Genomic DNA, 60,167 nt, shown 5'->3' on the forward strand with positions numbered 1-60,167 from the left:
AGCAGCTGCCCAAATTGTTTCTCTAACAAGGTCAGGCTACAAGCCATTTGTGTCACTACATCTGAATGAAACAGCTAAGATTTGCCTAAACAGATAATATGAACTTTCCAAAGAAAAGGTGACATAAGCTCTTCGGCATTTAAACAGCAAATACCAGAAAACATCTCCACAACAGTTTAAAGTTTTCTTAATTTCCCAGCTTGGAAAGTCACTTCCATATCCAGATTAAATACTCTGAGACTAACGCACATGCTGCCTACTACTACTACAATCAGAGTTCTGGAAGAGGGAAACATTAAAAATAAAGACATTTATTAAAAAAAAAAAAAAGCCAAAAAAATATTGGCAGTAATCAGTGATGGCTTTTAAGAGAACTTGACAAATCTGCAGAAACAAGGAAGTATTTTTAATACATGAGTCTCAGGAAACATTTTGCTAATGTTTTCATAGGTTTGCACATTAAAACAAACAAACAAACAAAACCCCCACCACCTCAAAGCAGTTTTCAGCCTGGTGAAATTTAACCCTTGAATAAAACAGAAGGTCACAAACATATGCATTTTGGATTTAATTTCAACTCATAACCCCCACTAATTAGGGAAATGTGACTATATTACAAATCACCTTTTATGTTGTTGTTGTTTAAATAACCTGGTCTCATACCAGGACAGCAAGAAACTGGAAGCTGTAATAATGTTACACTTGTCATATTATCCTGAAGTTGCTGCTCGTACTATCCTATCTGCTGATGTACAACAAAAGGCTTGGAAAAGAGGTGATGAAAGAAAAGTTGAAAGGCTGGATTGTGAAGTAATCTCACAACATATTTAAAAAGTTTCCACAGTCAGGATTAGGCTTTGCTATATTTTTCTTCATGTATCAACTCTGCTGTTTTGCTGCTCCTTGGCTTCCGTTTCCATCTTTTATCTCTTGGTGGTAGTTGTGCCATCTTCCCCTGCATGTCAAAACAGCCGAAGTTGGAGGCATCTAAGATCAAGGGAGCACTGCTGAGCAGTGATAACAACACCAGTGCTTTATCCTCTATTTCACAGAGAGTTGAGGACGAAGACAAGTTAAAATTTTACTAACCACAGCCATGGTAAACAATTAAACATGAGCAAAACAAGCTCTATCTTGTCAATTAAAATGTTAAAATCAACTGTAGGCACTTGTAGGTAATGACCACTTATCTAAAAATTCACATAACTGGTTAAGTGCATAATTTCAATTTCACATACTACTATTTTATACAAAAATATAAACAATCTATTACAAATCAATCTTTGTAACAAGCTTGGTAGAGTGAAAGTGGTACTCAAAGGCACCCTATTTGGACACCTCCTCAGTTACCACAATCAAGATTACTCCAGATGTCTGGATGTTGCTTAAAAAAATAGCTCTTTCACATAGACACTAGAGGTTTTCTTGGGACAAGTGCTCTTCTACAATAATTAACAAATTTGAAGGAGATTTCAGAGGTGACAGCATGAAATTACAAGAAGGTAAGTGACAATATATTAATCACTTTGCTCCCACCAGTGGGGACTGCCTTGATAAACTGGTAGTTGTAACTGGTTGGTTGACACCCACATTGAGAAAGCAAAATAGCAATTTTAAGCTTTATCAGTGTCACTTTTAAAATCCAGCCACAACATTTGCTCTTTATTCTGTTAGGATCTGGGAACAAAAATACAAACATGAAGAATAAGTGGGATGTTTTATGACCTAAGCAGTTTAATGACCACCAGAAGCATATTTTAGAGTATTTGGAATGGAAGTTTTTACTCCCCTTTTCCCAAAGGGAGCAAGCTCTATCTAGAAACTTCTCCTTATTTTAGCGCTGCTAATTTTAATCTTTTAAACTATGCCTGTGGTCAAAAGTCAAGTGTTTTTCAGCCTTAATGAAAAGTAACTTAAGGTGGATAACATAACTCATCACACAAAGCATATTTGCTGAGTTAGAGAAACAATTCACCTCCACTCTGTTTACTTGGTAAGCCAGCCTTTACTCTCTGCTCATTCTTACTTCTTTCGTGCTTGTGTTTTTAAGCATTCAGTGTTTAGTTTGCCAACATCTTTGCAGAGATCAGTCTCCTCACTTTTCTAGCAAGTCAGATGTCTAAGTCGCAATATACAGAAAGTTCTTAGTCAATTCAGCAAAGTCTCCCGTATTCGAGAAATACACTTTGTGGTTCACAGTCCTAAAAAGCTCAGCTTGCAAGCATTTGTTCAACCAGAAGCTGTTCACAAATCTTTCCTGTATAAAACTCCATGAAGATAAGGAAACACATTATTGAGTAAACAAAAAAACACCTGCAAACAAAACCTTCTTCTGGTAAAAACCAATGAAGCACATAACAGATGGCTGAAGCTGAAGTTCTATGTTTGACCCAACTGTTCTTAAACTGACTGAAGTAGTGATTTGCTTCTATTGTGACAAGTTAGCAATATGACAGAAAAGTGGGAAGCTTCACCAGTACACCATTGTTCTCTCTGTCAATTTCAGAGGTAAGCTGGTTGTTTTGAATTTTGGTTTTATATTTTTAGGGCTCAAGTTTTTGAGCATAGTTTTTCAGAAACATTCCCAGCAAATTTACTTGGTCAGTTATGGTTTCTTCATGCTTTTAGCCCCTGTTACAAGCTTTAAAAGAGCACTCAATAGAGAGCAAATGATGTCCACTGTCCCTCACATCTCGTTTGAAGTACACAGGCTTCTTAGCCCGCCTTTCACAAAATCTGCACCCAGAATTACCTAGAAAAATATTTTTCTTGAATTGAAGTGTAAATGCTGCAAAATATTAGCTGCAAAATCATTCAGTGCTGCTTAGATTGAGAAGACACATCTAGAACTAGGTAAGAGTGTACTCAGTCTGCTGCATTTCCATTTGACCATGAGTTAACTTCCAGGATTTATAAAAATGCCTCTGCTTCCCCTTTCCCCCCTTCTCCCCCCTTTTGAACAGTTTCATTCCCTCTACCCCCAAGTTAGGTTCAGGGTATTTTTTGGTTGTGGTTATTGTCTGTTTGGTTTGGTTTTTTTGGTAAGATTAATTAATACTACAGCAGTGCTGCAGGAAAAACGTAACAAAACAGTTAATACTTCAGAGCATTATTTCTGGTTCATTTAACAGTCAAGGAACCATTCAGAAATACATTTATAGAATAAATCCAGTTGGAAGGAACCTCTGGAGGTTATTTGGACCAAGTCTATAGTCAAAACAACTCACACGCATTTGGTGTCCAATTAAATACATAAGAAAAACAAAATCTGTTTTCTCTTTCCACTCCTCATATCTGCATTAAGATACTACAAAGAGAAACTTGTAACAAAATTCTTTGCTACGACACATTCAACTTAAAGGGCAAAAGAAAATTCACACCCAGTTTTAAGGTAAATATTTTTGTGGTCTCTTCTAGCCACAGCTACAATTTCAGGCAGACATGACTTGAAGCAGCTGGATGTCTTGCTTCTTAAAAGGATGACAAAATTCTTCTAAGCATGGAATGTGATGAATAAAAAGCTGCAAACCTGTCATGTGTCATCTACCCCTCACCCCCCTAAACTCTACCTTAGCTTGTAGTTTAAGTCACAAGTCTGTTTCTTCAGTTAGATAAAGTACAAACTCTTATTCTTCCCCTACCTCTCTCCCTCCAACTCAATCATGTAGATAAAAAAATGCACCTGTGACCCACTTTTCCTGAACTGGGAGATTTATTAGAGCTCATTTTCCCCCAGTAATTACAAAACAGCAAGTAATAAGACAAAACTTAGTTTTAGAACAATATTTTAAGACTACACTGGAAAGACTAATTTTGTAGTAAACCTGCTCCAGTTACAAATCATAAAAATCAGTCTCCTTATCAGGAAAGTTTAATCAAATGTCCTATTCAGTACAACTTTTGTTAACCTTTATTAACGTACTCAATTGGGAAAAGCAAACCTACATATGATAGCCATCTACAAGACACTCACACTTGTTATGTGAATATATCATCATTCCTATTTTCCTTCCCTCAAAACCAGCAAGAAAAGCAATAGCAACAGTTTTTTATTTGGAAGTGGCTGATTTTTGGAAGGTGATTGGATATCTCAGTATTCCTGGTACCCAGAGAATCTGCACCAGAAGCCTAGAAAACTACATAATTGATTGACTTTATGTACATAGATTTTAAGAAGGCAGTTTTTGCAGACTAAATGTGTGCCTTAGACTTCTTGTCTAGCCATTTATAGATAAGCTTGATTTCTGACTTAAAACTACAACGATCATTAAACTGTTCAAAATTGTATTAGACGTGACCAAGCCATTAAAAAAAAAAAAAAAAAAAATCACACTACACATCTGAATCTGAGGAACAGCTATGATCAGAAAGTTCATTCTTTAAACAACACCCTTTATTAGAAGAAAATCACATCTTTAATTGGTCTTTTTTAAAAATTGGTCTCAATTTTATGATATACTTGGTCTTGTGAGACAGCCTAATGATAAAACACAAACCTCCTACTCCTTGTAGAAATTCCAGTTCTCTAACTTCCAGCAACTTTTAAGAAGTGAGTTATCCAGGAAGAACTATCTCCATTTGCTTCCAGAAACCAAGAGCAGACTGTCATAGAAACAGTTAACTTAAGTATTGAACTACTTTATGACTTCCAGTAAAGCACAATTGCATTGTAAACAGCTTAGCTACCCATCTTTCCTGAAGAATACTCCAGAAAAACAACAACAAAAAACAAAACAGCACAAAACCCAAACAGTCAGTGTCCTTATTCATCTAAGTAAATTGCAACAAGAAGCAAAATAAATTTGCCATTAACACAGAAGGACAAATAGAAGCACCCAAACAATGAAAACAAGACAGCATCGATTTGTACGCTGAGCTTGGTCTGCTTTCAAAAAAAGTCTCCAAATACTGCCTTGCAGGTTACTAAGAATGGCATCATGTTAACACCTATGAAATGCAGGGCATCTTCTCCAGTCAGATTTCAATGGCAGCTCTTAAGCTGACATAATTTGTTTTACTGAAAAAGTAGAATATTTCAAGGATAGCATAAGGAATTGTGTGGTTTCATAAATTCATAAATTCCATGTGGTCTATGCGATGACATTGGCTAAAACATGCTTCCAAGTAACTCACCACTCTGGAAAAGTTTGCCAGTGTTATTCAAGAATAGTTACTCATTGTGAAACTCTAAGTTCACATGTGGCTTTATTTCAGAACAGCTTATCGACTCAGTTCCCCACAGCAGACAAACTCTTAAGTCCCATTTTCCCAAGTACTGGAATATTCCTAGTAACTAACTATGTTTATGCACAAGAGGTGGACTTTGATTATTACAGTGCATTATAGAACTGCAGCATGGAAGCAAGTTAAGCAACAAGTATGAGAACATCTTTATAAATTAACTGTGAGGTCAAAGAAATTAAAGAATGATTCAGTATGATGAATGATTCAATATGATGAATTTGAACACCTGTTGTAGCTCAAGCAAGGATGTGAGGACACAAGTAACTAACAGAAGAAATCTGGACCCTATTCTATTAAGTTCTATTAAGTATTAAAAAAAAAAAAAATCCAGATTCAGAACTCAGTTTACCACTCCTTTGGAAGTCTGCTGCAGAATGCTCATAACTGCAGAATTAACTCCTGGAAAGCTTTACAGTTTATATTGTCTACTTTTAAGCGTAGTTTCCTTTTGCTTGTTCTGAGTATGCACTGTTTACAAAGTAGTCTCTGGTCAATCACATTTTTAAGTCAGGAAGAAAAGAGCTACAAAGTTATTTACAGACATAACAGTAACAGCAGAAGTAGCAAGTACGATAACTTAGTAACTCCAAGAACATTGAAAACAGCAACAAAACCTCAAACGAAAAGCAAACGAGCACTTCGTATTAGTTTAGTCAAAGTTTTGTTAACAGTCTATTAGAAACTGCACAAGTACTGATATGAAATAGTTCCATGTTTAACATCAATAAAACCGTATCTCTGCATAGTAGGAAACGAGAAATACGTTTTTACAGGTAGCACAGATGTGACACTGCTGCAGTCTGCAGCTGGGAACAGGAGATGGTATGGGCACCGATTCATATACACACCCAGTCGGAAGCTCTGCTTCCAGTGTCATTAACTAGCCCAACCGGGAGCCTTCATACACTCCATCACAAGAACTGTTGAAACATATTTATGGAAAACACCTCTGTTTCGGGGGTGGGGGGAGCCACATTCGAAAACAAAAAGCCACCAGGGCTTTTCCTCTCCCAGATCATAGCTCTACAAGAGAAGACCTAGAAACCAGGGTCTGGCGGAGGACGCCTTGGAGTCTTCCCAGCCGAGGAAAGAGGGAAGCCTCACCGCCTCACCGCAGCGCTCCTCCAGGAAGACACAGCCGCGCTCTGCTACACTCCTCTCCCCAGCCACCCGAGGGTCGCGTTTCCCTCTCCGGCTGCCGAAGACGAGCAAGACACCCTGCAGCCTAGAAAAAGCGGCGCTCCCCTTCGCCACCGCCCGGCCAGAGTGCCGAGAAGTCCCCAGCCACCGCCGCGGGACGCCCCGGAGAGCGCTACTGTATTACGAAAGAGTCAAGCAACCCCAACACCGACCCCCGCCTCACTCACCTCACAGAAGCGGCCTCCCCGCCTCCGGGCCGGCCCGCAGCCACCGCCCCGACGGGCAGGGCTGGGCCGGGCAGCACCCCACAGCACTCACAATCCTTTGAACCGCCCCACAGTTATCACTGCACCCTCTTCAGGTAACCGTCCCCACACGGGCGCTGGCGGAAGCAACACCGGCTACCCCCGCGCCGCTCCCACGGAGCCACCTCCCGCACAAGCAATAACAGGAAGGGAGCGGGGCCCTGACCCCGGATAAGGATGGCACCGCCCGCCGGAAGTGGAACCGCGGCTCGAGGGGCCCGCGGTGGCAGAGAGCGTGTGCGTGCGCCGCGGCGGGAGGGTCGCGCGCTGCGCGCCGGTGGCGGGGTGCGGCGTGACGTCACCGCGCGGTGAGGCAGCCGCCCCGGCCCCGCCTCAGCGCGCTGCCCGCCTGCGTCTTCCTGTCGGCCCGAGCCGCTCCCTCGGAGGGTCCCGCTTCGGTGTCCTGCTGCCACCTAGCGCGGCGGCGGCGGGAGGCGCTGTGGCGTCCGCGGTCCCATGGGCGGAGCGGACGATGCCTCGTGATTGTAGCCCGGGAGGTGATCTGGCTGCAAGCAAGTTTACAGAAGAGTAACGGGCTCGTCCTGCCCCAGGGTGACGCTGCGGCACGACGGGGACCCAGCTGGCGGTGCCTCCGTCCCGTTTATTGTCGTAAAGTCATTAACGTCCTTTAGCACCTGCAGATGGGAGGAACGGATTTGACCAACCGAGTCCGGTGCGGTCTTGTCCCGTTTCCCTGTTGGATCAACAGCAACACACAGAGTTTTCTTCAGGGACCTGCAGGAAAGATGGGGAGGGATTGTAGGCATAGGACGAGGAGTAACGGTTTCAAACTGAAAGAGTGTTCAGTTTCAAACAGATTTAGATTAGATGTAAGGAAGACTTCACTGTGAGATACCAAACAGGTTGTCCACAGAAGTTGTTGATGGCCCATCCCTGGAAGGGCTCAATATTAGGTTGCATAGTCTAGTGGAAGGTGTCCCTGCCCATGGCAGGGGATTGGAGCTAGGGTTTACGGTCCCTTCCAACCCAAACCGTTCTAAGATTATGATTTGAGCTATTGCTGGGATGTAGTCACTATATGTGAATCTGAGATTTTTTTAGAGTGGCCTAACAAGTGAAAAGCCTTACAAAGAGCATAGAGAGACAACATATGAAATGTCTGCTCCCTGGAGTTCTGGGGCTTCAGGGCCCGAAGTGAGAGCACTGGGCTGGTTTACCTTGGTGAAAGCCAACAAGACCCAACAAGTGAGAATGAGACTGAGGTGATGACAAGAAGGAGGTGACAAAGCTTAATCATTCAGGCATCTTAGTTAATGACTCTGGATTTGATGGGATATTTATTCTCTCAATGGGAGTGATGGCATAAGCAACTTTTGGAGCCAGGTGGTGAGAGTGTTGATGAATTATCTTCTTTGAGATGCTGGCCCAGGGCCTAGCACAGGACCCAATTTGCAGCCTTGGCCAGGCTGAGTTGTCACAGGGAACTCCAGCCATTAGCAGGAGCACCAGTCTCACAGGTCATGGCAAATGTACCCCACTGCTGCTTCTAGAAATTACCACGTTTTTGTGACTCCAGCCTGTAGTCATGTCTCTGATAAATGAGAAGTTTTTTTGGATCTCACAGAAAACAGTAAATGAGGCTAGCTAATGGATTCCCAGATGGGTTAGCTAATTGCTACCATAAAGTCTTGAGAATGGTCTGGTCTTGTAGTGACTTCTCCTGTTGTAATGAAATGGGACAAAATCAACAGAAACTCTGTAGGCTTTGAAACAGGGTGGCCCAACAATGAGAGTGAGGCCTATGCTGCCATCTTTGATGACTTGAGGGGAGATTAACTCACTTTGGCTATGAATAGTATGAGTAAGCTGAAGATGTTTATATATAAAAATCCAGATTAATTGCACCTTCTGCTGTCAAAACCAGAAGGTGCCAGAGGAAAAAAAAATTAAATGACCCTGTCCAAAACCATCATTCAGGATTCGAATGAGCGGTTAAATATTTGGAACAAATTTTCAAGTGCATTTTGGCTTCTAATGGCAAAAAGCGTTTCAGTGACTGAAAGTTTCTGTGAGATTGTGTTGAAACCAATCAGATCTGCAGAGCCAGCAGCTAGCTGAGACAGGAGAAGAAATGAGTATGGCCAGCAATGTGACCAGGTCAGACAGAATCATAGCATGGTTTGGGTTGGAAGATCATCTTTAAAGGTCCAACTTCCATGCAGTGAACAGGGACATCTGCAACTAGATCAGGTTGCTCAGAGCCCTGTCAGTCTGACCTTGAACACTTCCAGGGATGGGGCTTCTACCCTTCTTTGTGCAACCTGCACCAGTGTTTTGCCACTCATTGTAAATATTTTCTTCCTTATGTCTAGTTTAAATCTCCTTTTAGTTTAAAACTATCACCCCACATCCTGTCGGAACAGGCCCTGCTAAAAAGTCTGTCCCCTTCTTTCTTCTAGGCCCCCTTTAAGTACTGGAAGGCTGCAGAAAGAGTGATCCCAGAGCCTTCTATCTCCAGGCTGCACAACCCCAACTCTTATTGCCCTCCTTCACAGGGGAGGTGCTCCAAGCCTTCTGATCATTTTGGCAGCCTCCCCTAGGCTCGCTCCAACAGGTCCGTGGCTCTTTTGTGCTGAGGACTCCTGGACAGTGCTCCAGGTGAGTTCTCTGTAAGCTAAAATATGCCGCAACCCCCTCATTCCGAGCACTGCAGGGCTGCAGCAAGAGTGGGGCAGCTGCTACTGTCATGGCAGCTCCCTTCCAGGCGGAACCAGCCCTTCCACCGTGGCACCGGCAGCGCCGGTGCGCGGCCAGCGGACTCGGAGCCCGCCCCGCCGCCGGCCCGGCCCCGCCCCGCCGCGCTGCGGTCACTTCCTGCAGCTGGTCCCAGTCGTGCCCGGCGGCCCTGGCCCTCCTGTGGCCTTGGGGACCGGCCGAAGTTGCGCGGGGAGAAGCGGCGTGCAGGGCCGGGGTCACTGCCCGCAGTTCCCGCCGGCGTGGTAGGTGCCCCGGAGGGGTGAGCGGGCGCAGGAGGGTTGAGGGAGTGTCCGGGGGGCACAGAGCCCCCGCCTCGGTGGGTGGGGGCACTGGGTTTAACGAGGGCTGAGGGCCGCCTTGGCCTGTCGATACGGTGTAACGGGGGGCTCGCTATCGTTCTGCCCTGTCTGGGGAGGCTTAGGCTACTTCGGTGCTGGGGGTGTCTGTAGCTGCCTCTCCTCCAGGCTGATTCTGTTTCTGCTTTTCCAGAATTGTGCGTTGGTGCCTTTAGTTCTTGCCCTGGTTGTGGTTATTCCGAGACAGTAGGTACCAGGGCTTTTTTTTTTCTTAGCTTACATCACCAAGACTGTAAGGCATGCAAACTTTATAGAAATGTCTGCTTGGATTTACACCATGACTACTGGTACCCCATTGATGTAAGAGATGGTATATGCCCTCTGTTTTTGCATTATTAAATATATATCTTTGTCAGCAGAGGGTTAATAGGCCTTGCACCTTGAGGTGGAGTTGTGAATGATATGTTTGTTTTGGGGCACTGTCTTTGATCCCTGGAGCATCATGAAATGACCTGGCCTTCCGGGTGAGTTCTTTAGGCCAAGGCTATGGCCAAAGGTAAACATTCTGGCAAAGTTAGGGTAAGTCGTGTCATCATGTCAGTGTTTTGAGATATGAGTGGACTTGAGAAATGTTTCTTATCTTGAAAAAAATCCACAAACACAGAACTTGTTCATCATTGTATAGATTTCTACCACTGTTATTAGTTGCCTCAACTGCATTTAAAAACTAATTCTGGTGGGAACACATGGCACGTGGATGTTTCACTGTGTTTTACACTTACGGCAGATGAAGTTTACATTGTGTATGTGCCTCCCCCATTGAGTAGTGCTCAGACTTGAGGCCAGACCAGTTCCTTTCCCAGAACTCTGCTGGTGACAGCTGTGGAGGTTACTTCCTGTTACCTGTGCCACCAGCAGTGCTTGAGTATTACCAGATTGTGGCGCTCAGGGCATGGAGACTGGGTCTCCTCCTTCTGATGCCCCAACCTGAAAGTAGTGAAGAGGGCTGCATGCCTGTCTCCCTTGCACCCACCTGAGGACAACTGGCTCTGGGTGGAAGTGTGTCCTAGCCCATATGGCATGTAGGAGGAGGCATGGCTGAAGCCTGAGATGCTGTCTTGGGGCAGAATGTCTCCGCATCTCACCCTGGAAGAGCTGCAGGTTCTTACCTTGCCTTGGGCTCTACCTTTGTCCCTGGTGATGTAGGTTCCTCATTCCTTTGCTGTTTTGTAATGTAAAGATTTTGCAGCTTCTCATGTGAAGGGAAAGGAGTTGTCAAAGATGTCCTATTACCTTCTGGACAGAGTATCTGTAGCAACCAGCAGTGGAAGTTAAAAGGACATGTAAAGAAGCTGAATATGGGTGATTTTTTAATATTTTTTTTAATGTGAGAAAGAAATCAACATAATTTGAGTACAATTCAATGATGAAAGATCACCATCAGAAGAAAATCTGAGTTGCATATGCCAGGGTCAGTAGGTTCTAATTTTAAAATAACCCACACAGATTTTATTTTATCTTCAGATGACTTTTTACTTTTAAGAAACAGTAAATGGCCTTGCAATTAAAGATTTTCTAAGAATATTGCATTATACCCTTTCCCCTGTGGATGCAGAACCTGTAAGCACTGTGTCCTATCTTATCTGTGACAAATCTCATCCGTGATGGTGGCGTATGGAAGACGATGCAACAAACACTCATGCAAAATTAAACAGATAGATCCCAATTGCCATTTACTTTAGATCTCTATATTGCTTTATGAAGTATTTGGCTATAATTTACTCCCATTTAAGGGAAGAGGCCCATTATGTTGGTGTAATAAAACTCTGAAATTGGATGGCATGCTTACCTGCTTGCATAGTTGATCTGAAGTGCCTTGATAGACCTGCATTACGATATATTTAACCATCATGAATATGAACTTGTTCTATCCATAGCCCCACTGAAATTGATTAGGCTGTCTACAGAGTACTGCTGGAGGAAACTAAAGATAGCAAAATCTCTTCCTGTAGTTTTGCTTAACCAGGAATATGCATGCTGGAAGCTGGGAAGAATTTACAGTGCTGATGGATAATTTGTACCATTCCTTTCCTGTGTTTCCTCTTCTTTCTTTGTCATGGATTCCATTTTATCTTGTTTCAATTAGTTTTTATGCTACTGGTTTTGATTTTGTTTTTATAGTGGCATGATGTTAGGCATAGTTCTTCTAGAATTTCACAACGCCTTGGTGGTAGAGGGCTGTTTAAAAACATGAAAACTTGTGGTGTATCTTTCACTTTCTTAAAAGCTTGTCCCCAGGGCAGTGCAACTGCTCCTTCCCCCTGCCCCTCCCCCCCCCCCCCTATTATTTACTAGTAATAACTGTATAGCCTCCAATCTTGTATTATTTGGAAGTCTGGCTTTAGAAGTAAATATTTCAGAGATGCTTGTGTCACTTCAGTGCTTAACTCCCAGTGATTTTTTTCCTACAATTTTTCTAGTAGAGTATAGACTTCTCTGGGGCTACACTGTGAAAGGTAATACAGTACCTCAAAATGCAGACATCAACTGGGATTTGCTGGAGCTTGAATATAGCAAGGTATTTATCTCCTGCTAATTTTAGCAGATTGAAAATCCCAGAAGTTATCCCAGATAAATGCTATCTGCTTCTCCAGGTTCCTAAATGCCTTTGAAGTCAGATTCTATTTTCAAAAGCGACTTAGGAACAAAGTGCCTATGCAGTATTTAATTTACCTTTCCATAATTTTCTGGAAGTGTTGTTCTAAAATGTAGATGTTGCTCACTATTTGCTTAAACAAATGAACAAATCCCATAGCGTAAACATGGTTGCTACCAGTGCAGTCTTAGTTGAAAGTGATCTGCAAAGACCAAGATAATGCTTCCCTCAATCCCAGTGTAGCAGTGAACAGGATTTGTTATGATAAGAAGCTAATAAGAAATTAACAAAAGTAGCTGTGCCTTGATTCGTAATATCACTGTGCTGCATTATTCTAGAGATGTTCATCCTGGGCTTTAGATGTGATTTATAAACTTTAATTAAATAAGCTTCTCAGAAACCTTTGTTGGAAATCTAGGGTTAGTTCTAAAAAACTTGCATTAACTGGGAAATAATTGAATAAAGGCTAACATGGGATAAGCTCTCTGTTTCGTAGAAGAAGATACAGTTTTAAATGTTGTATCAGTTGTACTTGGTAAAGGAAACATGAGAAACAGCTGAAGGTCATTGAGCAAGATCATGGAAGAGAACCCTTGGGAGCTGAATGTGCACAAGGTGTGCTCACCCTGACTCTCACTCTTTGCCTTTTGTTGGCTTACTTGAGAAAAGTTCATTGTAGAATATCTTTCCTCAGGAAAGTCTTTGTGAATATTTGAGTGGTGAGTGTATTTTATATCTACCTATGTACAAAATATCTGTCTTGGAAATACTTGGGTTCTTTTAAAGCCATCAGTAGCAGTTATGTATTGTAGTATTTCTTTAGCTGTCAGAAGCGGATGTGGCTCACAGTTGTATTCCTCCCATTCCCATTAACAGCACTTTGTGTGCTATGAGTGTTGCATGTCACATCCTAGTGGTCACGGAGCAGTGAGGCATGTGTGCTGTGGGTCACGTACTGTAGTGGTTAGGAATCTTCACCTGTCCAGGAAGGTGTCATGGAGTATAACTACATTTTGCACTGCCATCCACTTACATAGATATCTTTTAATTGGGCCCTGGCTGCCTGGGATGCTGCTCTTCATGTGGGGTAAACCATTGGAAACTGACTTCATCCTCCTTGGAAGCAGAGGTAATGAAGTTATGGAAGTTGTGCCCTGGATTGCTCATGTTCCTGTTAGTTATGCTTATCTCAGTGTTTGTGTCTCTGATCTAGATCTGAAGAAGACTCTTCATCCTTCAGAAGTAGCATGCTCACAGTCTTCACGGCCAATGATTCTTCTACAGCAAGCAGGACTTCTTCCTCATCCTGAAAAGCCTTCATCTCTTCCTATGTCAGTGGCTACAAGGCCAAGAGCCAGCTCACCACTGTCCCCACCAAAATCTCTCGGACTGGGGCCTTCATTTCACCACACGCAAGAAGAGGAGCTTGCAAAGGTGGAGGAGCAGGACCCTATGCTGGAAGAACTATGTAAGCCTCTGTGCTGTAAGCTGTGCAATGTCACTCTGAATTCGGCACAACAAGCCCAGGCTCATTACCAGGTAAGGAGAGTAGCAAGAGGCAGGGCACATGGGGCTGCTGCATCTGCAGCTTGTGCTGACACACCTGTGCCAGCACTTTCATTGCTAGTAGTGTTGCTGTGGTAGCACAGAGCTAAGTGTGGGCTTATACATGAGGACTAACAGCTTCTCACGGGGGTTTTGGGTGCTTTGTTGAGGTGGCTGCAGAAGCAGCATTTGAGTTAGCTCATCTGAAGCTACTTCTACCATCTACTGCACTGAAAGCTGTGGCTAGAACTGCTCTTTAGACATATCTTCACCCTGCTTGAATTTGCTGTTTGTCCAGATATGCTGCAGTGCTTTCATTTAAGGTGTCATCACTGGAGCATGTTGTAGAAACTTTGTCCAAAGGGACAGAGAAGTAGTACCATGGTGACATGGGTGAAAATGCAGACACTCATTATTTTCTGTTGTTGTATGCAATTTATTTTCCACCTGTACCCTCTGATAGAACTTCTGATTCCACAGATACGATTTCATAGGGCCTGGATAGATATTTTCTGCTGGATCCAGCAGTACAGTTAAGAAAGAGAACTGCTGCTATGTGCTCATCATTGCCTCCTTCCTGAGATTATGCTGGTGGGGCCATTAATGCAAACTTTTGCATCAGCTGAACCAGTTCAGACCAAATTAATTTTGTTCCAACTGGTCTGGTTAACTTGAAATAGGGCATGTGATTCTTTGCTGAGAGGTTGACTATGTCATAGTCTTATAGTTGTACTAGTACCTTCTCTTAAGTGTCATGTTTGCATGTGATGTGGAGCTAGTAACCTTCACTACCAGGAAATCCAGGAGGATGGTTGTCCAAATTCTCAGGATGTCAGACCCAGATCTCAGGTTTGCTGTTGCCCCTGGAAAAAAGCAGTATTGTGCCAGTGAAGGGGGAGGTTGAATTAGTGTTATGCTTCAACATCTGATTTCTGGAGTATTTCTGCCATGAAGAGAGAGAAGTGCATTTGTAGTATGTAACTTGCATTTATGCATATCCACAATTCATATACATACTCTCATGTAGCTCTATCAGGCTTTCAAAACATGAAAAAGAACTACAGTGTGTATTTTCCAAGAGAAAATAAAACAGGAAGCAGGGCTTTTTAGATTCAGTGTCATGGTTAACTCGTGCTTGCGACCACATCAAGTGTGTGTTGAAGCTTCTCAAAAAGCTGTGCAAAACAGTTAATATTTCATGTTTAAAATACAAAATACTAGTTTTTAAGTGAAATGGAACTAATTGTAAACTTACTGATTTGAGAAAATGCTAGGTGGTGAGTATTTTAGAGAAAGGGGAGGATGCCAGCATCTCTCAAGTCCAGAGCTGTTATTTTGTTATTTTCTGAGTGATATGTGGGGTGACGTCTTCATGACCACTTTCTCATTTCAGTCTCTGGGTCTTTTTTTCTTTCAGTGTAACATGCTGTTATTAGGACATTAATTTGGGTTCTCTTTGCAGGGTAAAAACCACAGTAAGAAACTCCGAAATTACTATGCTGCCAATAGCTGCCCGGCACCTGCCAGAATGAGCAATTCGGTTGAGCCTGCCCCACCTCAGGTTGTCTCCCATCCAGCTCAGGTAAGGCATGAGAAGGTGACTGTGATCACCTGCTACTTACTTGTCTTGTAACCTCCAGTAAGGATAGCTAGAACTTGCATCTTGAGGATTACTACACAGAGCTGGGAGTTTTCCTTGTGATGGCACAGGATGGTGGAATTAGTCTGTTGTGAGTGAGCTGTTTGCTTTCCTTTGAAGGTGCAGATACTGATCTGCACTTGGAGCAGAATACTGGACTTGAAAAGTTTTATTACTGCATGGCAAATACTTTGTCTCCTAGGTAAGTTCGATGTGCTGCTGATTAGGGTTGTTAAGGGCAGGTATAAAACAGCATTGTTGGAGCTGGATTTGGACATGAGGGCGTGGCATCATCTTTCCATTATGTGAGGGACGCCTACATGGAAAAAGTGCTTTGGTGCTCCCACACCCATTGCCCAGGGCTGTTAGCTAATATCCCTTTTGTTGCTCTTTTTGAAGTACTCATTCCTATATGTAGGGTGAATGGATAGTTCCCCCAATGATCCAGATTAATTCGGTGTTGGACACATTAGAGGCAAAAGAGGTGATTTTTGCGCTCTTCTTCTAGAATTCATCATTTCTGATTGCCATGGGACTTAACAGCTAACCTGGCTCTTATATGTGATGGTGCAGGGAACAACAGCTGGGCTGCAGGGATGGAAGCTGTGCCTGTCATTTCCCAAAGCATAAACCTTTGTTGTCTGTAGAAAAGCAAAGAGCATTTGCATGAGTGGCAGACTGTCGTACCTGCTGTTGGAGCCTCCAGAGGGAGACAGTCCCATGTAAAGCAACTGTGGTTCACAAAACTCAATTGAGAGATTACTGGGTTCAATGCTAGATAGTGGGACTTAGGTGCTGTACCTGCTGGGATATATGTTACATTTTTTTTTTTATGGAGAAAATGATCCATGGCAATAAAAAGACCACACTGGGGCTGTGTGAGGATTCATGTTTTAATATAGAAGTCAAAATTGTGTGTGTCTATAAGCTTGAGCAATATCAGAGGACATCAGAGGACTTGGGAAGCGCTGCAGTGACATGGCAGTGTGTATGAATCGCTGCTGCTGCACTGTCCACAAGACATTTTTCTGTGGATGGTGCACACTGAGGAGGCATGGTTGCTGCCCTTATCAGTATTTGGTCTGACTCACTGGACAGGCTAGGTGTCCTTTCATATGGCAGGAGCTACTCACCTGAGTCTGGGTCCTTCCTTTGAAGGCTTGATTGAGGTGTTCTCAGTCAGGATCAGAGGTTTGGCAGCTCTGTGTGGGCAGGAAGTTGTGTAGAGACAGAGCACTGTGGAGAGATCAGATACACTGTAATCAGGAGAGAGAAGCACTTTTGCCTTTCACTGGGTCTTCCTCAGTGTGAAAGTCAGAGCAGTTAGAAGCATCGCAGCTGTGATGGAAACAAGCCTCTGTATCTATTTCAGAGGCACAGGTATTTGTTCAGATTGCTTTTCTCTCCATCTGAGGCTGGGGGTTTGCCTAGATCTCAAGGAATTTGCAGATTCTCCTGGAGGCTGAGGCAGGGAAAGTGAAATTCTTTTAAGAACAGTTTGGGGAGTACGTAAGTGTCCTAATCCATATGCTCTAATTCCAGCTCTCTTGCTGCCTGATCAAGGCGATACTGATCTCAGTCTTTTGTGATTCCAATCTTTCAACAATTTACCTTGTGTTTCATGTGCTGTCTTTCCCTTTGCTGCTAGATGGGATCCAGTAAACCAGGTGGCAGAGTGATCTTGGCCACAGAGAATGATTATTGCAAGCTTTGTGATGCCTCGTTTAGTTCTCCGGCTGTGGCGCAGGCTCACTACCAAGGGAAAAATCATGCCAAACGGCTGCGCCTTGCAGAAGCACAGAATAACTCATTCTCGTAGGTATTGTTAACTTCAGGATCAGGCTAAAAGCATGTGACAGTGTCTCTGGCAGTCTTTTTCTAAGAAAACTCTGAATTGCAGCTGTTTGTATTTGTTTAATCCTCAGGGATGCATCAGAACTAGGCAAACGGAGGGCAAGGAAAGAAGGGAATGAGTATAAGATGATGCAGAACAGAAGAAATATATATACAGTTCAAAACAACACAGGTAACTGGGAGCTTCTATCTGTTCTGTAGTTGGAATAATGATGAATAATAAACAGACTTGTTTTTCTTCTGTTTCTGCATTCTGTTTTAGCTGAGGCAGGTAGCAAAAAGAGCTAGTCCTAGCTCTGCTGAGTGTTCATGTCTGCGTGGTTTTTTTTCCCAGCTGCTAAAGTTGCTTTGTTTTGTCAGCCTGCTTGTTAGTTCAGTTTCTCAGTTTGTAACTTAATTTACCATCTGCCTGTCTCTAAGGCTGCTCTAAATGGTGACAGTTTTCTTGCTTTATTTTCTTGGCAAGTGGCCTGGTGCTTTGACTCCTACTGTAGCACATCAACCTCTACTTGCACTCCCATGACCAGAATGAGAAAGCGTGTTAGCCTCCCTCTAAGACCATCTGTTCCTAGAGTAGAGTCCTTCCTCAGGTGTTAGATGCTAACTTTGCCTCTTTGCTGTGATGGAAAGTGTGTTTTATAGTGTCCATCCCAGAATCTCTTTTTTAAAGTTGTGTTATGAGCATATATTAGCTGAAACCCTGATTTCTGATGAAGCTTGGTTTAATTGTATCATTCTAACCACTGCCACGTGGAAAAGATAAATCTTTTAAAGTAGTATTACCACAAAATAATTTTAATAGAAAATTGAGGCAGCATATTCTAATCAAAATACTGTTCTAATCCTGGAATTGAAAGATTAAGAAAAAAATAATAATTGATTTATCACTTAAATTATTAGACTCCTGTTGATTCTTTGTAAGATTGGGGCAGTAAGCCTGCTCTGCTGCTTTAGAAAGCACCAGCAAGTACTGCTCCCCTGTGTGCTGCCGCCCTGTAAATCTGGGTCTCAGCGGAGAAGTCATGTGAGAAAATAAAGTTCAGTAAAAGAAGCTAATCTTTGGCTACTTTTTAATCATTTGTTGGGCTTAAAAATTGTCACTGAGCTGCTTCAAGCTTTTCTTCCTTAGGGATAAACCAGGCTTTTCTGTTGACTCCGCAGGTCCCTACTTCAATCCCCGCTCACGCCAGAGGATTCCTCGGGATCTGGCCATGTGTGTCACCCCCAGCGGCCAGTTCTACTGCTCCATGTGCAACGCTGGGGCCAGCGAGGAGATGGAGTTCAGACAGCACTTAGAAAGCAAACAGCATAAAAGCAAGGTGTCGGAACAGCGGTACCGGAGCGAGATGGAGAACCTAGGCTATGTACAATGACGCGCCACCCTTGGTAGTAGTTTGCAACTAGAGCAGCTTGTCTCTTGCCTGCTGTTTGCCACATGCCCTGCTTTGTGCTCCATTTGATAGGAGTATGCTCTCGAGCTATACATGTAACACCTGCAAACTTAATGGTATGGTTAGATTTTTTTTCTGTCATAGTTGGCAGGATGATGCTGTGCGGGACATGAAGTGTTTTTGATGTTTGTTTGCTAATTATCTAAGGCTCCTCATTGTATTGAGTGGTGGGGAGGACTTTGTTGTCTTCTCAGCCTTCTGCACGAATATGCAAAGCTCAAGAAGTGCTGGGAACTTCTGTGATTCTACCACACAGGTGGACCATGTGCAAATCCCGCTCCCCTCTTTGTGCACCACAGAGCAGTGCTCCAGAATGCCTCCCTACAGCAGACTGAATCTCTGGGCAGCTTGTAAAAGAGCGGCAGGAACTGGGCCTGTGAATGTGTGAATTAGATGGTGTACTTGTCTACAAATTGCTGCTTATGGCATCCATTACAGCCCAGAGTAGGTTCTTTCCACATCCTTGTAGAAAGGCTGTGCATACCTCTCCCTCTTGGAGAGTCTTGCCTCTTACTGCTTCCTCTGAGATGCAGATTTCATTTGGAACATCTGGCATTGGATGTTAGCTGATTAGCCCCATTTGGAAATAACTCTCTTCCCCCAGTTAACAATGGAAAGAGATTCTCAGTGTTGTTGGCTGAGCATCTTAATGCACCATGGGTGTATCTCATCTCCCTGAAGAGTGTCTGTGGGGATTTCAGTGGCTTAATGAAGAGATTCAGAAAGCAAAGCTGCTCAGATGAGATGTGCTCTGCTCTGATTCTGCCTTAGACTGAGCAAGGTTGAGAATAGGTTGGAAGGAGCTGTCAGCTGTAATTTCTTTACATACTGATGCAGAAGAGTGTAAGTGTTGATCTCTGGCCTGCAGCTCTATTGATTTGAGAGAGCAGGGCTGTTTGGACCTTGGGGAACAGACACTGGTATGTCTCACTTCCATGCCGTTCCCTGGACAAAACCAGGAGAGCTGAGATGCTGCTTTAGACTAGAGCTACCAATAGTGGATAAATTTTTCCCCTCTTTCTTTTTCCGTCTCAGGATGGTTTTTAATTCCATTCCTTGATGTGAACGTCAGTGTTTTAGGGACCATCAAAATCCAAAGTTAGGTAGGATGTCAATGTGAGGGGTAATGATTGTTTGAGTAACAGCTTTTTGGCCTTGCAGAAGAATTCATGAAACTTGTTAAGCAACTTTTTAAGTGCAGACAAACCCAAAGGGTGTGTGTCTGTTTTGATTTTCCTTAGCAAAAGTAGAAAGGGGATAAAGAGAAGTAGGGCTGACTTTTCTTTTTCTGCTCATTTGGCTAGGCGTGAGGAGCTGATTGAAATCTAATTAACGGTGTTTCTAAAACATTGGCTCCAGTGGCAAGTGAAGCTTGTATGTAACCTCTGTTGGACCTGATTCACCACTGTGCTGCTACAGCTGTACACTGGTACAGCTCCATTGACTTCAGTGGCAGGTGCAGGGAGGGGATAAAGGAAGCATCATGGCTTGTCTCTCACTCCTCATTAGGCAGAATGCTGAATTAGGTGCAGCTCCTTTGGTTTCAGTAGCATTTTACCAAGGATAAATTTTACTTAGTGCATAGTGTTGAAGGTAGCTCCCCCACTCCCTTTTTTTTGCCATTTTGATCCTGCCTTTTGCATTCCAGGACTTTCTGCTTGCCTTAAAAAATGGAAAATGAGTAAACTAACAAAAAATGTAGATAGTTTTAACCCCCCTTTCTAGTCCACCTTGAGAAAGTTAGTTGTAGTTGGCTACTCCTCAAAAATTGAGTATTGTTATCTTTAGCTACCTGAGCATCAGGTAGCCATACCACTTTGATGCAGCCTTCCTAAATTCAGGCACAGAAGTCAAAACCAACCCCCTACATCATTCCATATTAGTCGTTGCCCTGCAGATACAGGTAGGTCAGTGGACATCCTCTTGAATGGGATTTCCTCCCCTCCTTTTTGCAAAGCGCAATTAGTTTGTACACTGGAGAATGTTAGAAGGTAGGAGGACAGGTGCCTAGGTTGCAAAGCACTAACTGAGCAGTCATGACAGCTTGTAAGTCTGTTTCTTCTGTGCTTTCCTGCCCCTGGCTCCCCTTCTGTGCAGTGTTGAAGAACACTCCCCTCGCAAAAATTTCTCAGCTTTTTCCCCTCAACTTTTGCTGTCAAAGAAGGGCTCTGGATTTCTCTTTGTGTTCTGTCATTTGTTCTGCTAGTCTGACTCCACTGTGCAGGGACAGAGGGAGTTGGATGAGCCTTACCACAATGTGCTTCACCAGAGTGATCCCTGCATTATGGTTAAACATCTCTCTTGCTGTAAATTAAAGCATAGCATTTCCCACAGGCTGCAATTAGTAGCAGAAAAACAGTACTTTATGGAATACAAACTGCAGGAGCTGGAGGTACTGGTGCCTAGCTTATTGCTAGAGCCAAGATGTCATTTTGTTTGCTTTATGTCTCGAAAATCAACTGTTCACCACTTTGTTCGCTGCTCCTGCTCCCAGCCCAGCAATCTGCTCCTTATTTGGCATTTCCAGTGACTGCTGGACTTGTCAAAACTCAGTTTGCTCCATGTGCTGTTACCTCTTGGTGACAGCTGGTGCAGATGTGCCACAGGACACCAGCGTGCTAGCCAGCTTGGGAGGGTGTGTGTGGGAGATGTAGGGGGCTGTTCCTGCAGGCTCCTCTCTGCGTGCGGTTTGAATCTGCCCCAAACAGAGAGGCCTGTACCTGCTTTGTTTTGTTCAAGGGAGCACAACAAGTGAATGTCATCAGCCTGAGAATTTCAAAGTGGTGAGCAGGTATAGCGAAGACAGTGGAACTCAAGTGACAAGAGCAGGAGAGCTTTCCTACATGGTATGAAATATGTTTCTTGCTGAGTGAAGCAGCTGAGACTTGCTTTGCCCCAGTGCTTTGTTGCGACCCTTTCCTACAAATGACCACATCTTTCCTCTCCCTTTTCAGCATTGCTTAATGGTTTGTGAACTTCCCACTCTCCCTCCAGCATAGAAGATCATTGACTCTTAAGAGCAAACACCCCACCTCACTAATATCATGAGGGTTCAGGCCAATCCAAACTCATACATGTCAGCATGACAAAGTGAGTGGATCCTGATTTCGTCTTTTTGGTGAAAGCTGTTCTTCAAATCAGTGTTCAAAATACATATTAAAAACATGTCCTTGCCAAACTCTATTTGACAGAGATGGGCTGGGGAGACTACTGTATGGCTGTAGTACCATTTCCAGACCTGGTCAATCTTTCCAGTTCAAGTACCAAACCTAAGAATCAGGACTTCTATGAAGCTGTCTCATTGGCCAGTAGGTTGATGACATTTGCTGCTAGAAACAAAATGTAAATCCATGTGTTCATATTTATTTTACTGTGCTGACCACTAGTTGATTTGTTAATATTTAAGGCATTGTTCTGTAGGTTGTTTTTGTTTAAATAGGAATCTGTACATCGCACTTTGCTTTTGGATTGGAACAGGTATTTATTATATTTGTGAAAATGTTTTCCCTCCAACATATGTATTGTTTTCTTTCCTTTGATGCAAAAAAAATCCCAAACAACAAAACCTACTCCCCAAGAAAACCCCAAACACAACAACACCCAAGTCCAACCAATGGATCATCTTTGTTTCCTTTCATGCCAAACAAAGTAGGGATTTCCTTGCAACTCACTCTTTAAATGTCCAGGTTTTTCCATTTTTTTTTTTTCCTCTAATGGTTCTTTTGGTAACTGGGGATGACATTTTTAAAGATACATGACATTCATGATACATTTAAGCATTTCTTTTAAGGCAAGGAAGTAAACTATGTGGAATCCCTGAGGAGTATGAAAGTGATACTATTTTCTTTGTATTAAGCATTAGTTGTTATTTTGTGTTCTGCACTAATAAGTAAATGTGTTATAATCTTGCCTAACATTGGTCTCTTTTTGACTTTTTTGCTTTCTTCATGTACAAGAAAAAGAACCCTGAAAAATTCCCTGGAGTTGCCTAGGATTGTCATCAATGTAACAAAATGCAGATATTTTTTTTTTCTGAAAAGCTGCTTGTCTTTTTTTCCTTGTCTAGATGCCCATTATAGGGCATTAGAAGGGAAAGCTACTGCCATAAGCACGGGTTTATATTTTAGCTTATTATTAATGCATGATGTCCTTTTGCTATTTTACTTAAGTAATACTCTTACCTGCAACCAATGATAATTCTGCCCAAGCAAGGAGTAACAAATACCTTAGCTAAATATATTATGTTGGCTAAGGCCAGGCAAGGTACCATGCTAAAATTTGTCTTTTACTCCCATGTTTGGGTTACAATCCTCTTAAGATTTTTGCTTTTTTGAAGAACGTATTTCTGGTTCTGTAAGGATTTGGTCCTGCTCCAGCTAAAATGGTTTGAAGTACGGTGACTTTAGTTGACTAGGAGCAACCCTTGCAAACCCTTCAGGAATTTCATACTGCTGACATTTTCTCATGTATGTGTGTTTTGTTTTGTCCTTTCCCCCCATCCCCCCCACCCCCTCCAGAGATAATACAGCCTTGTATACAAGGATGCTCTGGATGAGATGGACATCAGTTGCCCATTATGGAAAAAACAAATGCTGTGATTGCCAAAGGATTGACAGAAAATGGAAAGATGTGGTCCTGGTTTATTTGAAGCTAGTGCTAAGCTCCCATTGTTTTGAGCTGTGCTGGCTTCTTTGCCATCTGCATAACGTTGAAAGTGAAAATAAAATCCACTTCCAAATAAATGTGGTCAAGGAGTAGTTCTGGGAATCTCTCCTTTAAAACATGTATCACAACTGAAAATATATCTTTTTATCCAAAGGGCCTGCAAGGAAAGGGAGGACTGTGGATTTTTAAAAATAAGATCAGTTTTTCAGTCAGTGTTTTGCAGGGGAAATATTACTTGATGTGATTTCCTTCTGCATCTGTCCAGCAACATCATTTGCAAGTGCTTTGAATGTATTTCATCTAGAGCCTTCTTGTCAGGTTGGTTTTGTACATTTGTCCTTATTTTCTTTATATTGTACTGACCCCTGTGAGGGAATAGTTGATGAAAAAGACTTTTACTTTTATTTTCTTTTTTTTTTTTTTCTTCTTCAGTACATAATAAATCATCTTGCTCTTATCATTGTGCAGCCTTAGTGTTTGGTATTGCTGTTGCTTGTGGTGTGGCTGGTCTATGCATGACTGAATTGATTTTAGCCTAGCAGTGAGTGTGACTACATGAGTAATATGTTTTAATACACTGATAAAGGTGTATAGTTCAGTGTAAAATTCATTACTGTGGAGGGGGGGGGGTCACTGTACTTTCAACTATTATCTAAAGCCAGCTGAATTCTCCCTCTGAGCTGTCTTGCCTTCAGGAGGGGTTGGGAGTGCTCAGCATCTGACAGGACAGGAACCAGAAGGTACAGAAAGGGCTCTGTTTCTGGCTGTCCTTTCCCCTTGAGTAGACATCACAAGCTCTTCAACAGCCCCAGGCTGAACCACAGACTGACTTTCATCTCTAACTGTAAAACAGAGGGGACAAGCTGAGCCTGGTACTTACAATTGCACATTTTTTTTTTTGCCAAGGTGCCTTTTCCTTTCTTTCATTACTCGAGGGCTCCAAAAGACCATATGCTTATGCGGCATAAATTACTTTCCAAACAGGACATTCTGAACTGGAATCTTGTAGCAGAGAAGGTCTGGAGTTTGCTGGGCTCAACTCAGATAAGAGAAAAATGTTGTCCTTCCTTGGTACTGCAGGCAAGCATTCCAGGTGTATTACTGCTGTTGAGGCACAGCTCTAAGTGTATAAGCAGCTGTGGGTAGGGATAAGTCCCTGCTCTCCCCTGTCTTCTCTTATTGAAGGCACTGGACCACTACAGAGAATAGTGACATCATGGTGGAATTATCCTGATTAACCATTTTGTTGGGCTGAGAGGTGCCTCAGTGCTTAGGTGACTTCTTTTGTGCTAATAATGGAATGCAGGAGGCATTATGTGTTCCCATTTGTAGTAAATAGAGTCATAAAAACTTGTAAGTGCAGCTTTCTATTAAATCTCAACCCAGCTCCTCATTGTCTCATGCCCATGCAGACTCTATTACTTCCAGTCATCACAGGAACCAGAGAGGAGCAAACCTCTGCAGAGCAGCCTGTCCCCATTATTGCATGTTAAAGCACTGCCTTTTTAATTCTTGTATGTGGTAATTGTATTCTATATTAATTCTATAGTAATTTGGTGCAGTCAAACCATAGAGACACATGGAAAGAGCTAGGCAACCTAGTTTGATCACAGGCATTTGTTAAATTAGGCAGCAAATAAAATAGTTTAACTAATAGTTGAAAAAAAGACTAATTGTCTGAGTTGAAAGCATAAATAGCCCTCCTTCTCCATTGCCCTGGTGTCTAAGGATCTCACTTAACTGTCTTGCAGCATTTTACAGCTGAGGAGGTTAAGTCTGGGGGAAAAATAAGGGATTTGGCCAGAAAGTTGATGGCTAAGAAGGATGATCGAATGCAAGGCCTTTAAATACTAGGCTGCTGACCCTGCCACATCTCCATTCAGCCTCCCTGTTCACAGGCTGCTGAAAATGGATCTTTTCAACATTTTTTTTTAAAGCATTAATAATTGTTAGATTTTAATTATTTATGCAATGGCCTTACAGTGCATTGGGAAATGGACTTTAGCACGTGGTTTAAAAATGATGAAGCTTTGCAGAGAGAGTTCTCATTATCACTTCTGCCATTAAATCTTAGTGAAGAGGTGGAAAATACAACAGCTTGTAGGAGAATTGTAGGGGACATGGGTTCTGGAAGCTTCTGTATTCATTGATGTCCACTTGACATAAATTCTCTTTATTCTTATTTCTAGTTCTCCTAAAGCATTTGGCTAGAGTGCTGCTTGTCTGATTTGGAATAGCAAAGAGCTGCTGTAACAGACAATACCTAGAGTTCCTTGGCCTAATCCTTCAGTGAATGACACACTTTCAATTGGCTTTATTCCACTGGGTTTGTTTCACCTCTCTACCTGCATGAAACAAGAGCAGATCTATTTAAAGTCGGTGGAATTACACAACTGTAAAGAGAGATAGGAAGATTATCCCCAGTGCATTATCTAAGGCTAGAGAATGTCTTTGGCAGGCGTTTGCTGTACATATAAATATGTTAAGAAAGTCTTAATCTAAGGCTTGTTTCTTAATATCAAGGTACAAAGAGGTACCGTGAATGAAAGAACAAGGTGTAGGGTTATAAGAAGAAATGAACACAGTTGCATGATGAACTAAATATGCTGCATTTTCTGTGCCTGGAATTTAATACAGGAATGCAGCATTCACCTGAAGAAGCCAAGCTATGTACTGAACTACATGCAATGAGACCAGTGGTGTGAAAAACACTGCAAATGCCTGTGTGTTACCCTGGCTTTTAAAAAGAGGAAATGCTGATATGAAAAAAAAAAACGTAAAAAGTCAAATGGCAAAATCTCCGAGCACCAGAAGAGATGATGATGTATGGGTTAACACCTGGTATTTTGGGGTGTTTCACTCACAACAGCATGGTACTAAAAATCTTTGATTGTGGTTAACTGGAGAGTTTGGAAACTGAGATGCCATTGAATCCAGTGGCTCGTTTCTGCTCTGTGTGAACTTCTATAGGTAGAGATTGTCTCAGCAAAGACTGGAAACTCCTGTGTGAAGCAGGGATAGCTGCAGTCTCAGTAGCCTTGATGGATTCATCCTTCCCTTTGATCCTGCTGTCTATATGTGTGCATGCATGTGAAGCAGTCCCTTTAAGAAGTCTTCTTTCTTGGTATTATCCACTATTTATAAGAGATCATTTTCCAGTAGCTCATTATTGCAGCTGCCTCTAATACTGTTTGCAGTAGTGTGTTTGGCTTGATTAAGAAATGGCCAAACTACTGAATATGTGGGAGTCTTAGACAAGTAGCTTCTGTTTGTAAAAGCTGCTGAGCACCTGCTATTCATGTAACAGTCCTAGTCAGAGTATATTTGGATTAGCAATTCCAAATTCAGACAGAGGAACAATGCAATTTGTCTCTAGGGTATTGCATTTATTTGTCAGGTGGGATTATGGGCTGCTCTACCTTCTGCTGATGTGTCTGGTAGATGGCACCAAGGTACCCAGGCACGAGAGCCGGATGCTTCTCATGACTCCTCTTATGACTTGTCTCAGTGGCTATGTCTTTGAAGGTCTGCTTTTGACTAATCTATCTTTGGTTTACCTTGTCACACAGTCAGATGAATGTAATTAGTGGGACAGCTTTTTTAATGTTTGCTTAACGACTTTGATTTGAAGTTTGTTTACTTATGTGAAGAGCAGATTTTTATTATGCAAACCCCAAGTAATTTCTAATGAATGTTATGGAAAAGTACAAAGAAAAGTGGTAACAGAAAAATAAAAGTAAAAATAAGACATGTTTCAAGGTTGCAGCCACTCCAGGCACAGAGAACTGAGGAGGCAGAAACAGGGGGCAGCAGTGAATAGTACCCAGTCTGTCTTTTGTTGATCCCACAGTCTCATGACACATGCTGGATGCTCTGCTGCCGTATTTGCAATTATACCCCTGAAATAACGTCTGATAAAATCTGAGCTGTACTGTGACCATTTGTACTAGCCTTCCTTTGAAGCTGCTCTACTGCAGTCCCAGGCAAAGGCAGGGTGCAGAGGGCCTGGGGATTGTATACGCAGCTGAACAGACTGTGCCTTCGCCTGCTCTCTCTTCCCGTAAAGGCAGAGTGCAGCAGGGCTGGGCTAAGCTCTTGTCCTTAGGGTGGGCTCTGTGCTAGCCCCACATCAGCACAAGATATGACAACAATTGTAAAAATGCAAGATGTAGCACATAGCTGAAGCTTTGAAGGAAGTGTCAGAGGTTGTGGATGAACGGAGTGTGAAGAGAAGCACTAACAGGTTAGGGTGGATGTGGACATGTCGAGTGGTATCTCTCCTCTTAATAGGTTTCTCAATAAGAGTGACAGTTACAGCAGCCTGGGGTCCTTTTATGCTGGGGACAGATTTCTGAAAACACATTTGTGATCTAGATTACCATTGATTTTTCACGTGGCTTCTCACGGCTGCTAAGAAACACAAGGATGGGTCAGAACACAGCTGTATCTATGTACGTGCTGGGTATATATTAGGACATAATAAGCTTCCAAGGGAGTTCTGCTTAATTTGGGTACAGACTATATATGCTAATTATATGGCAACAGTCTTGACAATTTGCATGCATACTTTTAACTTGCATTTCTGATTGTGGTAACAAAGCCAGTGTTGCCTTCTCTCACTAACTTCAAAGGCATTGTCTTGGTTTAAGAGTCGGTGTCCTAAAGCCATTAGGAGAAAGTGAAGCTGTGTAACAGCAACTGTCAGGCTGCCCACTTAACAAACTGCATGGCAAATGGACGAGCAGCCAAGCTTTCTAAAATGGTCCACGAGAGTGTTGAGGTTACAAAATGCCAGCCAGCATTTATTGTCATTGGCATACAACATAATACTCCCACGGTGAATACAGCACAGGTCTTCTAAATCAGAGCATGCTTCCCTAAAATATCAAGACCTAAAGATATGCCTTGGGTCCAGATCATAGGCTGTCAGAAGAGTCAACAGTGTACAGGTCCTGGAGGGAAATGTAAGAGTTGGTGGAAGAAATGACAAGAAGAAACAAAGAGACAGAAAACTTGAAGTTCCCTTTGATTGTCCTGCCAAAAGAGTGTCATAAGTTATGGCTAACATCTAACATTTGTGCCTTACTCTGCTTGGGTGTTTCCATAAATCTCAGCAAACATTTCAGATTGCTGCAGCATTTTTGTAAACCTGATTGCAAGCCTTCTTTGAAAGCAGATTTTTAAAACCCAGGTGAGTTAGTCTTGTGCAGAATTTAACCCTGCCAGGAGAGTCATTAGGATGCAATTAGGCAGCTGCAATGGGTGCAGGTGTAGCCTTTGAGCCTAGCTCCAGCTATCCAGAATAATTCCCTCCACAGAGCTCAGGTTGCTTGGATTGCCTACATCAGAATTAAGGATTGTAGTCCTCTGTTTCTGTTAAAGTGCAGCAAAGGTTACCAGTTTCGAGCTCTATATTCCATGCAGAAACTCATCATCTCATTGCTGCAGTGCCACAGTCAAATTACAAATATTTGAATGTCTTGCTGCAGACTGGACGAGGTCACTCTGTGCTCAGCAGGTGCTGCTGAAGACCATCTAGATTTCCTCCAGAAGGAAATGAAGCTGTGTCACATCACACAGGAGCATCACTTACACTTTTTGGGCTAAAACTTAATGTTCTACAATTATAGTCTCAGATGGCTGGCAGCAATTTTGCCAAACAAATATCACGTGTCTTTCCCAGAAGAATTCAATCGTTAATATTGTTTTGATGCTGGAGGCTTTTCCAATTTCTCTTTATTAGAAATGACTTATCTGTGTCGGAAGTGCTGCCTTTAACTCAATAGAGCTGGTGCCACCTGCAGCACTGTGGAAAAGTCATGGCTGCAGCATTTTGCTTCCATGGAGTTGTATGACTGAAGCAAACTGTCACCTTGCAGAAATTAAGGCTTTGAAGGGCCAAATGTATGTTAGATCTTCGTCTGCTTTGCATGCTTTGAGGCTGGTTCCAAACAGTTTCACTTTTACCCTTGAATCACAGAAATCTGTTGCTGAGACCACAAGGAAATGTTGAAAGTCAAGGGGTGTGCATAAAAAGCCCATGGCAGGGAAAGCAGAACAGGAGCTGTGTGCTGCTAGGGCCGTACATCCACCTGGCTTCACTCCTTTCTGCTTTCATGGTATTACTGTTTTAAAATCTGAATCACCAACTACAGCAGAAGTTCTTGTTTACGAAGTTAAAGTGATGTTAAAATATGATCACAGAACTGTTTCAGTTGGAAAAGGTCGTTGAGTCCAACCCTCAACCTCAGACCACCATGTCCCAGAGTGCTATGTCCACTCATTTCTTGAACACTTCCAGGGATGGCAACTCCACCACCTCCCTGGGCAGCCTGTTCCAATGCCTCACCACTCTTTCAGTAAATAATTTTTTCCTAATATCCAATCTCAGCCTCCCCTGGCATGATTTCAGGCTGTCTCCTCTTGTGCCATCACCTGATACCAGGGAGAAGAGATCAACCCCCACCTTACACGTACAAAGCCAGGTGCCCTAAGTCCAAGCAGGCTTTATCACTTGGAAAAGATTTCTGCATACACAGCAAGTGTCCAGTTTTAATCAGCATCCTCGTGCCCAGCCTTCCTTTGGAGCAGAGAATGGGGAGTGTCTCTTTGCTCCATCTTCACTTATTCAAGCCACTGTGTTTTCTTCAATGGGGCCTTGGTGAATCCATGATATTGATCTGTCTCAGAGGAATCTTATCCTGTCCTTCGGGGGAAAGAGCAAGTGTGGGGTGACTGGATTCATTTCTATTTCATAAGGACATAAATAATAGACAAGATGTAATGCATGAGTGGCAAACCTGACTGTGTAGAATAGTCATGTAAGACACTTGATCTTTCTTCTAAGGACTTCTACTGGGCAGCTTGGGCATTTTTGGGATGCATTTTATGGGATAGAGGAGACAAGTAAGCAATCGTGTAGTGAGGTCACAAGTCACCCTTCTGAAACACTCTAACAAGCATTTAATTATTGCTCCCTGGATGAGTGGCTATAGTAACTTGAGAACAATACAGAACTGAAAAATGGGTCACATTTTTGGGTAAATTCATAATTCCAAAATAACTTGTATTAGTTGGTGTCCACCTCCCTGGGCTCTTTTCTCCCCCACTTACCTGCTGGTTCAGCAGCTTTGCTGTGAGTTGTGGTGTGAAGCACCAACCAGCTTCACACTCTTTACAGACATAGACCATAGTTTTCTAATTGTCTACCAAAAAATCAAGAGTGGACTTATCAAGCTTTTAGCCCCTTGGAAGATTACATATTTTCACATGCTCGAGCCTTCTGGCTGCAGAAGTCCCATCAAGTCTTCAGCAGAGCTGAGGCTCTGAAGTCCTGGCTGCAGCCTGAGGGGTGGTTGTTGCAGAGGTACCTGTTCCTTACAATGGCTCTCTCGAGTGCGTGGAGCTGTCAAGATGCATTTGCCCCACGGAGGATGGGTCCCTACATCCCTGAACCAGCATCAGTTTGTCCTGATGCCCGTGCTGCCAAGCCCAGCCGGCTCAGCCTTGGCTCAGGCAAGCTTTCCTATGCCGTACTCACACCTCCTGATGGCGCTGCAGACATACTTTTAGAAATCCCAAACGATTCCCCCCTTAGACCGATATTTCAAGCTCTTATTTAATATTGCCTCGTTTTCAGAGGTTTGAGGAAAGGTGTCAGTGCTTTATTGATGCTGGTTTGTTGTTCTAAGGCAGGCAAAGTAATGGCATTTTATTTTGATTTCAACAGCGCTCCCGTTAGGATTTCGAGAGGTGGCAATATCCCCTGGAAACAGAAGAGGGCAGCTGGTTTTTAAGAAATGAAGAGTGCATTGACTGATTTTGAGAATGAAATAGCAGTCACTCAGATCTAGATGAAAGAGCTCTTTTTTTTTTCTTTTTTTTTTTTTCTTTCATGAATGAATAAAAATAGCACAGTATTCCAAGGCCTGTGCTAGTGTAATTAGTGTATAAAATAGCTGGAGCCCCTTCACCTTCCACAGAGCCCCTGGGCTTCGTCTGGCAAAATTAGATTCCTTGCAATTTTATTGCAATGTAATTAAAAAGTAACCAAGGGAATACAGAACTCAGTCTTCAGAGATGTTCAGCTTCAGACAGAATGAAAAGTGTTTGGCAGCTCGCTGGCTTAAGAGCCAGTTTCTTTGTTTACTGCACAAACAAGAAAAAAAAACAGTCTGCTGTGGAACTGTTATGCTGTATGTATGGAAAAAAAAAAAGAAAATAAATCAGATTTAGTAATATGTTATTCAACCCTCTGGGTATATTTTTTAATTGAAAGATGTTTTCAATTGGTATTTAACAACCAATGCATACATTGTGAAGCAAAACATCCTTCTGGAGTGAAAACTTTTCTTTGTGATCCAAATTAAGGCATTTTGTGACTTCTTAATTTTTCAAGCTTCAATTTCCAATTAAGACAATCATACAGGTTTGACAGGAGTTTACCATGAAATTAAGTCACAGAATCATAGAATGTTAGGGGTTGGAAAGAACCTTAAAACATCATCCAGTACAACCTTCCTGCCAGAGCAGGATCACCTAGAGTAGATCACATAAGAATGCATCCTGGTGGGTTTTGAATGTCTCCAGAGAAGGAGACTCCACAACCTCTCTGGGCAGCCTGTTCCAGTGCTCTGTCACCCTCACAGTGAAAAAGCTTTTCCTTATGTTTATATGGAAGCTCCTGTGTTCCAGTGTGTACCCATTGCTCCTTGTCCTATCACTGGACATCACTAAGATGAGCCTGGCTCCATCCTCCTGACACTCTGCCCTTCATGTATTTCTGAACATTAATGAAGTGACCCCCTCAGTCTCCTCTTCTCCAAGCTAAAGAGACCCAGCCTTTCCTCATAAGGGAGATGTTGCAGTCCCTTAGTCATCTCTGTGGCTCTGCGCTGGACTCTTTCAAGCAGTTCCTTGAGGTCCTTCTTGAACTGAGTGGCCCAAGACTGTATTTGAGATGCGGTCTCAGCAGTCCATCTGAATCCTCCTGTCTTGGTAGATATTTAGCTGAAAATGCAGCCCTAAGCCATGATTTTAGGCACAGAGCACCCATACTCAGACAGCAGCACCAGCCTCCCTCCTTCCCTGGGCCTCTACACCTGTTTTTCAGGGTGTGCAGAGTGCACATAAACAGTGTAGCTGGTAGCACAAAGGGGCCAGCTTTTGCATAAACATGTCCCACATCTGGTTTGCCACATGATGTCTGTTCCTTGTTCAAAACTATAGGTCCCCCCTCCCCAGGTGCCCATGGCTGGGCTGTGCTGGGGACATGGCTTGATTCAGAATCAGGAACCTGGGGATAATTTTGAAGCTAAGATAATGGTACTGGTTGACATGGAAACATGAATCCTTGTTTGTGGTTCTAATGAGAGGGACAGGTAATCCTCATTCCCTGTGGGATTACACTGTACTTGGAGGGAGGATGGGAAGGGGGTGGCTGGGCAGTGCTACCTCTACTAGCAGAGCAAAACAAGAGAGAGAGTGCAGTTAGCTGCTGAAGTCGAGGAAGGCTAAATAATTGTGTAGGACTTAACCTCCCAGTGCCTTGGTTGGTCTGGTCAGCAGGTAATTTGGAAAACCCAACAGTGACACCTTGCAGCACCTTCCCAGTGTCACTGTGTCTTTCTAGCTCTGAAAATGGAAGGGAATTTTTATATTTGGCTTCAGTGAGGAGCACGTGAAAAGCAATTTCTTTGTTTGTTTGATTATTATTTATTTTTAAATAGCTCTGAGGCAGAAACAGTTAGAGGCCTTCTGTAATGAAACAGTACCAACTGAACAGGTAACCTAAAATGACTACTCTTCTGATGCAGATACTAATGAGGCTTGCCCTAAACTTTTAATCAGGAGCTCAACTTTTATTTGCAGCTCCTGACAAGGATAGCATCCCTTAATAATGCTTCTGACAGTTCCAAACTCCTGAAATTAATATGAGAGCAACGAGAATTTAATGGAAGTGCTAATTACAAATGCTGGAATTATTCAGCTGCAATTCAAAACCTCTGATGTGGAGAAACTCTTAGCACGGATGGGCTGTCATCTAATTTCTGTGAAGTTTTGCTGTGAAAGGTGACCCTGGCTTTACACACCTTCATTCTGTGAGACATAGGCATCCTTCCCTCACATTGACTTCCACACCTTGCAGAGAATTAGGATGCAAGCAATTAATTCCTCTTGCTCTGGAGACTGTACTACTCACACCCCTTATGTGTGCCGTTCCCTCTATTTCCCCTCATGCTTAGTCATAAAGTCCTGGGCTAGCAGGCTTGCATCCAGGCTTTTTCCAATAGGCTGCCTGACTATGCAGGTGGATTAAAACCAGATGGTGGTAGCAGTCTGTACCCAAGTTGCCACCTCTGTGACAGAAACAGCTGAACCAGGTCCTGCTCTGCTGTGCTTTATAGTCTAAATTATTAGGACGAACTGGCACCAACCACTTGGTGCCACTTCATATGGCTATGCAGGTTTTGGCAGTGTGAGGAATGGAGGTGAAGTCCAGGCAGCCTCTAGATGTGAGAGAAGAACAGTTCACGGAGAGAAACCACCTCAGTCTTTAATCCACCTGTACTCCTAAGTGAGCATCCCAAAAATCATGGATCTTTGGAAAAGCTGTTTAACATTATCAGGGGACCTAATCCTGCCTTTCTACAGAGCCACCTTTTACCATGGACTTCCTTCAAAGAAGGAAACCTGGCCAAGTCCCTAGGTCCCAGTGGGGTCTTGCAGCACAGAGCAGGCAGCCAGCCCCCATTCTGTGCGGTGCTGGTGGGCTGCACCCTTGGCACACAACTTAGCTCTTTGCAGCCTTCATAGTGATGCTGTGAGCTTGCTGCTGGCCCAGTGAGATGTTCTAGACACCCAGAAGAAGACTGTCATCATCCTTCCAAAGGTTGTATTGGGTTTCGGGAGGCTGGCTACATGGCAGCAAGCCCACATGGCCCTTCTCACATTACCTGAATATGCTCTATCTGGATGTTTAGATCTCAGAAGATCAGTAATTAATTTTGAAGGCTTTAAAGGGAGGGCTTTGATTTCAAATTACTGGTTAGAGATCAGCAGAAGTCACAGACTGAGGGGTGAACTTGGATCTTCCCCAAACCATGAACAACTTCTGAGCTGTGCAACTTTTTTTCCTGTCTCTTTTACAGCCAGCTGTGAAACCTGAACCCTATTAATAGTTTCAACTGTTGAATGGCATTAAATGATTCATCTCCTCTATTAATACAAAAAGTAATACCATTTTCTGCTTTGCACATAATGCCTTTTGAGAAATAGATGAAGACATAAGGGACATCGAAGAATTATTTAATCTAAGCTTTTTCTCTTCACTTCTGTATTTTGTTGCTTTATTGAATGATTACACTCCAGTTCCTACCCTTCCCCAGTTTCCTGCACAAAGGCAGGAGCCATCTCCTCCTGCTTCAGTGCTTCTCTGGTGAGGGAGGGGTGTGCATCTTTTATCAAAAAGTATAAATGTCCCTTGGTATAATGGAGGGAAGAAAACGAAGGGAAAACCAGCAAGTTGGTTTCACTGTGCAAAAGCCACTATCATAAAAGTGCCAGCAGGAGCATTGAATATCGAAGTATAGTCTCAGTGATTCAGCTGAAAAAAAATCGTATTTGGCCAAAGAGCTTGCTTGGATATTTTCCACCCTAGCTGGTCAATGTTCAGAGAGTCGTGTGCATAAATAAAAATGTTCCTGGGAAACACTGAGCTCTGTGGCAATAAAGCTGGAGAAGTGTTTATTGTTGTGGTAATGCTTGGCATGTGACATGGATTTTGCAGCTGAAAGCTGATGGCCAATTTTATGGATTTTTGAGCTCTTATTACATTGTGAGAACCTTGGCAGGGTGGAATTTGAACCCTCCTTTCCTCCTCCCCTTCCCTTCTGCTATTAAGAGACGGAGCAATAGATCAAAGAAGAATTGATAGGAGGAAAAATGACAGTCAAGAGGAATCTTGCAGCATTAAATTCTGGGGATGGATATTTGTAAACCCAATACTTAGTTCCAAATATCACCGTAAAATAATGTTCTCTCCACAATTCCCTGAAATCACAGACCACATACTGACTGTGAATGCTCTCAACCACACTTGGAGAGAACAAACCTCCCATGCTGTTAGAAACAGGTGCTTCGGACCCCTGTGTTGAGCTTACCCACAGCAGGGAGGGGTGGAGATGCCGTTCCCAGGACCCACAAGCTGCTCTGCACATTACATTCTCATCAACATGCTGGCTGCCTCCTGCCCCAAATTGCAAAACTAGTTTCCAAGGGAGAGAAGCAGCTCTGCCACCTCTCATCACCCTGCTCCTCTTGTCAGGAGAGGAGCTCTGCCAAGCCAACGGGGCTGGGGAGTGCTTGGGCTGAATTGTCCCCAGATCATGTTTCAGTGGCTGTGTGGGGGTTCTGTGAATAAATATACATTCATACTGTTGTCTCTTGGCTTGCTCCTCTCTTTTTTTCTTCCTTGCTACATCTGAGAGTAGCTTCATGTCCTGTGAGGAGTCCAGCAATAGGTTGTGACCTTCTTTTACATCTGTACAGCACCTGCCATGGTCATCCCCATCCCCACAATAGATGGGAGGAAAAGGGGATCTTGTGCTTTCACTTCATGGCAGCTTGGTCTTTTCCTTTTTATTTTCTGGGTGTTGAAGCATTAGGTAGTAGTATCAGAGGACAGCTCTCCCCAGCTCACCCTAAAGTTACTAAAAGTAAAGAATTTTCCCCTAATTTTTCTTACTAAAAAAAATAAATTGGATGCTGTGAGTGGGAGGAGAATGACATTTTATATAAGCATCTTAAAAGTGCCAGTTACCCATATAACTAAGTGGTAGGTGGCCTCCTAACAGATCCATATTTGTTGTTTACTGGGGTCTGTAGGTGCTGTTATAACAACAGTAAATGACACAGAAAGAGCTGAGCTAACTTCCTGGGACTGTGCACAGAAAGTCCTTTCTCCTTTGGTACCATTCACACTGATGTTAAAAGTTTACCAAGAGAAAGACTGAGAGAACTGGGGCTGTTTAGTCTTGAGAAGTGAAGGCTGAGAGCAGATCTTATCAATGTCTGTACATATCTGAGGGGTGGATGTCAAGATGAAGGTGCCGGTCTCCTTTTGATGGTGCCGTGATAGGACAAGGAACAATGGGTACAAGCTAGAACACAGGAGCTTCCATCTCCACACAAGGAGACACTTCTTTATGGTGAGGGTGACAGAGCACTGGAACAGGCTGCCCAGAGAGGTTGTGGAGTCTCCTTCTTTAGGGACTTTCTGTGTGCATGCCTGTGTGACCTGCCCTAGGTGATCCTGCTTTGGCAGGGAGGCTGGACTCGATCTCTAGAGGTCCCTTCCAATCCCTATCATTCTGTGATCCTGAGCACTTTATTGTTGTGATTCTTTCCTCAGAACTGACAGCACCCTCAGTACTTTCTTATTATTTAGTAGATGTTCAAGAGCCTGATCTGTCTCCTGTTAAAGTCAATAACTATCCTCCTTAATTAGTGTTCAAATTACGATCAGTCTCTTAACATTACTATCGATTAGGTGTACTGTGGCCACACTCCATCATTTATTTAAATCCGTTGAAGTGAGCCCAGTCTGCAGAGCTGGGCAGGATCCAGAGCAGGAACCGGACCCCAGGGATATGGGTTGCACCCACTGAGGGTCACAGACTCTGGAATGCTGCTGGAGGAGAATGAGGAGGGTTTCCCTCAGCAGTGGATCCAGCACAGCTGGTTTAATTGCCCTGTTCCAATCAAGTGAAGAACTTCAAAGTGTCAGAAATGTAACTGTATGACAGAAAAGGCAGCCTTTCCTCTTTTTTCCTGCATGCTGGATTACAGAGGGCTGTAGTGACCTTGGCATGCAGAGAACTTTCACCAGGAGCTGGGCTGGGGCCCACAGTTAAGCCATGAAGGTTTTAAAGGAAAGTTACAGCACATGAGAGTGAGTGGGAACTGGCTGGGATGCTGCAGCCTGGAAAGCTGGTGTGCAACAGCATCAGATTTACTCAGCTCTGAGCACAGTGCATCAAGGAATTGATGTAGATGTTGAGGAGATACAGAGAGTTGGCAACGACTGATGTGTCATCGTGACTCCTCCAAAGAACCCACAAGTGGAAGGCAGGACGGTGCAATGCAGGTACCAGGGAGTGTAGCTTCTGTTTGCTGTGCAGATTGGGATCAGAAGTATTTGCACTGCTTCAGTAAAAAAAAATAAATAAAAAGAAAAAAGGGGTTTTGGTGAAGTTAAAGCAGCAAACAGACCTGGATCCCTGATGACTGTACCAAGGTTTGCTGAAATTGAGCTTATCAGCGCATGGTGATATTTGCTAGCAAAACAGAATAAATGATGTAAACGAAAGCACATGGGGCTGTTATAGCCCTCCTATGCCTTGGAACAGAAAATTGCCTAGCACTGGCAATTTTCTCATAACATCCCTCTCCAGTCTAATACAGATTATACTCTGCAAATGCCTGTTTTCATCTGTGAAAACTCAGGTTGCTGCCTATTTTTCACTGACCACAAAGCCAATGTTATATTTACAGTATTTAAGCCCTTGCCATTTCTAAAAAGACTATTGCATTTCATTGCCACGTGGTACATTTGAAGTAATTCTGTACATGGGAAACCAAGGCAGACAAAAACCTGTGCTTTGTCCTGGGTCTTGTAATTCATGTGGGAACAAGCACTATTTCCACTTGGATTCCAGACCCTTATGTTTCACTCCATTTCCTTTTCCCTTAAATGAATTAATGGAAGACCTTCCTGGCAAGAACAGCACTTCTGCATGTGGAAAAGTGACCTTTTAATCCATATCTTTTATTTGTTTGGATGCAATGAGTATTTGGAAGGAGTGCAGCTAGCACCAGGCTGCCAGGGGATGTTTGAGGACTGACAGTAGCTGGTCCAGGGAGGTAAGATACACAACTCTGGCCCAGAATCAAACTATTGGCATTGCTGTAGAGGGCAGAAATATCTAAAGGAGATGGAGGGTGCTTGTGTTGCTTCTCAATAGTCCTATTTTATTAGTCACTCTTTCTTATTAACTTTGCTGCATTGAAGGACAAGCCTCGGCTACCCCAGCAGTGTCCAATGTGAAAAAATCAGTAAATATTAATGGAACCAGGACTCTTCTGCAGGGTGGAGAATATCAGCTGCCACAAACTATGGTGCCCAGGCACCACTTTAGCTGGATATTTAGCCAGGACTATCTGACAAAGCAGGAGATGGGGACTATGGGGCAGAAGTGGGAGCAGCACCTCTCTATCCCCACCCTACTGCTGTCTTCTTTATTCATTTACATCTCAGAACCAGGTTGAATTTATCTAGGTGGTCCAGCTGAATGAAACTTCAGTTTCTCCTCTTAACTGCTGCGATAATCTCACCTCTGCTGCCTTTTGAAAATAGAAAAAGCCACGCAGCTAAAATGGACCATTTTGATGAGTATCTTTGTGCTTTTTCAGCTCTTTCTTTGCTTCACATCACAGAAAACTTCAGAACTTCACCTCAGCACCTGAAGAACTGATTTCAATTTACATTCATTTCAGACACCGCAAAGTGGTGCTGAGAGCATTGTCAACGCTCCTCTTTTTTTGAGGTAAATAATGAGAAAAAGGTCTAAAAGAAATCCATATATTGTACACAATAAGAATTTGCAGTAAAGCAAATACCCCTAATGCCCCAATGAAAGTTCCTTCAATAAAATATATACAGTACCCACTTGGTTGTTCTTATTTCTCATTCTCTATCCACTGAGCTTTTCAATTTTCTGAGCAAGATGGGAAAAATAAAATCTTGGTGCATGGTGCTCAGGCACATTGAAGAGAAGAGAGTTTCCTCTCTAACCTTGGGTAATTCACTCACCCTTCAGAGGTAACGTGGGGGGAGGGGGAAATCCCCACTCTGAAAAAGGTTTTGCAGTTGCAAAACTGCAAGTAGTGAGTCTCCAGAGAAGAACTTCAAAGAGTGGTCACTTAAAAACCAAAATTGTGATACATATTCTGACAAAAAGGTCAACCTTTTTTTTCTTCTTTCTTCAGGCTTGGAAAACTGAGAAATATCTTTGTTTAACAGCAATGTACTTATCCCCCTTGGAATGCAAATGAAGATTAATCCTCAGTCACACTAGGAAAGACTTCACTTTGAAATGACTGTTACAGTGATTTTAAATTAACATCCACAGCACGCAGAGTGAATTCTTTTCCTCTGAGTGTGTCCACTCTGGGCACTTTTTACCACAATTTAATTGACTGCCAATTAATGTAAAGTAGTCACACATTTTTAAGGCTAGTGTAGACACTTTCCCCCATTAAATCTGTAAGTTGGCTGATAATTAATCTGAGATACCTGTCTATCCTCAGCAACCCCAGAGATAGTTTTACCTATCAGATATGAGGCATATGTTACTAAAAAACCAATTATATCTTCATTTAAAACAGCTTGAGGAGCAATGTTTAATTAGTTACATGTTATATACTGTGGACAGATGACTTTCATATAGACAGGGATTTGAGTGGTCTGAGTTCTATGTTTTGCTTTGTTTCAGGCTTGCAAATCATCTCAGGAAATCATTTGCTCCTTTGTGCGTATAGACAGGAATTTAAGTGGTCTGAGTTCTATGTTTTGCTTTGTTTCAGGCTTGAAAATAATCTCAGGAAATCATTTGCTCCTTTGTGCATATAGACAGGAATTTGAGTGGTCTGAATTCTATGTTTAGCTTTGTCTCAGGTTGGCAGATCATCTCAGGAAATCATCTGCTGCTTTGTGCTCCTCTTCTGACCTCCTCCGTAACACCAGCTAAAGAGAATGAAAAATGCTATGTAAAAGTTAAGCAGTACCATTTTTAAAAGTTTGTGAGTGAGTTTTCTAGTCAAGGGAATATCAAAACCGAAGTAAAATATTTTTCTCCAAATATTTATTAAACCTGATATTATTTGGGACTCTCTTTGGGAAAAATAAAAAAATATTTTGAGAAGAGCCACTCTTCTGCAAAACACAGTGGTTGTCTTCTCTGCATCTGGTTCACATGTCATAGTTTGGAACAGGATGGAGTGAACATAGAGGTGCTTTTGTATTTACATGACATTTTCCTTTCAGTCTGTACACAGACAGATGGTAATGTCAGGCTCACTACAAGCAAAGACTCTGTTCTGGACTTCCACTATTTCCTTCCCATGTCTTGGATAGAGAGCCCACCACCCACAGGAAAATCATGATCTCTCTGTAGAGTTGTTTTTTCTATCTTCACATAGCTCAGCCCTTTATGAGGAGCCAGGCTGTGTGTGGTGGTACCTACAGGGGAATGAGCAGCATCCTATCAACGCCACAGACAGGCGTTTCATGTCTTACCGCATTGCGAGTGAGCACAGCCACCTGCTTACAGCTGCCTAGTGATGGAAACCATCCCCTCTGCTAGCTAATAACTGAGGTTGAGCCAAGCTAGTCCTTACAAGAGATGAAAAGGAGCTGGCAGAGCCTTCTGCTTTCTGCTGGTAACCACCCCATCTCCCAAAGTGCCGGTGACTCATGCTTAGATCTTGAACAACAACAATCATGCTGCCTGGTGCTGTTGTGACAGATGCTGTAGGAACCATTGGGGCCTCTTTTCTTTGCCAAATCAAAGCTAAATATTTAAGCAAGCTGCTCCCAAGACCCTTGTCGCATTTGTTGCCTTAGGACTTGCACCAGCACTTCAATGACTAGGTCTGCTGGGCCCACAAAGCCCTCAAACCCTAGCAAATGTCTCAAAATCAGGGTGTTGCAGGCATGCTTAGCAGAATCTGGAGACCACAGGCTGGCCTGGCCTGGCTAATCTTCCCAGGTTGTCCATACCGAACATATATATTGGTCATGCTACATGGTGTGTACAGGTCTGGAGCTGATGCTGCACTACAAGCAACAAGGACATTCACAGACATCCCCACTTCCGAGTTAACAGCCAAAAAAGCTCTCACCCTTCACTTGCAAAGATGAGCTGCAGCTCCTTGTCAAAGTCCCTCCAGGACTTAAGCTTGCATGGGATTTAAGGAATGGCAACTTCTGCCAGGCTAATGGAAGATAAGCTCCTCTGCAAACATTGAAAGTGCCTTAATCAAGGTCAGTAAGTGCCTGAGCAAAATGAATTGAGGGAAATGGCTTTTCTCTTTCAGGAAGGAGGATACTTTTTTTTTTTAAGGAAGGTGGACACTTTCTGTTGATGTTTGTTTCTTTACTCAGGATTGTACAGTGAATCCATAAAGCAACCTCCACTGTGTTGTTCTTGGAAATAAATGGGCCACGTATTATGCACATTCATTTAAACCCAGTAGATCTATTTTAGAAGAATAGAGGCTGATTGAGTTAGCTTTCTGTAACTGGAAAGGGACGTGGTTGTATCAGCCTTTTTGCAGAGTAATTTATCTGCTTGCAAGTTGGATCATCAGCTGTAGTGAAACCCCTTTCTGCTTTTAAGATGTTTGCTTTATGTCTCCAGTCTAGGCTTTTCCTAAAAACCATCAGCTCAAGTTGAATTCACAAACTTCACTGAATTAACTCAGAACAAGGGATGAACCACCTGCTGCTAGTCCTGTCTAACCACTACCTCAACCCCTGACCTGCGACAGAGGATGGTGGTGTAACCAGGGCAGCTCCTGGGAAATGGCCCTTGGTAAACAAGTAGCACCAAAGAGGAGCATAAGCTGTGAGGAATTCTGTTGTGGGTTGTTGGGGTTTTTTGTTTGTTTTTATTTTTTTTTCAGTGGGGATATTTATTTAATAATCAGTTATGATTCTTCAACCTACAGGCTTCCACATCCTGTTGTCCTTCTTGTCTCCTGTCTGGACATCTTAACAAACTATGCAAAGAGGCAGGGTAGCTTTTTGATGTGTAAATCCACTCTTTTCTTTTCCACTGTATTCATATAGAACGTGCAGCATCCCCAAATCTTGCACTACCACTAGTCATCTGTGTCTCCTCACTGAATGTTTTTTTTCTCCCCCACCACATGTCTTGGATGTCACCTATCCTACTGCCCACTTGCTTCCTTTGGTATCCTCCCTCTCAGACAGAGGTTAAAGCTGAGAAAAAACATCCCCTTTCTTTTCCACTTCCTCATGTGAATCAGCAGTGGGTGGCTGTGGTGAGCAGGGCTGGGCAGAGAGGTCAGTGCTCAGGGCACAACCCCAAGCTCCACTGCAATGGAGATGAGGGGAGCTGAGACCTCAGCACCTCAAAGATGCTTTAATGTCAGGAGAGCATCAGCTCTTCATTTTCACTCACATTAGCTTGGGCTGGCTGTGAGGGACGTGGCACACTGTGTGACCCTTGCATTGGTGAGATCTGCCCCTCAGTGAGAGCAAAGCTCAGTGAGTGCCCTGGGCTGCAACACCGCAGGAAGACTGGGGCATCCCAAGAGTGCAACAGTTTGCAGGCACTGCTCAAACCATGACCACACCAGCAGAGGGTGCCTAGGAGGGTTAATGTCACCCACCTGAGCAAGGAGCTGAGATGTGCATGCTCTCAAAAGCTTGAGCAGCAACATCATTTTGTGAGTGAGGGAGCAGGAAGAAGAAGCTGATAGAACATCCTCAGCTCCAACAACTGGCACCAGTCCTTTAACTTTGAGTGAAGTTGATGCAATCTGTGATACCTATGGATCAGGATAAACAGCCAAACCATCAGCTGCTTCTTTGGTTGTCTTCTAACCTGCAGAGAGGACTGCAAAACCTGGATGAAAGGTGCAGGAGAGACAAACCAGCCTACAGCAGCCACACTGGGTGCCTGGACTCTTCCTGGTACTGCCAGATCCTGGCTGAGGTCTGAAAGAGATGCTGCCCACATGGATGTGCTGCCAGACCCTGACAGCATTTCTCCTGATTTGTAGCCTGGGGGGAGGAAAGTATTCAGAAATCAATAGTAGTGGATTTTAAAAGAAGTACTAAATCATCTCACCTTCAGTCATAGTGGATTTGCTCCAGAACGATTCCTACAAAAGATTCACTGCTTTTCAATACCAAAAAATGTGGTGAGTGCAGTATTGTGTATCCCACTTTTTTAGCAGAAAAAAAATAAAGGAGGCAGTAACAATTCTCTTTCCCTTCCAAAATCTATCTAAAGACCTCCAGATTTACCTCACAGATTGTCACTGGTGAAAAATACCATGATGTGACACTACTCATGCATAAAGGCCTCTGCACTGATGCTGCTTGTGGCAAGGATACAATGATGATGCTATACATCACCTATGGGGAGTTTATAAACACAGGAACAGAGAATGAATTTCAAGTTGTTTTTCCTCCTGGCTGTGGGCCCAGGTGCCAGAAGACTTAATCAATGTGCACTTACATATTAGTGTAATGTCAGTGCATCTTTTTTTATACTAGGAGAGAAACACCTGTGATAGAAACCCAGCAATATAAATACTCCATCATTTGAGCCCCATCTGCTCTGTGGCTCTTCTGCTGCCTTCTAGGAGATAGTAAAACCTGTAATCATCCCCCTCTTCTTCAGCTTCTAGCCAAAACATAATTATAGTAAAATATCAAGCTCTGCAAAAAGCAAGAGGTGAAGTCATGACCTCTAGCATCATCCCCAGGCTGGGATGGGGGCAGGGATGACAATGAGCATGGCAGTACTCCTCTTGGAATTGAGCACCCCAGGAGATGCAAGAACTGGACCATGGCAGAATAAAAGTACTGTCTAGCAAAGGTCTATAGTGAAATCACATCCACTATGCAGGAGCAGAAGTAAACATGCACAGACCCAAGGACAGGGGAAAGGGGGGGAAAGGGGGGGAGGCAACTAGTGATATGTTTAAGGATGTTGTTAGATCATATAGGAGAAAAATTAGAGAGGCAAAAGCACAGTTAGAAATTAAACTGGCCGCTTCCATGAAGGACAACAAAAAGCATTTTTATAAATATATTAATGCTAAAAAGAGGGGCAAGAGGAGCCTCCACTCTTTATTGGACGTGGAGGGTAACATTGTGACTAAGGATGAGGAGAAGGCTGAGATTCTAAATACCTTCTTTGCCTCCATTTTCAACAGTAAGGCAGGAGGACTTCAGGATAACTGGCCTCCTGAGCTGGTCGATGGGGTCAAGGAGCAGTGTTGTACTCCTGAAATCCATGTGGAATTAATTTGAGACTTGTTGAGTCACTTGGATATTCACAAGTCCATGGGACCTGATGGGATTCATCCTAGGGTGCTGAAATTGCTGGCAGATGAGCTGGCCAAGCCTCTGTCCATCATTTTCCACCAGTCCTGGCTCACTGGAGAGGTCCCAGAAGACTGGAAACTGGCCAATGTGACACCCATCCACAAGAAGGGATGAACAGAAGAACCTGGGAACTACAGGCCTGTCAGCCTGACCTCAGTGCCAGGGAAAATCATGGAGCAGATTGTCTTGGGGGCAATCACTGCACACCTGCAGGATGGACAAGGGATCAGGTCCAGCCAGCATAGATTTAGGGAGGGCAGGTCCTGCCTCACCAACCTGATCTCCTTCTATGACCAGGTGACCGCCTGGTGGACGTGGGAAAGGCTGTGGATGTAGTCTACCTGGACTTCAGCAAGGCCTTTGACACTGTCCCCCACAGCAAACTCCTGGCCAAGCTGGCAGCCTGTGGCTTGGACAGCAGCACTGTGCTGGGTTAGGAACTGGCTGGAGGGCAGAGCCCAGAGAGTGGTGGTGAATGGTGCCACATCCAGCTGGCAGCCTGTCACTAGTGGTGTCCCCCAGGGATCAGTGCTGGGCCCCATCCTGTTCAATATCTTTATTGATGATCTGGATGAGGGGATTGAGTCCATCATCAGTAAATTTGCAGATGACACCAAGCTGGGAGCAGGTGTTCATCTGTTAGAAGGTAGAAGGGCTCTGCAGAGGGACCTTGACAGGCTGGACAGATGGGCAGAGTCCAACATGATGGCATTCAACAAGTCCAAGTGCCGGGTGCTGCACTTTGGCCACAACAACCCCATGCAGAGCTACAGGCTGGGGTCGGAGTGGCTGGAGGGCAGCCAGGCAGAAAGGGACCTGGGGGTACTGGTTGACAGCAGCTGAACATGAGCCAGCAGTGTGCCCAGGTGGCCAAGAGAGCCAATGGCATCCTGGCCTGCATCAGGAATAGTGTGGCCAGCAGGAGCAGGGAGGTCATTGTACCCCTGTACACAGCACTGGTTAGGCCACACCTTGAGTACTGTGTCCAGTTCTGGGCCCCTCAGTTTAGGAAAGATGTTGAATTGCTGGAGTATGTCCAGAGAAGGGCAACGAGGCTGGGGAGAGGCCTTGAGCACAAGCCCTGTGAGGAGAGGCTGAGGGAGCTGGGACTGTTTAGCCTGGAGAAGAGGAGGCTCAGGGGTGACCTCATTGCTGTCTACAACTACCTGAAGGGAGGTTGTAGCCAGGAGGGGTTTGGTCTCTTCTCCCAGGCAACCAGCACCAGAACAAGAGGACACAGTCTCAAGCTGTGCCAGGGGAGGTTTAGGCTGGAGGTGAGGAGAAAGTTCTTCACAGAGAGAGTGGTTGGCCATTGGAATGTGCTGCCCAGGGAGGTGGTGGAGTCACCATCCCTGGAGGTGTTCAAGAGGGGATTGGACGTGGCACTTGGTGCCATGGTTTAGATAGTCATGAGGTTTAGGGTGACAGGTTGGACTCGATGATCTTTGAGGTCTCTTCCAATCTTCTTGATTCTGTGATTCTATGACTGAGCCTAAATGCAGCAGCTGGGCCAATAGTCAGGGGTAGATGGTTGGGAGGAGTAGATGGGTGGGAGGGGTGAGATGATGAAGGTGATTGAAGCAAACTGGTGCACTCAGAGTCCCACACTTTAAAAATATGAGGGGCAGGGGTAGTCCTTCATTTGGAAGGTTTTAATTTTGCTTTGTTTCCTTGTTCCTAGCTGTGATTCTCAGGTATGTGCCTGAGTGGGATTAGGGACCAAAATGTGCTTCATCTGATGCTCTTAATGCTCTTATGTTATGACTGTAGTAGGTGGGGCTGCTGGTAGTGCTCTGGAGGCTGGATGGAGAGTCCTTGCCTGAAGAGGGAATCTGGACAGACAAAGTCAGTGGGAGAAAAGTGAGAGGAAGTCAGAACCACAGCAATTAAATGTTCATCCCTTTCTAAAAAAAAAAAAAGAATCCTAAATCTATTTAACATCTCAGTTGGATGGGTGTGGAAAGACACTCCTAGTGAGGAAAAATGTGGAAGGAGCAGAGGGTGAAGCCTCATTTGAAACTTGAAGTCTCACTTGAAGTGGCTTGAAGCAAACCACTGTGAAGAATACAGGAAGGCTGTCAGTGCCACCAGGGCTTGTTCCTGTCTCTTTGAGTTTGGTGATGGTGTTTCTGGAGCTTTTTGACACATGGGTGACAAGCCTCCCTGGCTACCATTTTTAGCTTAAGAAAAAAAGAAAAAAGAAAAAAAATCTGGTGTGGGGAATGACAAAACGAGGATGAGTTCTGCAAAAAGAAAAACCTGTCTTCTACTTCACCCTCTACAGCACAGGGCATCCTCCCAGGGTTTTTTGAATTGCTTCTTGCCCAACGTCTGAAAAACATCATCAACTCTCTGTGGGGCATCCATGATGCTCTCCTGAGAAACCCAATCCAAGAAGATAATCAAAGACTAGAGCTGAGTGTTTATTTCTTTACTTTTCTCTTCATTCAGCTCGACAGTATAATAAGGGGAAGTTCACCCTCTGTGCTGGTGGTGCCAGGATGATGCATGGCTAGGGTGGACCACGCATGTGGAAGGAATGCTCCTCCAGCCCCTGGGTGAAGCCTTCTCTCCACTGTGCTGCTGGAGCCTGTAGCACAGGCTGCACATAACACCCAAATTACAGGCACAGCTGTTCCAGCATCAATTAGTCATGTGACATTTGAAACATCAAATAATCTCTCCCTGCTTATCAGCACTGTAATTATGGCCTGTCAGGGTTTTATGCTCCTCTTAAAATAAACACCCAAATGCTCACGTTAACCCTTCAGCTCTCTGCTGCTGTGGGGTTTCAGAGCAGCTCATGGGGTAAGTGGGGAACACTGGGCTCCTATTGTGGGGCAAAATGGGGGAGAAGTGACTTGCCACTGGGTGTGTGGTACCAGGACCAAAGCTTTCAACTCTCTGCTCTAAGGTTTTCAGAATATATCATCTTTTTTTGGTGTGCGTGTGATGTCATGAACATACTGAAGCTACCTTGGCTAAGGCCAACTTCTGGAGCATCCTGGGCAGAAGTGATAATATTTTGGAGAATTGCTTTTCTTTCTCCATGAAACATATTTTTTTTGTTTCATCAACATTTTACAGGAAAGAACCATACTTTAAGAGTGTTTGTTTTCATTTTGTTCAGTAAATGCCAGTTTACTTTTGATCTGTCAGCCAAAGGTGGTTTTGCTTTCAGTTTACACAAAGGGGCTGAAAACCAAAAGGCTTGCTTTAAGTATTTATTTGAGAAAAAAGAAAATTTCTTCCTGCAGCTTCTCACAGGAAAACAGAAGTTTGCTTTGTTTTCTCAGCTGCCTGCAGCCTTATCCTGCATTAGCTCAGGCTGACGTCAGGTGTGCACCGTTGGACACACTGCAAAATCTTTCACCTGGTCAGGGGCTGTGGAGACTTTGGATGATTTATTTTGGTGGTCAGGCAGCTGTGCACTGGGCTGCAGTGCTTGCAACTGCTGCTGCTACCCTCAAGCTGTTACCCCACTGTGATGAGTGCTGTGACAGCAAGGAAGCCTTGAGGTGCTTTGGTGTCACAGAGGGGAGAGGTCAAGTGTTGCTGAAGTATGTGCATCTAGTGGCTTACCACTGCTGCAGAAGGAATTTTTAAGATCAAGTGACCTGGGGCATCTCTCCTATGCCACCTCTGTTTTGTTTTTTTTATGGAAGGAGCTTGGCAGCATTTGCTCAAGAAAGACCCTTAGCTGTGTCAGGTTGGGACCAAGGGTCACTGGCACAGCCAGCCCTGTTCCCACCTCAGGAGGTGCTGGGGTCTCTGGCTGCTGTCTGGGCTTTGAATTCCTTACTAAACTCACTCCAAACAGATGATTAAGTAAATGAGCAGAGAGGCTGCAGAGAGGTCACATATGCATGCTGTCTCCAAATGACAGACCCAGCTCTGTTCTCTCCTTCTCAGTGACCTGAAGCTCTCCACTTTTGATGCCTCCATTGGCTTTGCAATATAATGTGTTGTTTGGAAACTTGAAACTCTACAGTGCTGCAGTCGATAATAATGCCATGTAAGTTTGGTTCTTTCATTATTCTCTGTTGCTGCTTAATGACCTAAACATCTTGAACACTTCTGATAAGTTGCCTGAGGTATACAGATCAAATTCTTGGAGTTTCTATTGTGAAGGACTCTAGGCAATGAGAGATGACTCAGCTCATTTGCAGCTCTCAGAGCCTGGGACATACTGCAGCAATGTAGGGAACCATGCTCAGCTTATGTGGATGCAGCTCCAACATCTGCCTCTGCAGCAAACATCAGTGTAAAGCAGAGAAGAAAGGTGATGGGATGGGCTTGGACCAAAAGGAGCCCAAGCCTGCTCTTTATGGGTGTCTCTAAGCCTTTTATTACCCAATTTTATCTCATCCTTATGGTTACTTATTTCTTGAAGGGCAGAGGTTGCTGCTGGTTTGCCTCTTGACTGGCAGCACTAATCCAGTGCAATGTTGCAGCTCTTTTTAGGAACAGTCACCTAACTTGGAATCAGAGAGAATCATGGATTTGTTTGGGTTGGAAAAGACCTTTAAGATCGAGTCCAACCATTCTATAACTCTGCCAAGTTTGGTGCTAAGCCATGTCCCTTAGCATCTTTTTAACACCTCCAGGGATGGTGGTTCAACCATCTACCTGGGGAACTTGTACTTCTGCACCAGTTTTTCACAAAACCCCAGGGCTTTCATTAATTACAAAAATATTTTTTAAAAATTAATTTTCAAACTGTACTTTGTCTCCTAGCTCTTATTTTGCCTTTGGAGGATATCGGTTTGAAATGTGATTTCCCTCCAGGTGTCATGTTGGCTGCTTCCTCAAACCAGCTATTGGGCACATCTGGAAGATGAGCTACTGCACAGATCTCTGCTGTGCTGGCCAGGTCACCTGCATGGAAACCTGCTTTACAGGTTGCACTGGAAGAGGATGCTCAGGGAGTTTGTGGAGTCTCTTTCTCTGAAGGCTTTCAAAACACACCTGGATATGTTCCTGTGCAACCTGATCTAGGTGAACATGTGTTAACAGGGGAGTTGGACTAGGTGATCACCTCCAACCCCTACCAATCTGTGATTCTGTGAAATTGTGACTCCAAGGATACAAGCTCAGCAGCATCTGGCTTTGAAAATGTGCCTCTATAGGAGAAATGCCTATTAGCCATGGACTAGGACAGTGTGCCTCAGTTTCCTCTCTCACACCAGCCAGCTCAGCTCTCTGGCAGGACTTGGGGCATGCTGCTCTACCCCTCATATCCACACAGCACACAGCTCCAGGCTTTGCCTGCTCTCCTGGGACCCACAGGCAGTTGAAACTGCCCCATTCAGCTTGAGCTTTCAAACCCAAACCACTACCCAGCCTTCGAGCACCTTCCCTGCTGAGCTGTTATTGCTGCAGCCTTTGCTCCATGCCAAAACCAATTGTCCTTGACAAAGCTGACTGTGAGTCCTTCAGGTCTCCAACTCTCTGGGTCAGGATAAAGCAGGCGTTTTCCTGATCTCTCCTGGTTTTGCTCTGAAATTAACACATCCCAGGAGGCTGCAACATTCCAAATTCTTTCCTTGTGCCCAGTAGCAGAGTTGTGTGTGCTGGGGTGTTCAGAACACGAAACACCTGCTCTGAGTGTAGTAGCTAGAGCCTAGAAGCTGTTAATCTGTGTGACAGTCTGGTTTGTGTTTTCTCCCAGCATGACTGTTCAGGTTACTGGGAACACCACAGTTGAGTGATGCCTTGTTTTGATACCAAAATTGCATTTGATTTGTTCATAATAGTAAATAAATGAAAGTAAGAAATATGTTACTTTGAAATGCAAGCAGAAAATCCTTATCTGAAGAGGTCAAGTGCCCTCTTTGGATGCCTCTTTTTTGTATCTTTTAAGGTAAAATATTACTTATACTGCCACAATCCCCTTTGGAAATTTTGGGATATGAAATATTATTATCTGATTGAAAAATCTTTTGCTGAAAAGTCAATTATTCCACTTCTATGAGTAATGTCCCAGACACCTGTAGAAAACCTAATGGTTGCACATTAGGATACAGCTGCTCCTGATCTGCCCAAGTGGTCCAGGCTAAGGCAAAGGGTGCAGTCTTGAAGAAGCAGCATGTGGCAGCTAGAGAAGGGAGAGGCATGTCCCTGGGTGTCTTGTTGCCATGCACTGGTATGACTCAGCTATGAACAGAATTGCCTGACCTCAGCTCTGGATTTTCTTGCTTACAAATTCCCAGTCTAGCCTTGCAGTGTTGGAGCTTATAGCTGCTGCTGTGTGCTTAGATACCCAAGGATAGCGAGGATGTTGTTATCATGTGTGCTTGTCCCTTACAAGACATGGGTGATCTTATGCTGACTGCTGTTGGCAGGTACACAATTAACCTTGCTAATCAGCAGCTCTCAGGGGAAGGAAGGGTGATGCTGCTGCAGGGAATTAATTTTGGTTTTTTTCTTCAGGTTGATTTGGATTCATGTGCTTCAATATATTTGGATTCATGTACTTCAATATTATATTTGGATTCATGTACTTCAATATTATAAGCATTCCCCTGCTAAGAGTATCAAGTCTGGTTGCTGGAGCAGAATTGCTTTATGGAAGCCAGTATCTCCTTGGAAATCTGATCTGTGCTGGGAGCTGCTGGAATGCTTAATAATATTTAAGGGAATACAGGGAAAAGAAGAGAAGGGATAAAAATCTGCTGGGAAAAGCATCGAGTGAACTGAAGCAGCAGATAGAAAAGTAGGGTTCAAAATGGGAGTTTGTGGAGCCCTGGAGGATGGCTGCATTGTGCTGTCAGCTGGTCCCATGGGCCCCAGAGTAATGTGGGTCCTGCTAACTCGTGTGATAATTTAAAACTCAAAGATAAATTGAGTTGAAGAAAGTGTCCATCTGTGCCAACTATATAAAGCAGACTGGAAAAGCCTGGACTTCAGCTGAACACTGCCAAAGACAGTGTGTGAAGGAGTAGCTGTTGCCTGGTGAGCCTCTTGGCAGGACCAAGGCCTGGGGTACATCTACCAGCAGAGGCAGAGTGATTTGACTTTGGATGTTGCAGCAGGCTTTAAAAGCAAAACCTGGACCAAAGCATGGATGTATTTATTCTCATTACTCTTTTTATTCCAGAAAACACCCTGCAGAAGGAGCTCTTTTTAGCTGAATCATGATTAGCTGCAAACCCTTTCTGCATGACAGACCTTCATTTTGCTGATTTGAACCATGGAACAGCCTCTGTAATGGGAGTCCTCAGATTTGTGTAAGCAGGACATTCCAACCATAAGCACAAACATCTGCTTTTACAGCCTACAGGCAGGTGAGGAAATGACACTATAATTTTTAAAGCCCGTCCTTGTGCCAGCCCATCGCATGAAAGACCATTTGAACATGGAGATGTGGTGCTCCATTTCTCATGAGTGCTGGTTCAAGACATCACTGGTGCCCCAACTAATTTTGTTCCCCATCCTTAGCTCTGCAGAGATTGTTGGAGAAGAGAGTGGTTTTGTGTCCCAGTGCTTGCTACTCTAGGCTGGCTGTGGCCTGAAAGATGCTCTCTTTAATAAAATCATCACTTTTTCTAAGGTATTTTTCCCTAGCTGAATTTATCAGTCTAAACAGCTCAATTAAAAGGCCAGCAAAAAGTCTTTGAGGGTGCTGCCTTTCATCACTGATGAGAATCTGTACAAACAGATTGCAGAGATATGAAAAACAGCATAGAAAATAGACCTGCAATATAAAGGAAAAATTTCCCAAGCAAATGCCTACCTCTTATCTCTCTTACCCCAACCTAGCCTGGCATGACAACACAGCCCTGTGTATCCTGGATGTGCCCTTGGCTGATGGCTTAAAATTGCTTCCTTGTGCCTTGACTATAAAGAGGTCTTGTGGTTGACCTTGTGCAACTTCAATCCTGCAGATATTCAGCCCTGGGAAAAGCATTGAGAGACCCAACCAGCCCCATGCTCCAGGCTGCAGAAAGGCTTTTTGCACCAGAAGGTTATCCATAAAGTTGTCTCTGGGTCTCCTGCTTACTTTGGGAGAGTCAAAAGCTTTACTGCAGGATTTTCTGTGTCACTGTTCCATGCTATGAAAGAGAGCTCTTGGACTCTTATGAAATCTTGCTAGTTTTAGTCTTCTCAGTCTCCTGTTTCCTTCTTTTTGCAACAGCCCTATGAACCGCACAGCTGGCAGCAGAATTTGTACTTCTGAGGCAACCTAAGCCCAGCTGAAGTTATGCATGGAAGGGGAGACTCAGGCCCAGGTGGAAATCCACAGTCAAGATGACACAGAAAAGTCTTGAATTGCTACATAGTCCCCGTCTTAGTGCTAGACAATCTCATCTTCCATAAACCTGTGTGATACTGAGAAGGTAAATGTAATTTTTTTTTTCTTCTTGTTTTTCAGTTCAGAAAGCTTTGCAAGCTGAATATGCTTATTTGCTTCCCAAAAAACCAGGAGATGCTGTGTAGTGCAAATGTGCTATGCATTGAGGTTGCACTAATTCTTTGTATTTCCTGTGCTGGGATATTCCATAGTCACCGAGCAGGAACTCTGCCAGAATCAAACCAAACATTAAAAAAAGAAAAAAAAAAAAAAAGAAGGGTGGAGCCATTGGAAACAAGGACCAGTGAGAATGAGCCTGTTACACTGCCTCTGCTCTCTGTGAAGCAGGAGTCACCAGGGGGAAGAAAGTTTTGAAACAGTCCAGGTAAGTCAATTAGTTTTGCTTCACTTCTTCCTGGTTGTTGTTTTGCCTTATCTTGTTTCACCACATTTTGCTAGAACGTGGTGATGTGCACCAAGCCTGCTGCCAGTTCACCCCTGATGGAAAATCCAGGTGGACATTCATGGGTTACTGTGGGTATTTTCTAGGAAGAATCCTCTGTAGGAGAAATAGGACTTGATCTCTCTGTGGGGCTGATGGCTGGTTTTGGCCAGTTCCAACCTTTTCAAGTGCACAAATGCCCTAATCTTTGGCTTGGTATATGGGTAAGGCTGTGATGAACTGGAGGAATGTGACCTATGGTGGTTGTAAAGTCTCTGTGTCAATAGATTTTTTATTTTATTTTTAAATGGCCAGAGACAGAGGTTTGGGGACAGTCCAATTTGCTGATCTCATTCTTGTCTGTCTGCTGTGCATCGAAACAAGTCACCAGACTGTTCTGGCAAGAGGAGAGGGAGTTGGCATATGCAGGCTTCTGGAGAAGAGCTGGTGGAGGGGGCCAGTCCTTCACTGGGGATCCCTTTGGATATGGTGGGTGATTTGGTGACATGCTGCTCAGATGGTGGCAGCCATCCAGAGCCAAGTGCTAAAATTAACCCTGGTGCAGAAACCGATGGGGAAGGTTTCTGTCCCACAGTGGTATACTAGGGTTTTGACACAACAGACTCATAAGGTAGACTGGCCCAGCTTCCCAGGGGTCAGAAATGTCTGAAAATGGTCGATCTGAAGCTGTCGCAATGGTTCCTTCAGGTTGTTTTCAGCAGGGAGCTTGACCTGCTTGGAGCAGAGCCTGGTGTTTGCATTGCACCAGCCTGGCAGTTTCACTAATGCTTGGCACAGCTGAGCAGGAAAAGGATCTGCAGGATTTTGGGGGAAAGCAAGCTGTCATCAGCCTCGTTACCACCTTCCAAGGCATCATGGCAGTGTCTTTCTCTGAAGGGCATTAGACTTGTCTCCCTCTTCCATCTCTGCTCTGGATGTATAGCACCTTGGCTGCAACCCCACCGTGAGTACCAGAGCCTCATAGCTAACTTCTCATGATGCTCTGCTGCAGAAAACCAGCTTAATCTGTGTGTCTGCTGGTGTTCATCTCAGACCTGGGCTGCTTGAGGGTTGGTTGGCCATCTCTGAAGGGAGCTGCTTTATGCCTTGGACAGAGAGCCAAATAGTGCTGCTGGCAGAGCAGCAGTTGACAATGGTACAATAAAGCATTGAGGACAAATGTTGATGACAAGAGCTAAAAAAGACATTGAAAAACAACTCATTAACTCTAAAGAACATTCATCTGGGGCAGGGCCAGGGATCCTTTGTAAAAAGGTGTATCACTGTACGGTTAGAGCCTGTGCCATTATGTTTTTGTACAAGCAGTGTTGCCTGGAGGCTGCTCAGGCAGCTCTATTTCTGGCATTTTGTATCTTCTGGCTGCTTGCTTTTGTAACCTGAAAAATGTTCTTTTAAGTGTAGAGTTTGGGTTTTTTTTAGGATGTAATTATAATCTTGTTCTACATAATTTAGCAGCATTGGGGCAGGAGATTTTTATCCGAGGCTGGAAATAATTTTCAGGCTAGCTAGTTAAACAGCTAAGGGAAGGACAGAGGTGCAGGTTTCCAGTCTCACAAGGGAGAAGAACAGCCCACCTGTGGGTGGACACCTAGCCTCTGCAGTGGGTGGGATGGCTTGTGAGCTTGGGGCAATGATTATCCCACTGCCATGCTCTAGGCAACTCCTGCCAACCACTGCATGTGGTGGGTGAAGATTGTCACCAAGATATCCTCACTACAGTTGCAGGAGAAATGAAGTGGCTATAGGGGACTTGATGCCATGTGCATGATGGCATGCCCAGGGTAGACTACCACCTCCTGTCCTGAGGTGTGAAAGATTTGAGGGTTATCTCAGCCCTAGGGCAGCAGGGTTTGAGGAGCAGGGATGTGGTTCAGCCCAGCAGAAGTGTTAGTGGCCAACAACTACATGAGAGGACGCTGAATGCTCTTTCCTCCACAATCTTCTTTGAGGACTTTTGAGTAATTTGTGCTGACAGATCCATAGCAAGCTGATGGTGGTGATGACCAGTAGCAAAGTTGAAGTGCTTGTGATACTGAAAAGTCCCTGCCCAAGCAGCTGAATTTGGGTTAATGCAGGCACAGTTTACGTGGCTTTGATGACAGGCAGTGGGTTGGATTTTGGCTTTGCTTCTTCTGGTCTCCTGCATGTATTGACCAGCACGGCCAAATCCTCACTTGGAGAGAGGCCAGAAGGTTTGGGAGAGGACTCTGAAAGAGTTTGAGGGAACAACAAATTTCCTAGATCATTAATTTGCTATTTGTGACCAGAATGTTATTGGCTCAAGATGAAGGTCTGCCAAAGATGGCAGCAGAAGTTTGGGACTGCAGATGTCTTCTCTTCTTAAGGTGACAGCTCAGCAGCACAGAGCTAAAGGCAGAACACTGGACAATCAGTAGTAATGGGTACCTCTCAAATTCCTGCACACAGACTGGATCCACAGAGCTGTAGGTGCTCAGGAACAGGCACAACTTGCAGCTGGGGCCATGGTACTCAAAGGTGCTCAGGTTCCCCTGTGCCCCTCTACAATATGGGCTGCAAACCTTCACTCCTGGCTTATGTCTCAGGATTAATCTGGTGGTGAGAGGTATCATGCAAAGCCCTCCTGGTTTTGGCAGGAGAGGATCTGAGCTCTCTCTATTGGTGGTTCTAACTTGGGTACTCCTTGGCACGGAGAAAGCTTCCTGGACAGCTCTACTTAGTGTCCTACACAGGACGCTTTGAGTTAAAGGAGTGAAAAATGGCATGTAGTGAAGTGTTAGCAGAAAATCAGATATTTGAATGAGGTTGATCAAATTCTCCATTGTCAGCTCCATCAGAGCGTCTGACCTGGTTCCTGTTCGTTCAACAAGACCCAGTGTTGGAATATCCTTTCCTCAATAGTGCTAGGTGCTGCTGCTCCCAGAGCCCAGTCCAGCATTTCTGCTGCCCTCTCTATGGGCTTTGTAGTGCTTGCAGTCCCTCCTTGCCTGCTGAGCAGCTGGTGGAGCCCAGATCTGATGGGGCCTCTGACGATTGCTGTGGGGATGAGGGGACCTGAGCAGTTAGTTGATTATTCAGTCCCAAAGCAGCTGAACACCTTAGTGCTTGGTAACACTTGGGTTGTGAGTCTGATGTGTCCTGGCTAGTGAGACCACAACACCCAGTTCTGCCTGTGCAGAGTGAGGCCCCCCAGATATCTTGTGTCCTGGGAAACCCCCATGTGGAAGCAGATGATCTTCATTTCTCCTGAGCTAAGCAGGATGCCTCATTTGCTCCTGTTTGCTGGTCTTTTTCCCTGTGTGCTTTCCCCCTCCTTCCTGGAGGCTGCTTACCAAACCTTGGGCTAGCGGGATTTTCCCATATGCTGTGAAATAACACACTCTGTGACAGATAGCCTGGCCCGTGTTTTGCTGTCAAGTGGGAGATAATGTCTAATCCTTGGAGGCTGAGACCCAGCAACTCCTTTGTGCAAGAATGAGCCAGAATGTGCTGGAGAGGAAAGAGAATGGCTGACAGTGGGAAAAGTGTTGCTGCTGGTACCAACCTACCTTTAGGCATATGGTAAAGTGGTGCAGAGGACATGGTAAGTAATGACACCAGCACTCCCTCTGTGCCAGCTTTGTAGCCTTCTGTAGTTCTAGGGAACTCCAATTGTGTCTTGTGCCTTAATGGCTTTGAACTCTTGCTTGTAAGGAGAGTGATGAAGCTGTTGCCTCTTAGTCATCACACTTTGCTTCCTACTTAATCTGTGATGAATATAACAGAGCTTATGTGCATGGTGATTAAAACCACGTGGAGGAGTTGCAAAATGCTCTTCCTTTTTGTGCTTGATTTTGGATCTGGAGCTGCACAGCATCCTCTGGCACAGGAGATCCTTTACTTGTGATATGGAGTTAAGTATGCAAGTGGCTGAGTCTAGAAAGTGCTTTTATAACTGAATACAGAATAGCAATTGCAGTTGTGCTAAAGAATAGCCAGGCTGGAAACTTTAAGGAGAGAGATAATGAAACCTCACACCTCATTCATGTTCATTATCACAGGATATGCTAAAAAAATCTGCCCAGGAGACTTTCTTGAACACTTTAGCCTGAGTTGTGTGGGAGGCATGCTTTCAATTCTACAACATTTTAACTGGCTTTTTTTCTTTTTTCCCCTATCCTGTGAAAGTGATGAAAAATGAAAATTTTCAAAATTTTCTGTCCACTGAAAAGCCTGAGAAAAGATATTGAATCTGGGTCAAGATAAATAGCTCAGTGGGATAGTGGCAGATCACTCCATCCATCCATGTTCAAATTGTATGTGTGTTTTTTATTTTTCTTTTCCAAACCAAATTAATCTGACTTTCAAAAAAAACCAAACAAACATGTAAGAAATGGTATTTTTAAAAATGAAGCTAGTTTGGGGGGAAATCAATGGCAAAACCAATGTTTCAGCAGTTTTCTAACATTTTTCCTTGAAATGTACAAGAAATTGAGGACAGTCCTGAAAAACATAGCTGTACTTTTTGTTTTAGTTAGGTTTGGTTTTAGCCTGTAGCAGTGGCTGATCCTGCTGTGCCAGGAGGGGAATGAACATGCCTGCTTCCCTAAGTCTGTCCTGCCTGACTCTTCCTGGAGATGATTCTACTTCTCACCTGGTTTTCTTCAATTTCCAAACTAAACAAACCTTTACAGTGTTTTGCCTGTAAAAGCTGTTTTCCAGTCTCTGCTCATCTTTCTTAGGAGTCATTTGCCGCTCTTCTGCCTGGAAACTGCCATGCTGGACATACAGAGTTTGCAGAGCATTTTAGAATGAGCATCTCTTACCTTCTATATTACAATAAAATCATTAGTCAATGAAACAAGCTAAATTCTCCTCTGAATAAATGTAGTTCAGTTAAAAATATGTGCTCACCTACCAGCTCTCTGTATGAAAAGGAAGGAAGAACTATAAAAAGTAGACAGGCTTGTATGGAGGGTTCTGCAAATGTTAACACATTTTTCAGTGTTTGGAGCAATTTGACTCAATTTAAGGAAGCCTGATGTGAATTCACCTGTCAGGATTTCCAATTTCTTTTCAGCTGATTTCTGAAGGGTGAAAAAGTCCTTGGTGTGAAGTAAGGTTTGTTTTACACTCAACAACCAGAAATTGGGGGTCAGAGACTAGTGTGTTGTGGGACCAGCACGAGGCCAGAGGCAGCGTGGCTTTGCTGGCCAGCAAGTGCAGCACCCAGCCCTCCTGGTTCACTGAGGCTTCTCAACACAAGAGAGGATGTAGCATGGGTGAGTCAAGCCACAATGAGCCAAGCTCTGTGCTGACCATGCTCCTGAGGCTAAAATGCCATGCTGAGTCCACTCCCAGGTGTGTTGGCCACCAGTTCCGTCTACAAGGTCCTCCCTAATTTGCAACAGCTCAAACAATGGACTCACATGGTGTGACAGCTCCATTTTGTATATAAAAAAAAATTAAGATGGTTTGGTATAAAGTTCATAGAGAGCATGAATATAACCACTCCTTGGAGCAGCAGCATCTTCTGCAGGGATGTCTGCACCTGGGAGTGGGGCTGGTGTCTGGCAGCAGCTGCCCCACACAGGTAATGAGAATGGATAAATGCTCCTCTCCTCTTTCTCCTGCCCCCTAATTCAGTAGCTGTTGTACTCTGAGGTAGGTGCTGTGTTTTACTCATAGTCATGATCAGTGATCTCTGAGATGATGATCTCCTGAGCCTGGCTGGGGTCCAGCCTGCTGGTTACATCTATGTGCCTGTTTTTGCTCTTTGCTGACAGGTGGAAAAAATTGAAGAAATGTGTTGCTGGTCAGCCTCAAAAAAAAAAAAAAAGTCCAAAATATTGCTGATAGGGTTTTTTTTTTGTTTGTTTGCATTTTTTTTGTGTCAGAGGAGCTGTTATATTTATTTGTCAAGCTCTTCTCTAATAGAAAACCTACCCCCACTCCTGGGTTTTTGAAAGGCAGCATCAATTCAAACTGAAAAATGGAAACATCGTGATTTCAAAACACCTAAACAAAATAATTGATGTTTACTCCTGCTTTTCACTCCTTCCTGCAAACAAAAACAATCTGGCAAAGTTTACATCCAGTTGTGAGATGTTTGGGTACACCACAAACCATGCCTGGTTTCTTCCTGAAAAATCAAGTGCTGGGAAGTGACAAATGTTCAATGGAGCAGAAAAGCGAGTATTGGTTTTTGGTTTGGTTTGTTTTGTTTTTCTCAAACCTTTGATAGATGATGAGCAGTGCAGCAGCTGATGGACAGCTGATGCTACTGTGCTCAGACACTGAGTCTATGGAAAAAAATTGTCCTGCTGCAAAGATATTGGTTCAACCCACTTGAATGGCTGCAGCTATTTTAATAATGGCATGACTGTATGAGAAAGGAAATTAGCTGAGCAGTTTTTAAGGTGGTATTACCTCGAGATTGCCATTCCCTTTAGAGGCTGTACTAGTACAGTTGTATTGCATTAAGGCCACTATTTTCATTGTTAAATAACTGCAGGAGTCTGCTTGGACCAGACTTAGACCAACCAGTTCTTTCTCCACAGCTCTTTACTTTGAACTCTTCTGTGGCTGATGATGAGTATGGAGATGAGGAGGTGAAGCCAGCAACCTTCCCTTTGGACTTGATTCCTTTTTTGCCTCTCGTGTTTGAAATCATTGCATCTGTGTTTTCTCAGAATGTGTAGGCTCCTGTTTCCTGAGCCCTCTCCTCTCTATATA

The 60,167-nt window shown here is 43.7% G+C and overlaps 1 protein-coding gene across 1 annotated transcript; it reads left to right on the forward strand.

The window, feature by feature from the left end:
* Nucleotides 1-13,628: 13,628 nt before the first annotated feature.
* Nucleotides 13,629-18,770, forward strand: ZMAT3 (zinc finger matrin-type 3). Its single transcript, XM_054386176.1, has 5 exons — nucleotides 13,629-13,898; nucleotides 15,367-15,486; nucleotides 17,192-17,358; nucleotides 17,469-17,569; nucleotides 18,559-18,770. The coding sequence occupies exons 1-5, from the start codon at nucleotides 13,629-13,631 to the stop codon at nucleotides 18,768-18,770; spliced, it is 870 nt and encodes a 289-aa protein (XP_054242151.1).
* The last annotated feature ends 41,397 nt before the right edge of the window (nucleotides 18,771-60,167 follow it).

Source organism: Indicator indicator, chromosome 13 (assembly GCF_027791375.1).
Source record: "Indicator indicator isolate 239-I01 chromosome 13, UM_Iind_1.1, whole genome shotgun sequence".
Lineage (NCBI taxonomy): Eukaryota > Metazoa > Chordata > Aves > Piciformes > Indicatoridae > Indicator > Indicator indicator.

What these genes read in the sequence shown, in the direction of transcription:
- ZMAT3 (XM_054386176.1), top strand. Translation starts at nt 13,629, where the DNA reads ATGATTCTTCTACAGCAAGCAGGACTTCTTCCTCATCCTGAAAAGCCT. An exon ending in AAGCCCAGGCTCATTACCAG is followed by an intron (nt 13,899 to 15,366) that starts GTAAGGAGAGTA and finishes TTCTCTTTGCAG; the next exon opens with GGTAAAAACCACAGTAAGAA. An exon ending in TTGTCTCCCATCCAGCTCAG is followed by an intron (nt 15,487 to 17,191) that starts GTAAGGCATGAG and finishes CTTTGCTGCTAG; the next exon opens with ATGGGATCCAGTAAACCAGG.